Source organism: Aptenodytes patagonicus, chromosome 24 (genome assembly GCF_965638725.1).
Source record: "Aptenodytes patagonicus chromosome 24, bAptPat1.pri.cur, whole genome shotgun sequence".
Classification (NCBI taxonomy): Eukaryota; Metazoa; Chordata; class Aves; order Sphenisciformes; family Spheniscidae; genus Aptenodytes; species Aptenodytes patagonicus.
In genome coordinates, this window is record NC_134972.1 from 6,550,239 (window position 1) to 6,615,809 (window position 65,571).

Sequence of the window (65,571 nt, forward strand, 5' to 3'; positions counted from 1 at the left end):
AGAAGGGCAAGAGCATCCTGGGCTGCATGAGCAGGAGTGCGGGCAGCAGGGCCAGAGAAGAGACTCTTCTCTTCTCTTCTCTCCTCAGCCTTTCTGAGACCACACCTGGACACTGATCCTTGTGATGGTCTCCGGAGCGAGGGCTGTGGGGAGTCAGTAAAAGGACTAGGGAGCCACAGTACAGGACACAGGAAAAGAGGCTGTGCCCTCAGCACTGGGAAGGCAGGAGGAGGAAGGCTGGGGCAGCCCAGAAGGAGACAGACTGCTCTGCAGAGAGAGTGGGCAAGACTATTGCAAAAGCCCTGGGTTGAACCAGGGACCTTCAGATCTTCAGCCTAAGGCTCTCCCAGCTGAGCTGCTTTGGCCTCACTCTGCAAGTTGTTCTCCAGGAGCAGTCACAACAGGTCGCAGGTTGGCACACAGGAGGTGTGCTCCTCAGGGAGCTTCCTGGGGGAAAAGCTGTCCTCAGCCCAGGCAGAGGGGAGGTGGCCTCTCCCTGCATGCCCCTGCCATGCTGGCCATGCCACGAGCCCACCTCACCACCCCGCCTCAGCCCGCTCCTGGGAGGCTTCATGCAGCCCTCTGAGAGAGCTGCTAGAGCTGCCTCCAGCTCAGGGGCTGCCTGGCAGCAGGAGGTTCAGCATCCCCAGAGCCCCAGCGGTGCTGGAAACAGGGGCAGGAGCTGGGACACTGGGGTGACACAGCGGGAGGAGCTGGGACGTCAGGGCAAGCAGCGCAGAGCTCCCAGCTTGTGCCCAGCCCACTGGCTTACAGCCACACTGTCCGGAGCAGAAGGTCGGATCCAAAACTGCAGGGGTTAAACCTCGAGGTTTGCTCCGCTGTGCCTAAGGGTGAGTCATGCAGGAGCAATTGGCAGTAAAGAAGAACAAAGGGGCTTGATCACCGTGGAGTAGAGAGATGGAGAAGGCACTCAGGCAAGCAAGCAAGCAGGCAGGCAAGCAAGCACATACATGGGCAAGCACACGCGTGTACACACACACACAGAGGCAAGTGCATGCACGCAAGCCAGCCAGCCAGCAGGCAGGCAAGAAAAGCAAAGTAAGCCAGTGAACCGGCACCGGGGACCCAGACTTCACTCACCACCAGGCTGAAGGTATAATTGTCCCTTTGCTCGCACCAGAAAGCTGCTCTCCTCTCCTCAGCCAGTCATTCGCACTGGAAGTTCCCCCAGGCTGTATCTGGGAAATCTTCCAGAGGAAGGGCCAGCCCTTCCTGGGGGGCGCTCCTGGGGAGATGGACCCTGTTGGGTGAAATCAAGAGTTGCCAAACTAGCAAAGGACTGACTGAAGGCAAGGTCCCTTGTCTGTAGTAGGAATTCTGTTTCACCAGCAAATGCTTTTGAGGGACCCTATTGATACCGAAATGCTAAGGAGACATACGGTTTTCTTTGTCGAAGCAAAGTAGCTACGTGTTCTGCAGACTGGACATTCCATAGATAAAAGGAATCCTTGAAGCTCTGTGTACAGAGGTGGAATAGATAAGGAAGTTATGCCGAAATCAGCTACTGCAACTAGATGAAAAGACTGAGTTCAATTAGCGGACACAGTGAGGAAGACTATCGATGACCACCAGAGGACCCTGAAAGACCACCAACGAACATAGGAGCGCATGCGTTAAAGACTTTTGCATATGTTAATGAGGTCCAAGAAATAACATGAATATGCTAATCATTTCTCAGAAATCTAATGAATATGTATATTCTGATTGTACGTAACTCCTATAGTTGAGCAGCCCGGTGCACGCACTAGGTGGAGCGATCCCCTGTGCGCCCGGCGCCGCAATAAAGAATGCCTGCTTTCTAAAACTCCAAATTGAGTCTTAGAGAGTTTTTCATCTGCCGACTTACGGTAACACTATAACAAATGTGTGTGCTTGTACATTCATGCTCCTGCATTTTATTTCTGTCAGACAAGACTCTGAATTTATGAATATCGTGACCTGTGTGTGCGTCTCATTGGGAACTTAGCCCTTAGCCTGCGCGCTCGCTGCATTTGGCCTTAGCGAGCCCGAGTGCATGGGCACCATTTGAACTGCTTTCCCCAAACCACTTTCCTTTCTGCACTTTCTACTGCTTGCTTGACAGAGTAGATTTTCTTTTTCTTTTGTGTTGGTCTGAGCTTATCCAGGGTTGGCCAGATTGCTGGATATGTGTCTCAAGAAATGTTTATGTGCCAGGAAAAGAGACAATTACCCTGCTAGGTCTGTGGGTTTTGAGAATTTGCCTTAACCCTTCCCCCTCTGGTGTCTTTGAGTCCTGCCCCAAACTGCACTGGGTGGCATCTGGCAACGGGCTGTCCCAGGTCTGGGTCACTGGTTGCTTTTTAGCGCCTGGACTGATTGCAGTAAATCCGTAGTGTGGACTCCCCTGCCCCCATACTGTACAGGAACTGCACTAGGTGCAGTGTGTTGGCAGCCCTCGCTCCTCCACGCAGACACTGTTTGACAAATTAACCAATTTTATTCTGCTGCCCCAAACCTGGGAGACAAGCCCTGCAGCAAAAGTGGAAGGCTTGTGAGGGAGGGGGGTCACTGCGAGGACCAGAAGTACATCCGACGGTCTGGCTCTCTGGGGGCTCAGAAGCAACTGAACTCGGGAAGAAAGGAAATCTGGAATTAGCCCTTACAAAAAACACATTTAAAACGCCTTTTAAGTCGGCCTGTTGGAGCAACAAAAGTCTTGACAGAGTGTGTGTGTGTAAAGGCAGTGTGGGAAGTGCACAAGACAAAACAGACCAGCAGCTCTCACTAACAGGACGCTACTGAACTCCTTAAGTGGGTGATTGAACAAGGGAAAAGACCCTGGAGGACTGGCTGCTTTAAAGGAGCAGATCTCACTGCCAATGGGCAAAATTGAAAGGCAGTAAAAAGGCAGCTTGTGCCATTTGGACCCTGTGCTACGCCTTACGGGAGTCACAGGGTCTGCTAACAGAAAAAGATGGGGAGGTAAAGAAGTGGCAAAAAGAAATCCAGAGACTAAAGGAGGAGGAAATCCCCAAATTAGCAGAACAAAACACCATCTTAATCAGAAGAGAGGAAGATCTTCGGGCCCACAGACAGAGCCTCAATTTACAAGTTTACAAATTACACAGCTGGAGATGGAAGTTGGAAAAGTACAAGATTTAGAAACAGAAGATTTTAGAAAGAGCTAGAGACAGCTAGCACAGCAGCTCAGTTTCTAGCAGAGCAACATAAAGCCACTAAGGTAAGTCAGGATCAAGGGAATGCAATCATTGCAGATAATAGGAGAAAAACTTCACTTGCACAAAGGGTTAGTAGCTGCTGTGAAGGCAGAAGAAATTCCCGATGCTTTCCTAAACCCTGAACCTTCTTGCACAAGAATTTGTTCCGAAACTTGCAAAGATATACTGCCTTAAGTTCCTTTCCATCTTTTAACTGGAGGGACTCCACCCATTAACCCAACAATAACCTGAAAGGTTGAAAGGACAGGGAATAGAGGAGCGAGTGTTCAGGAACAGTAAGGGCAACAGTTTGTTTGGTGGAAGCCCTGTGAGGCTAAGGCCATCGCAGACCAGTTAGGTCCCTTAAATAGAAGTGCTGTAACGGACTGGTGCACTTGAGTGTGAAGCACGCATCCATGCTTTGATGGAGTACACTTAACCCAGCTGGCTCATGCAAGTCCCTCTGATACAGGTGTGCATATGTTTGGGGAAGATTTAAGAACTTTAGCTAACCCAGACATGAACTTTAATAGGTGATTGCAAGAGATTTAACCCTGTTTTTCCTGGGGAAGAGTCTTAATGGTCTGTTTAAGAAACTCAGAGGCCAAATGAAAATCCTGAACCTTCCATAGCCAAAAAGAAGCTTTCAGGCATTCTCTCTGGTAACATTCCTCTCTGTGCTGGGACCCCTAATTAGGATAGAAATGAGTTTATGACTTCTGTCCACAGAGGACTGAGTTCCTCGATGAAATTAAGCTCAGGACTTTTTGACCCCACACAGAGCACATGGGAGGAATTTTCCACCAGTTTGCACAGAGTGGCTGCACTGCTGTGGGACACTGGGACCAGCAGGAGACCTAATTAGTTGCAAGGGAGAAACTCTTCTGAACCCATTCAAACTGTAATTTATTCTGATCGTGGCCCTCACTCCACTTCAGTACCAGGGCAGAAAACCTCACAAAACCTGAATTTCGATATTCCTTCAAAGATTAAGTCTGAGGTCTAGTCAGAGACAACCATTCCTTCATCAAAACTACTTTGTCAAAGAAAACCAAGGCCATGCAAAGGTGCAACTCAACTCATCCTCTACTCAGAATCCCTGTCCAAAATCTCCTACATTCACACAAAATCCATCCAGAAACCGACTCTGGAAGGAACTGAGTGATCTTGAAGAAGATATGACAATCTATCATAACCAGTCTGACATCCAGGGTCTCTACTCTGCTGCACTCTTTCTGTGCTCCCGTGAACTCCACTATTTCATGTTGCCTGCATTCAAGGCAGCCACTGAATGTCCTTGCTCCTACTCTCCTGCTTATGAGATTCCCCTTCTTGCCATTGGGATCCACATTTTTGGATTCACACCCCCAAAACCCCAGCATCAAAACCACTCATGAGAGTAGAGGGTCACCTCCCATCATGCAGCCAGGACCAGCCCTAAGAAGTGAGGCCCAGGCTCAACACCTTCTCTGCCTGGGAGGTCTAAACCAGCTCTTCCCTCCTCTCCCAAGAGGCCCCTAGTGACAAGGGCATCTGTCATGGCAAAGGCCTTACACTGGAAGAGAGATGCCCTGGATGCAGGGACCAACACCAAGCCCCTGGCTCCTGAGCTGTAATCTTCAGGCCCCTCCAACGTTCTCAGGCTGCAAATGGCAGAGTTCATATCATACCAAGGAAAGAGCCATGCCAGTCCGGGGACTCTGTGTAATTCAACAGAACACACCTCTGTGTGTGCCATCCCGGCTGGCAGTCACCTCTACCTCTCCTTCCAGCCCATCAGATGGCTCTTCTCCCCACAGCTGAGGAGAGAGAAGAAAGATGCAAAGTGCAAGGCACAGGGAGAAAGGCAGAGAAATACTGCAGGCCTTTTCAGGCCACACATTCTTGGATGTGCTTTCGACAGCCCTTCCATGCTTGCCATGATGTGACATAGGCCCCTCTGTCCGAACAGGGTCCCATGTGCAAGCCTGAGACTGAGTCTGGTGGGACCAAGACTGGGGGTAAGCCAGAACTCACTGAGAGGTTTGAAAAGGGGGAAAAAAACATTGGAGGGATCCTTTTGCATTCAGCTGCTTAGGGTTTCTATGTCCCATCCTTTCATCCTATTCTGAGTGCCCAACAGTGACCACATGGATGGAAGGGGTGTCTGAATCAAGGCCAGCGTGGCTTGCTGACAGGGAAACATGGCTGCAGTAGCAGTGACACCTCCTCTCTCTCACTCTGGCTGAAACCCCTCCTGCCTCTCTCCTCCCTCAGCCCCTCCATGCCTGCTCCCACTTGCAGCCACAGCCCCTTCAGCTCCAAACAAGTGTTGGGCATTTGTCTGGGGCTGTAGAGAACTGCTTGGTGCCAGGGTCTAACCCAGGTCTACCCCTTGTGAAACAAGTCACAAGATGTCACATCCCACCCAGTCCTCTGGCATTGGGATTCTGAAATCTCAGTGGGTCACTGCCACTTAACTGTCCCCAGCTTCTCCTGGACCTGGCACACACTCTGTCTGTTGTTTCCCCATCATCTTGGTTGCTCTTTTCTCCTCATTGTGCAAAGGAAGTTAACTTACACAGTCACAGTCCTCATCTGATGCCTGGTGGTACTCAAGGACTTCCTGACACTTGGTTTTTCCTCAGCCAGCTTCTCGCCAGTCTTTTCTTTCCCAGCTGCGGGTAGGAATGAAAGTGACAAACCCAAGTGGTTGGGTTTCAGTACTTCACTGAACCTGCATGGCAATTTGACATATTTTAGCCCTGCTTCCAAGTTCACTCAGGTGCTCTGAACATGCACCACTAGGGCAGCCAGCGCCTAAAGATGCCGTGCTGGCATAGCACACCAGCCCCTTTGGTCTGGTGTGGCCTCAGGTACCTCTGGCAGGGATGCTAGAGCCCTAGCTGGAGAACTAGGAGACCCACTTCAGCGCAGCGCTCAGGGCATGTCCCAGCCTCACAAATGAGGGGAGGGAGTGTCCTCAAGCTTGACTCCCTTCTGAGGAACTCCTCCAACAGAAGAGCATATTTGCAGTGCATGCAGGGGCAAGGAGCATTCAGAAATACCAGCTGCAGCTGGGAGTGTTGGACTGCCCTGAGATTTTCTTACCTCAAGAGTTACTGGAGATTTCCCATCATAGGGAAGCAGAGTTACATCTTGTGTCTTGTGCTACCTGAGGCATTGCACTGTAGCATTGGCTCCAGTCCCCTACCAATGAGGACAGAAGGAGAAGGCACACCCCCCCCCGCCTGTGATCAGCTCTTGCACTACCTATCTTGCCCACGCATCATCTTTTCCCCACTCCTCTTCTCAGGTGGGCTTCACAGGTCCTACAGGCCTCACAAATGGCTTTCTAGCTGCCATCTCAAACTTGCACATGGAAAGAGGAAAAAACCACCAGTCTGAAGGAAAGGCACTACATTTCCTTTGCACCTTGTGTTAATAACTGGGACATGGGGACACCTGGGAGTTACTATGACAGCCATCCTTTTCCAAAGTAGAGGCAGCAGAACATGCCAGATCCTGGAGGACTGCATTAGAAAGCTGAGTGAAGACCTCCGGTGCCTGGAAGGGCATAAGCTTCCTCATCAGGCTGTCCTTCCTGTGAGAAAGCTTATTCTAACCCAAAGCCTCCGTGTTGCCATTGGAGATCATCTTCCATCTCCTGTTCACGCTCATGTCCAGGCAGAACAGACTAGTCTCCTTTCCTCCAGCTTTCTAGCACCATTTCTAATTCCAGTCTTGCCCTCCAGGAAGTCTAATGGGAAAAAACACATAAGACCCATCCTTTTCTTTGCCCTTTTCCCTGTGGATTTGGGGATGGGATCCCAGGCTGGATGGATCTTTCATTGAATCCAGTACAGGTATCCCAAGTCATATGAATCCTAGAGAAGAAACAGTGCAGGGAGCTGGCTTTACCAGGATAGTTCACGTGCCTAGAAAGGTCATGGCAGGCCAATAGAAATCCGTTCACTTGTACTTTGCTAGAGTTTTGAAAGAAGTACCCACTGGAGAAAAGAAAAACTTACCCCAAGAAGAGCTTCTGCCAGCTGTTCAGGCTCATTTGCAGACACTTTTTGTAAAATCTTATTTTCACAACTTTTCCTAGAATAATCAGCGTGCCAATGTCCTTCAAAATAAGGGCAACCTTCTTCCCACTTTGGAGGCAGTGAGAGAATAGGTGCATGGTCCCTCCTATGCAAAGCCTCCACTGTGTTCTGAGAAACTGCAATGTTTCAGGCTATCCAAGCATACTTCATGGACTCAGCTTGCTTCTGACCTAGGAAGTAGTAACAGAGGAGCAAAGTCACTAACAGAGAAGTTCAGCAGGCTAAAAGAGAGGACCAGGAGCTTTGAGGTCTTCAAGCAAGACAGTGCTACAGAGCTGTCTTCTTTAACCCTCCAGTAAAGTTTATGAAGGTGATTGCTGTCATCTCTCCCTAGGAGAAGTTCAAGGCACTCTGTAACCTGATGCAGTGTCAAGTGTACAGCAATGCTTTTTTTCCCAACAGAAATAGAAAAAAAAATGGTCCTAGTCACCTGGTATGAACATGAGGCAGGATGGCAGGACAAGAAGCAGGGAAAGAGGGCCAGTTCCCATGAGAAGGGAGCAGGTGCAGCTCAATGTAATTGTGTCCACACTCAGGGCACTCCAGGTTTGAAGAAACTTAGCTGTGCCACATCACATGAATGCAATGATGAAGGAGAACACAAGGACTCCACAACAGCCCTTAAGATCCTTCTGGCCACTGCCAGGACCCACAGCATTGGTCAGTGTCGTGGTTTAACCTCAATCGGCAACTGAGCACCACGCAGCTGCTCGCTCACCACCACCCCCCCCCCCCGGTGGGATGGGGAAGAGAACTGGAAGAGCACAAGTGAGAAAAACTTGTGGGTTGAGATAAAAACAGTTTAATATTTGAAATAAAATGATAATAATATGATAATAATAATTATTATTATGTGGTGTAGAGCACCTTTTTTACATCTTGTCCTGCCTGGACTGGCCCCAGGACTACTGCATGAACTATCTCCTCTTTAATTTGTTCAAAAGCTTGTCGTTGCTCAGGGCCCCATTTGAAATCGTTCTTCTTTCGGGTCACTTGATAGAGAGGGTTTACGATCAGACTGTAATTTGGAACATGCATTCTCCAAAAACCCACGACGCCTAAGAAAGCTTGTGTTTCCTTTTTGCTAGGTGGTGGAGACATGGCTGTTCTTTTGTTGATCACATCCATTGGGATCTGACGACGTCCATCTTGCCATTTTATTCCTAAAAACTGGATCTCCTGTGCAGGTCCCTTGACCTTACGTTGTTTTATGGCAAAACCGGCCTTCAGCAGGATTTGGACTATTTCCTTCCCTTTTTCAAAAACTTCTCCTGCTGTGTTGCCCCACACGATTATGTCATCAATGTATTGCAGGTGTTCTGGAGCCTCACCCTGTTCCAGTGCAGTCTGGATCAGTCCATGGCAAATGGTGGGGCTGTGTTTCCACCCCTGGGGCAGTCGGTTCCAGGTGTACTGGACACCCCTCCAAGTGAAAGCAAACTGTGGCCTGCACTCCGCTGCCAAAGGGATTGAGAAAAACGCATTAGCAGTGTCAATTGTGGCATACCACTTGGCTGCCTTTGACTCCAGTTCGTATTGAAGTTCTAGCATGTCTGGCACAGCAGCACTCAGCGGTGGCGTGACTTCATTTAGGCCACGATAGTCTACTGTCAGTCTCCATTCTCCATTAGACTTCCGCACTGGCCATATGGGACTGTTAAAGGGTGAGCGAGTCTTGCTGATCACTCCTTGGCTCTCCAGTCGACGAATCAGCTCATGAATGGGAATCAGGGAGTCTCAGGTGGTGCGATATTGCCACCGGTGCACCGTGGTGGTAGCGACTGGCACCTGTTGGTCTTCGACCCTCAGCAACCCCACAACAGAGGGGTCCTCCGAGAGACCAGGCAAGGTGGACAGCTGTTTAATTTCTTCCATCTCCAAGGCAGCTATACCAAAAGCCCACCGGTACGCTGTTGGGTCCTTGAAATACCCTCTCCTGAGGTGAGGTGCCAAGGATGCACGGAGCATCTGGGCCAGTCACAATGGGGTGCTTCTGCCACCCATTCCCAGTTAGACTCACTTCGGCTTCCAATACAGTTAGCTGTTGGGATCCCCCCGTCACCCCAGAAATACAGATGGGTTCTGCCCCTATGTAGCTTGATGGCATTAGGGTACACTGTGCACCGGTGTCTACTAGAGCCTTATACTCCTGTGGGTCTGATGTGCCAGGCCACCGAATCCACACAGTCCAGTAAACCCGGTTGTCCCTTTCCTCCCCCTGGCTGGAGGCAGGGCCCCTCTAATCCTCATCACAGTACTCATTTCTCATTTCTTGTACGTACGAATCAGAAGTTTCTTCATTAAGATCAGAAGTAAGATCAGCCCTTCTACTCTGTCTGGGGAACTGCCCGCTGGAAACTGGAGCAGCAATTTTCCTGGAAGAACCCCCTTCTGTGATTGTTTTTCCTTGCAATTCACGTACCCGTGCCCCTAGGGCTGCGGTAGGTTTTCCATCCCACTTCCTCATGTCCTCTCCGTGGTCATGCAGGTAAAACCATAGGGTGCCCCGTGGTGTGTACCCTTTATATTCTCTCTCTTGAGCAAAAGAACTGTCCTGGTTTCGGCAGGGATAGAGTTAATTTCCTTCCTAGTAGCTGGTACAGTGTTTTGGATTTAGAATGAGAATAAAGTTGATAACACACCGATGTTTTAGTTGTTGCTAGGTAATGCTTACACTAGCCAAGGACTTTTTAGTTTCCCATGCTCTACTGACTGAGAAGGCTGCAGGTGCACAAGAAGCTGGGAGGGGGCACAGACAAACTGGCCAAAGGGACATTCCATACCATGTGACGTCATGCTCAGTACATAAACTGGGGAAAGCTGGCCGGGGGGGCCGCTGCTTGGGGACTGTCTGGGCATCGGTCGGCGGGTGGTGAGCAATTGTACTGTGTATCACTTGCTTTGTGTATTATTATTATTATTATATTATTATTATTATCATTTTATTTCAATTATTAAACTGTTTTTATCTCAACCCACGAGTTTTTCTCACTTGTGCTCTTCCAATTCTCTCCCCCATCCCACCGGGTGGGGGGGAGTGAGCGAGCGGCTGCGTGGTGCTTAGTTGCCGACTGAAATTAAACCACGACAAGAACGCTGACTCCTAATAGCCGAGATATTGGTCTGTACAGGTGGGGAGTACGACCTATCCTCTCTGAGTTGCTGGAACCCCCAGGACAGTTTCTCCACAGCCAAGACGAGGGAGGAAGAAAGACTTTCCTCGTATTGCCGGAGTTGACTAGCCAATTCATCCACCATTTGTTCCTCTCCATCTTTCCAGGCCATCACTGCCAATGAATATGACGATGGTGCGCTCCATACAAACTTCCGCCACATGGGTCATGTGCACTTGACTTCATCTGGATCTTTGGATAGCTGTTCATTGTTCAGGTCATCATAAATCACCTCCAGCACAGCTAATTCTCTCAGAAACTGGATACCCTTCTCCATGGTGGCCCACTTGCTTGGGCGACATATGACATCTTCCTTAAAGGGATACCTTTCCTTCACGCTTGACAAGAGTCGCCTCCAAAGGCTGAGGACTCGTGTCCCTTTTCCAATCGCTTTGTCAATGCCCCCTTCCCTAGAAAGGGATCCCAGCTGCTTGGCTTCCCTACCCTCTAATTCCAGGCTACTGGCCCCATTATCCCAGCATCGGAGCAGCCAGGTGACAATATGCTCGCCTGGACGGCAGCTGAAATCTTTTCGTATATCTCGCAGCTCACTCAGGGATAGAGATCGGGTGGTCACTGCCTCGTTTATGAGTTCTTCCTCTTCTTCCTCCCCGAGCAGTTGTCGGCCCTCCTCCTCCTGTTCTCGTGATGGCCCTTCTCCAGGGTCGTCTGTCTTGTCCACTTCTTCCTCGGGCTCCCTTTTAGAAGAAGCTTCTTCCTCCCTTACTAAACGAGCCGACTTTCGCTTCCAAGATTTCTTCTTGTGTACAGGGGTGACTGATACCGGCACAGGTTGGCTTTTTGGTTCAGCCACAGGGCCTGTCGCCGGGGTCTGAGTGGCCGCAGGGCCTGTCGCCGGGGTCGGAGAGGCCGCAGGGCGTGTCGCCGGGGTTGGAGTGGCTGCAGAGCGTGTTGCCCGGGTCTGAGTGGCCGCAGTGCATGTCATTTTACCATCAGATCCAGAGACCTTCTCTTCCTTTTGAGGGTACTGAATAGTGTTGAACAGGGCTCGGTAGGCATGGGCCAGGCCCCAGCACGTTGCAATGAGCTGCATCTCTCTGGAGTTGCCAGGGTGACAGCATACTTTGTCCAAATATTCTACTAACTTTTCAGGATTCTGCACTTGCTCAGGGGTGAAGTTCCAAAACACTGGGGGTGCCCATTGGCCTAGGTGCTTGCCCATCTTGTCCCACACACCCTGCCACTCGTAACTATTCGACTTTGGGGCAGATCTCTGGATGATATTCTTAAATTGCTTATCAACTTTAGACAAAACCGAAACAATATTCCCAAGAAGTATTAATAGAAGTATCTTAACTGCCCGAGGATGTTCAAAATACTGAAAAGTTACTCTAACGAAGGAGGAGACATCATAGAAGAAGGTAGTGACACTGCCATTCTGTATTTCCTCTGTAAAAAAACTCTCAGAAAAGTTACTGCAACTGCTAGTTGTCTCCACGAAATGGTCTCCGTGGTACAGTAACGGCTTCATTGCGAAATTTACATACCACGCTAACGTCAAGGTCAATGTTCTAAAAACAAACCTCACAAGCGAGACATCACTATTCACTGCAGACCACAGCAAACTGCAAAAACCAACACCAATCTTTAACATGTACAGAAAAAAACCAAACACGATGCAGATTACACAAATCAATATCGAGAACAGAGCAACCAACATTGTGACCCACAACTGTTAACAGATGTAAGATCCTTAATACGCTCCAGTTAATCTGTTATTATCTCAAACCCTTCGTGCCCCACGTTGGGCACCAGAAAGGACTGTCGTGGCTTAACCTCAGTCGGCAACTCAGCACCACACAGCCACTCGCTCACTCCGCCCCCCTGGTGGGATGGGGGAGAGAATTGGAAGAGCACAGGTGAGAAAAACTCGTGGGTTGAGATAAAAACAGTTTAATAATTGAAATAAAATGATAATAATAATATAATAATAATACACAAAGCAAGTGATGCACAGTACAATTGCTCACCACCCGCCAACCGATGCCCAGACAGTCCCCGAGCAGCAGCCCCCCCAGCCAGCTTTCCCCAGTTTATGTACTGAGCATGACGTCACATGGTATGGAATGTCCCTTTGGCCAGTTTGGCTGTGCCCCCTCCCAGCTTCTTGTGCACCTGCAGCCTTCTCAGTCAGTAGAGCATGGGAAACTAAAAAGTCCTTGGCTAGTGTAAGCATTACCTAGCAACAACTAAAACATCGGTGTGTTATCAACTTTGTTCTCATCCTAAATCCAAAACACAGCACTGTACCAGCTACTAGGAAGGAAATTAACTCTATCCCTGCCGAAACCAGGACAGTCAGCAAATACCCTACACTGTCAGAGGCCTGTCCCTGAGGGATGCCAAGCTGATGTTCACATCACAGATACAATGGAGTCATTTGAAAGGAAAGACAAACTCCAAGCACAGCTCTGAGCTCCTGGCGAGACCCACAGGACCACTGATGTCACACACAGCTGCAGTGCTGGCAGCACTGACCAGCAATCGCAGCACATCCAGACTCTGATGGGTTTTCCCACACCCTACTGTTCCCGTCTCTGTTTCAAGGCTCTCTACAGCCAGCTTCAACACTCTTCTAAGTAGGAGAATAGTAAGAGCCAGCATGAATGCCGGTGCTTGCCTTTACAAGGTCTGGTGGGGCATAAACATAGGCCAACAGTTTTAACTAATCCGATTAAAAGGAGCAGCCCCAATACAGCTGGCATGTAGCCACCACCTGTCGTGGTTTAACCCCAGCTGGCAACCCAGCCACTCACTCACTCCCGCCCCCGGTGGGATGGTGGAGAGAATCGGAAGGGTAAAAGAGAGAAAACTCATGGGTTGAGAGAAAGACAGTTTAATAAGTAAAGCAAAAGCCAAGCACGCAAGCAAAGCAAAACAAGGAATTCATTCACTCCTTCCCGTGGGCAGGCAGGTGTGCAGCCATCTCCAGGAAAGCAGGGCTCCATCATGCGTAATGGTTACTTGAGAAGACAAACGCCATCACTCTGAATGCCCCCCCCCCCCTCCTTCTTCCCCCAGCTTTATATGCTGAGCATGATGTCATATGGCGTGGAATATCCCTTTGGTAAGTTGGGGTCAGCTGTCCTGGCTGTGTCCCCTCCCAACTTCTTGTGTACCTCCAGCCTACTTGCTGGTGGGTTGGTGTAAGAAGCACAAAAAGCCTTGACTGTATGTAAGCACTGCTCAGCAGTATCTAAAACATCCCTGTATTATCAACACTGTTTCCAGCACAAATCCAAAACATAGCCCCATACTAGCTACTATGGAGAAAATTAACTCTATCCCAGCCAAAACCAGCACACCACCTATTAAAGGAAGCCGGGGGGGGGGGGGGGGGGGGGGGGGGGGGAGGGAGAAAGAGAGAGAGTGTAATTTTATTCTGCATTAAGAAGTCATAATTGGAAAAAAAAATACTCTGAAGCTGTTCTCAGGACCTGATGAAGTAGTTCTAGATTTCTAAGAGTCACTGCTAAACAGCAATTATCCACAGCCCAGAGGCATCACATGGGGAAGCAGAAGTTTCAGTGTCTTCCTACCAGCAACCTGGTAAGAAGACATTCTTAGCCTACAATTGGTGAGGCCATGAACCTCTACAATATACTTGGAAAGATGAAATGTGGGTCTGCAGACAGTCAGAAAACCCTTCGTTCCATCACCTACTTGTTACAACACTGAAGGTCCCAAGTTGAATAATTCTCACATCCTGAAAATAGGAAATCATGACTCGTCTGTTTGATGGACAAAAACTGATGACTTGTTGGAGCACAGGGATGGTGCTCTGGGCCCTGTCCACTCCTGACCTATGAAGGGCCAAGACACTCTGGAGAAGCCATGGAGAAGCTTTGGAGAAGTTCTTTTGAAGAACATTACAGATGTTTTCCTCCTCCTCTTCTTCACCCTCTCAAAAATGCATGTAAAACCAGAAAAATCATCCCTCAAATATATAAGATCATAAGAAGGGTTTCCAAGAATGAAGGTAACCTCAGAAAAATGCACCGAGCTCAGTGTTTGATCTTTCCACTCTGACAGGTGGGTCTAGAGAAGGCCCAGAAAGCATCCATCACAACCATCTACTGAAGCTGGACTGGAGTGTTTTCATCTCAATTTAGGGAGAAGCTGGTCCATTGCACATGCTATCTGCAGTGTCCTTCTGAAGGGGTTTTCTTTTGTTTCCTAAGGAGGGGCAGAACAATTGCACACATGACACAGGGGTGTCAGGACTGCTGAAACCATCGAAGTAGGAAGGGAGGGACAGGATGACGACCCACCTTGCTCAGCACCAGCTGCTCTATGTCAAACACTCCTCCCCAGATAGCAAGGGTCTTTGGAAAGCAAGTGAAAGGCACATCATGCTCCAGGTTGGCTGGCTGACAACCATTCAGCACATGCCTAACCAAGAGGACAAATGCAACTGTAATCAAATGTCATCCCCCTCTCCAAACTTGACCTCATCCATGACACGGACTGCAGAGCTGAGCTGGGTAAGGCCTTCAGGCTATAACCTTTAATCTCACTCCAGGAAAGGTCTGGAGCTGAAGCAGAGGCACTGGGACATGGTGATCCTGCCACCTGACAGCCACAAGAACCTCAGGCACGTTAGAATGTAATCACTCTCCTGCTATGACATCACTCATTTGTCATCACATTGCAACGCACTGGTGGTGTAGGCTGTAAGGAGGGCTGTTTCTGAGCAAGGAGTCATGCATAATTAAACTGTGAACTTCAAATGTTTCAGGCCCAAGAGGGTACATCCCACCACTGAGATGGCCTGCCTCTGGGGATGCTTGGTGCTAACCCACATGCAGAGGAGGAACTCAGGGCTCATCAGAGGTGACAGAATCTCTCAATCATCCAGGTGGGAAGGGACCTTGAGTGGTCTCCAGCCCAACCTCCTGCTCACATTAGGATCAACACCGAAGCCACCCCAAGCTTCTCAGGGCTTTTGTCCAACAGAGTCCTAAAACCCTTGAAGAACAGAGAGTCTATAACCTCTCCAGACCTGGTCAAATGCTTTGTTATCCTTACTGACTTCACATCCAGTCTAACCTGCACTTGTTTGATGACCATCTGTCATACACCGTATAGTACCAAAAGAAGGGGGGGAAAACGACCACTACTCAGACTCCACAGTCAGGTGGGTACTATATGGTGACAGTTTATTAGGAGAGCCAGAATCCTTAAGCAAGCATACAGGTTCACGAAATAGTAACACATAACACAACACAACTACACACACAGGGAGGGTAATACGACCTGTCAATAAGGATGAAGCCAGTGATTACAGACGGTTCAGGGATCTCAGTCCAGCTGAGAGGGAGCTCTGAAGAGCCTCCTCCAGTCCGCGCCCTTTATGCTTTTGTTGCTGCATGGTCTCGGTAGATAAGCCCTTGGTTGGGTCTTATCTTTTACTCAAATGCGCCATCTTTTCCCCTTCCCTCTTATTTTAACAATGAGGAGCCGTAGCTGCTATCTCATTAAACTAAGTGCTCAGTATCACAAGTTGGTTTTACTTTTAACTTTATGCAGGCAAGATTCTCCTTTTACTTCCCTGCCTTAGGTTTTCTCTCTCAGTGGGTTCAAATATGTTTCAGAGCCTGGGTCTTTAGGCCCTTGACATAAGTTTAGGCCTCAGAACTGCGAGAGGTGTGGCAGTGGTGGACTTATCAAGGATGACAGTGTCCAAACAGGCGAGAGCTATGGGGCTTTCACTCCATCCTGTCCCCTGTTTCTGCACAGTCATTGCTCCCTTGTGTCCAGTTACATGGGAGCATGGGCATAAGTTTCACTAAGATTTGCGAAAGGTGTGGCAGAGGCAGATTTCTCAAGTGAGGACATACTCAAGGATGACAATGTCCAAACAGGCGAGAGCTATGGGGCCTTCACTCCATCCTGTCTCCCGTTTCTGCACAGTAATTGCTCCCTTGTGTCCAGCTACATGGGGGCATGGGCATCACACCATCATCTCTTATTCTCCATGAATCTTGTAAAGGCTGCTATCCTTTTGCCCCAGTGGAAAGTGAATGTGCAGCATCAACACTGGGTCAGGATCCCACGTGTATGTGAAGTACATGTCTGTATTCATGTTACAGGAACAATGTATAGTCTGGGGAGAGGTGTCTGTGTGCCATGGTCACACGTGCAGGTGTGTTATGTGTTATTGTACGTGCCCTGGGCATCCTGGTGGACACCAAGTTGACCATGAGCCAGCAGCGTGCCCTTGTAGCAAAGGTGGCTGAGGATATCCTGGGCTGCATTAGGAGTGCTGGTTGGGGGAGGTGATCCTTCTTCTCAGCACTGGTGAGGCCCCACCTGGAGTGCTGTGTCCAGTGCTGGGCTCCCCAGTACAAAAGAGATGTAGAGAGTCCAGCGAAGGGCCACAGAGATGATGAAGGCATTGGAGCATCTCTCCTATGAGGAAAGGCTGAGAGAGCTGGGACTGTTCAGCCTGGAGAAAAGAAGGCTGAGGGATGTCATCAATGTATATAAATTCCTAAAGAGAGGATGCAGAGAAGATGGAGCCAGACTCTTCTCAGTGGTGCCCAATGGCAGGACCAGAGGCAAGGGGCGCAAAATGGAACACAGGAGGTTCCCTCTGAACATGACGAAACACTTTCTCACTGTGAGGGTGACCGAGCACTGGCACAGGTTGCCCAGGGAGGTGGTGGAGTCTCCATCCTTGGAGATATTTAAAACCTGACTAGGCATGGTCATGGGCAACCAGCTCTGGGTGGCCCTGCTTGAACAGGGGGGTTGGACAAGATGATCTCCAGAGGTCCCTCCCCACCTCAGCCATGCTGTGATCCTATCATCCTGTGGTTCTGTGATATCTCCTTGGTGTGTCCTTGTCTTGTGACAGTCATCCTTGGCACGTGACCGATGCCCTTGGTACATCACATGGTGGTGTTGGGCACCCACATGTCACAGAGTGTCTTTGGTCCCACAGGGTGGCTCTGGGCCCCATGGAGCAGGTGATGGTGCTGGGACCAGCATGTGGTGGTTTCCTTGGCATGCTCTGGGCCCCTCCTGTGCAGGGCAGTGCCCCTAGCGTCACCCATGGCCTTGACGCGCTCTCACCCTGTCGCAGGGTGGTGCCGGGCCCCGAGGAGTAGCTGACGGTCCTGTCCCTCTTGGCAGGGCACCCCAAGCATCCCCATGCCCGCTGCAGCCTCTGCCTCCACCTCGGCCCTGACTTCTGCACAAACATCATCACCATCAAGATGGCCAACCACACCCAACTCCAGCTGGCCTACAACTGGTAGGTGGGGCTTTGGGGACAGAGTGTGAGCCTTGGGGGCAGTGCTAGGGCTGGGGACAGGGACAGCTTTGGGGCAGGTACCCCAGGGCAGGACTTGGGCCATGGTCAAGCTGGAGGTGTGGCCTGGGACTTGGGGGGGGGGGGGGGGAGTCAGGAAGTATGGGCAGGGCTAGGCAAGAGGGTGGGGCACTGTGGGGGCAGGGCCTCTAGGGAGGGCGTGGTCTACAGGCCAGGAGGCAGGGCTTGCCAGCCAGGTGGAGCTAGATGCCAAATGGCCTTGGGGTGGATATGGGCTAGGGCAGGGTTCTGGCAGTGGGCAGGACCAGGGTGGGAGCAGCCCAGGGTGGGCAAGGCCTGAGAGCAGATCCCCCCCGCAGGCACTTCGAGGTGCCGGAGGACCCCAAGGCCCTGGGGTGCCTCTTCAGCATCCTGGACTTCGTGGGCAACACCTGCAAGGCCCTGACCCCTCACATGCACAGTGCTGTGGCAGCCATCACCTTCAATGACTTCTGTGTCTCCTTGGTTGCCCCCATCTCCCCCCACTGCAGCCCCTCGGTTGCTAATGAGTGCCCCCACTTTCATCTGCCTCACCCACATCCCCCACTGGTGCCCTGGGTCATCCCATGCCCCCCTCCATGTCACCCTGTGTCTCCCTGGTTCCCTGATGTCCCCAAGTGTCTTGGATATCCCTGATGTCCCAAGAACTCAAAGAGGTTGATCTGCTCAGGTATGTTTGGCTTTGATGAAGCCCTACATGTTCCCCGATATCCCCCCCGCGTCCCAATGCCCCAACATCCTTGAGGTCTCCAGGTGACCCCAATGTTCCCAAGTGTCTCACATGACATGTCCCCAGAACTCAAATCATCTCATCTGCTCAGCCACGTTTGGCTTCGATGAGGGTGGGTGGCTGTGGGAACAGCTCCACTTTCCCCCAAACAGGCTGTGGTGACGAGCATCGACATCCAGAGCATGGAGCCCATGGACCAGAGCATCCGCAATGCCCTCCAGCACAGTGTCCAGCTGGCCATCGAGATCACCACCAACTCCCAGGAGGCTGCCGCCAGGTCCACATGTCACCTCATGTCCCACCAGGTTCCTCCTATGTCCCACCAGGTCCCTCCTGTGTCCCTCCAACGCACCTTCCAGCTGGAGATCAAGATCAGCACTATCTTCAAGGAGGCCACCGCCAGGTCTCTGTGCCCCTTGCGTGCCCAATGTCCCTCCATGTCCCCATGCCCCTTATGCCCCCCCCATCCTCCAATGTTTCCTTATCTCTACCTATATGCACCATGTTGCCATATCCCCCCATATCCCTAAATGTCCCCTACATCCCCATGTCTCCCATACCAACCATGTCCCCTGTATCCCCCATATCCTCAACATGCCCAGTTTCCCCCCAGTGTCTCTGACATGCCCCACATTGCTGGTGTCTCCCTGCACCCCCAACATCCCACATGTCCCCCATGCCACCCCACCCCTTGGTCCCTGTCCCCAGGCACAAGGCAGAGCAGCTGGCACAGGAGCCCCAGGGACACCTAGAGCAGCAGTGCCTCCTTGACCAGGCAAAGGCTGAGCAGGCATTGCCCCACAGACCCCACCACAATGCATGGGCTGGCTCCAGGCGCTGCGCTCGTTAGGAAGGGGTTAAGTAAGTAGGCAGGGCATGGCATGATCAACCAGCAAGCTATTTTCGTATGACAGACCCTTTTTATGCCTCCATTTTCCCCTACTTGTTCCTCCCTAAACCCCCTAGATCCTTTGCTTTGGTTCCTCCACAAAGCATCTTGTGCAATGCCAAGACGTCCTGCTGGGAGACTTCAGCCACCCCGCCATCTGCTGGAAAAGTAGCACGGTGAGCTGTAGGCAATCCAGAAGACTCCTGGAGTACATGGAGGATAACTTCTTAAGACAGGTAGTAGACAGACCTACCAGAGGGGATGCAATACTGGACCTGTTGGTCACCAACGCAAGTGAGCTAACTGGTGACGTCAGGATTGGAGGCAGCCTGGGCTGCAGTGATCATGCACTGGTGGAGCTTGCAGTCCTGAGGGATATGGATCAGGCGAGGAGTAAAGTCAGGACCCTGAATTTTAGGAAAGCAAACTTCCAGCTCTTCGAGGAGTTAGTCAATAGGACCCCCTGGGAAACTGCCCTCAGGGAAAGGGAGCAGAACAGAGCTGGCAGATCTTTAAGGATGTTTTCCATAGAGCGCAAGAGCTCTCGATCCCCAGGTGTAAGAAATCAGGAAAGGAAGGCAAGAGACTGGCATGGATGAGTTGAGACCTGCTGGTCAAAATAAAGGGCAAGAAGGAAATGCACAGGCAGGGGAAGCAGGGACAGGTATCCTGGGAAGAGTATAGGAATGGCTGTGTAGGGATGGGGTCAGGAAGGCCAAGGTGCGCCTGGAGCTGAACTTGGCAAGGGACACCAAAGAATAACAAGAAGGGCTTCTATAGGTATATCAGCCAGAAAAGGAAGGTCAAAGAAAGTGTACGCCCCCGATGAACACAACTGGCAAACTGGTAACAATGGACAAGGAGAGGCTGAGGTACTCAAGAGCATTTCTGGCCTCAGTCTTCACTGGCAACCTCTCTTCCCACATCTCTCAAGCGGATGGACCTCAAGGCAGGGACTGGGGGAGCAAAGTCCTTCCCCCTGTAAGAGAAGATCAGGTTCATGACCACCTGAGGAACCTGAACGTGCATAAGTCTATGGGACCCGATGAGATGCATCCCAGAGTCCTGAGGGAATTGGCTGAGGTACTTGCCAGGCCACTCTCCATAATATTTGAAAAGTCGTGGCAGTCAGGTGAAGTCCCCAGTGACTGGAAAAGGGAAACACTGCACCCATTTTTCAAAAGGGTAGAAAGGAGGACCCTGGGAACTACCAACCTGTCAGCCTCACCTCTGTGCCTGGGAAGATGATGGAACAGATCCTCCTGGAAGCTATGCTAAGGCACTTGGAGGACGGGGAGGTGATGTGACACAGCCAGCATGGCTTCACCAAGGGCAAGTCCTGCCTGACCAACCTAGTGGCCTTCTATGGCGGAGTGACTATATCAGTGGACAAGGGAAGAGCTACAGATGTCATCTATCTGGACTTCTGTAAGGCCTTTGACACAGTCCCCCACAACATCCTTCTCTCTAAACTGGAGAGAAATGGATTTGATAGGTGGACTGTTTAGTGGATGAGGAATTAGTTGGATGGTTGCATCCAGAGGGTAGTGGTCAACAGCTCAATGTCTGGATGGAGACTGGTGATGAGTGGCGTTCCGCAGGGGTCTGTGTTGGGACCGGTACAGTTTAATATCTTCATCAATGACATAGATGGTGGGATTGAGTGCACCCTCAGCAAGTTTGCAGATGACACCAAGCTGAGTGGTGCAGTCGACACGCCAGAGGGATGGGATGCCATCCAGAGGGACCTGGACAAGCTCGAGAAGTGGGCTTGTGAGGTTGACCACATGTGGTTCAACAAGGCCAAGTGCAAGATCCTGCCCCAGGGTCGGGGCAACCCCCGGTATCAATACAGGCTGGGGGATGAAGGGATTGAGAGCAGCCCTGCTGAGAAGGACTTGGGGGTACTGGTAGATGAAAAGCTGGACATGAGCCAGCAATGTGCGCTCACAGCCCAGAAGGCCAACCGTATCCTGGGCTGCATCAAAAGCAGCGTGGCCAGCACGTCGAGGGAGGTGATGCTGCCCCTCTACTCTGGTGAGACCCCACCTGGAGTACTGCATCCAGCTCTGGAGCCCTCAGCAGAAGACAGACATGGACCTGTTGGAGCGGGTCCAGAAGAGGGCCACAAAAACGATCAGGGGGATGGAACACCTCTCCTATGAAGAACGGCTGAGAGAGTTGGGGTTGTTCAGCCTGGAGAAGAGAAGGCTCCAGGGAGACCTTATTGCAGCCTGTCAGTACTTAAAGGGGGCTTATAAAAAAGATGGGGACAGACTTTTTAGCAGGGCCTTACAGGACAAGGGGTAATGGTTTTAAACTAAAAGAGTGTAAATTTAGACTAGATATAAGGAAGAAATTTTTTACGCTGAGGGTGGTGAGGCACTGTCTCAGGTTGCCCAGAGGGGTGGTGGATGCCCCATCCCTGGAAACATTCAAAGTCAGGTTGGATGGGGCTCTGAGCAACCTGATCTAGTTGAAGATGTCCCTGCTCATTGCAGGAGGGTTGGACTAGATGACCTTTAAGGTCCCTTCCAACCCAAACCTACGATTCTATGATTCTCCACCTCCAGCTTTTGTATAAAAATTACACAATGTAATTATAGAACGGTAATGTTTAACTAATATATTACAATAGTAAGAAGTCTGGAAAAAGTTCCCAAAAGATCAGGCAGAGCACTACTGTTTTCTTTAAAAAAAACCCCACAGAGTACTCAGACTGCTTTCTGCAGGCTGGATACAGCCTTTAGGACAATTCTGCATCCAGCCTATGGTTTGATCCTGTATATTCCTCTTACCCTAAGGCTTACAGAGAGCAAGCCACAGACCAAATGAATTCTCTAGCAGAAACAGGTTAACCCTGATCATGAATGTTTCTGGCAGTCCCACGTACATCTACCACTAGGTTTATTTACAATGTGTTATGTAATACATAGGCATTGACAAATCCCTCTATTTTCCCTGGGAAATAACGTTTGTGGTGCTTCTGGCCACATTTCAGGTGGTCCCTAGGAAAGTACAAATTCCAGGAAACTACAGTATCAACTGAAGCCTGCTCATCTTCAGTATCACCTTCTCCTGACAAAAACGTGCCCCAAAAGACAACAACAAAACCAAAAGAACACACCAACAGGGATGTACCTGTCCAAGAATACTGCAAGATACATGTAATATTGCCAGAAAAATTTTGAACCACTGTGCAGGCAAAGAGGTTACCATTTACAGCATTTTGAGGAGTATGTGAATACGCACAACAAATCTATCCCTGCCAGGAAATGCCAACTGCGAACACAAAAAGGAATGTACAACCCCAACAGAAAATATCATTGGATCTTTTTTCCTTAAAAAGCAAATCTGAACATGTGACTGGTAATTGTGATCAAAGGAAGATGTGACATGACCCTCCAAACATTCTGGATGTGTAGGTGGGACTAAACGATGTTTGTGAATTAAAAACATGTATGCTTATTAAGACAGGCAGTTTAAGTTTACCACCAAATCTCTACATCACCATTTGCTGACACTGTTCAACTTTGGGTATCCAGAGCTGCACTGAGTTAACGTGAAAGCACCTCCTAGTAACATCCAGCTAAGAACTATACCTCCCTAACGCATAAATAGAAGAAAATGCAAACTGTGCCCCGTTCTCCTTATGCTGGGTTAGAATCTGTGACAGGAATTTGATTCCACAGTTTGGAAAAGCTCCAAGTTCGCAGCCTAAGGAAACTGGAGTTTCCTGGGTCTCAGAGTAATTCTAGAGCTAAAGTGGTAATAGACATCAACTTTAGATCAGATAATACATGCCAACACTCATCACTGACCCAAGAAGGCAACCTCCTTCTGTCCTACCCAAGGGTTTCAAATCCAAAACACTTTCTTCCTAAAACAGGACGCTAGCTTATTTATTTGTAGCACCATTAATACATACCTTGAGATTGGACTAGAGATACATTACACAAGCAATCAAGCAACTGTTTGGAGGCACTGGAGCCTTTTGGGTAATGTTTTCCACCACTGTTAGCATAAGAAGAAAAATTAAAAAGACAGAACAGATGCTGAGAAATTTAATGTACAGTAGAGATAGCTACGGTGAACAAGTAAGATCGAGACGTAAGTCCTTTTTCTCAGCAGGAAAGTAGGCACCAATTAAATAAATAAAATGCTCAACAGACTGGTATAATTTGCAAGTTATACAGATTAAAAAAGAAGAGATGTGAGGAACAGCCGAAGTACTGACTACAACATTTCTTTTGTATAGTACTAAAGTGTAAACACACTACACGTATAAAAAGTATATGTATTAAATAAAAGTATAGTTCATACAATCATTACATAATTATTTAAATATATTTTAATATACGGTAATAAGTATTTCTGTGTGTATAAATATCTATAAAATCCAAACCTTTACTCTTCCTCTGGCCATACGCATCTTTCACCTCAATGTACACCAAGAAGCATTCGTAAAATAAAAAAAGTGATTATCTATAAAATTCCATTAAAGCCTGTAGCTAAGAAATATTCTGAGAAGACTGCTACAAAATTCATGAAGAATGCAGACATCACCAGTTGATGATCATCATTAAAAGCACAATGTTCCCACATCTGACAATTTTTTTAGAAGACGAATCCTAAAGTTTTGCCTGTTACATTATTTTTTTTTCAATAACGTACTGAAATAGTTTTTGCCATTGGCATCTAACAGCACCCAGTTCCTAAGTCTGCAATCATCAAAATCATTAACTAAAAGTGGTTGTTTCAACAACTACGCTGTTACATTTACCTGGACGTGCTAAGGGTCAACAGAAGATGAGGATCGTGACCTCTGCTGGCACTTATTCCACCACATTCATCCTGACATAGTTTGATGAATGCCAGAATTTGTCTGTCTTCATTCGGTGCAGCCGTCCCACGAGATCTGCTGCTGTCTGCCCCCAGGAAACACTGTTCATCCTCAAATACTCCCGATAGACTGCGCCCCTAAGCAGGGCATTATTTTAGTCCTTAATCAGATGAGCACAGCATCAAAATAGAGCAAGGAAAATGCCTTAGTTAACATTTACAAAGTTTGCAGTGCATCAAATGTTTTCCAACCTATTAACAACTTAGGATGTATGAACCACTCATAAATACGACCTGCATTACGCATACCTGTACATACACATGTATACATACAGGCACATGTGCGTGTATACACCTACACTACTACATTTCCCTCCTCCCCTCTATTTTCTAGTCTGAAAGTATCAAGCTCAATGTCAAGTTAAACACACGCAAGTAGTAAGGCACCAATCCACTTCAGATCAGTTATTTCCTTGTCATCCAAACTAACACTCAAATCCCCATGAGTCTCAAAAATTACAATTCTAACATTCAATGAAACCTACTGTCAAATGCCAAAGCTGCCAAAATTGGAAGCTGCACTAGGAAGGGAATTCTCATATGCGTGTATCTCTCACTCTCTCTCCTATTGTTTAACCTATGCTACCTGTAAGCATTATTTTCTTGATGCAGTACTTTAACCTGTGCATTTTCAGCACAGCAACAACCATAAGCAATAGTGCCTTCAATTCTTTTGTGGACACTAAACATAACTGCAACTTTTTTTTTCCCCTGTCCTCGTTTTGGCTGGAATAGAGTTAATTTTCTTCCTAGTAGCTGGTACAGTGCTGTGTTTTGGATTTAGGATGAGAAAAATGTTGATAACACACCGATGGTTTAGTTGTGCTACGTAGTGCTTACACTAGTCAAGGACTTTTCAGCTTCCCATGCTCTACTGAGAAAGCTGGAGGTGCACAAGAAGCTGGGAGGGGGCACAGCCAGGACAGCTGACCCAAACTGGCCAAAGGGATATTCCATACCATGTGACGTCATGCTCAGTACATAAACTGGGGAAAGCTGGCCGGGGGGGGCCGCTGCTTGGGGACTGGCTGAGCATCAGTCGGCGGGTGGTGAGCAACTGCATTGTGCATCACTTGCTTTGTATATTATTCTTATTTTTATTAGGATTTTATTTCAATTATTAAATTGTTTTTATCTCAACCCATGAGTTCTCTCACTTTTACTCTTCCAATTCTCTCCCCAATCCCACGGGGGGGGGGTGCGGTGAGCGAGCAGCTGTGTGGTGTTCAGTTGCCGACTGAGGTTAAACCACAACATCCTCCTCCAGACATAAGCAGTTATTGACATTTTCCACATCATGGAACTGGAATCCAATTGTTGGGGGCTATGTCTGGTAACCTAAGCCTCTAAAACCAATGCTGCTAGTTGCCGTGTTTATCAACCCAAGCAAGCGCTGGGCAGTGCTGTGCCTAGATTCAGTAGCGTCCTATCAAGGAAGCCACATGGAAATACACCTACAGCCTCCTTGCAGATAAAGGAGCAACAAGTAGTTCACTTCCCAGGTCTCAGAATAATTCTAGAGCTAAACCCACCATCTTCAGATTTATGCTCAGATAATACATGCCAACACCCATCACAGACCCAGGGGAACTAACAAAGCAGCTCCCTTTGTACCTCACGGGGGACAGCAGGGCAAGAGAGGTGCAGCTAGGGAGCACACACCCAACCCCTAACTCTCAACATGGGAGTGAAGCTTGTTAACTCTTCATAAAAGGACAGCTGCGCTGAAATAAGTCGAAACTTACACAGTCGCCTTTCAATGTCCCATACGAAGCTATACAGACCACGTGTTTCTCCAAAACTAACGTGCTCGGGGCAACAGGTTTTCTTATCGCGTCCTGTCGCGGTGTCACCTTTAAAACGCACCAAAAAAAAAAAGTCAGTTGTGGCGCCCGCTCGGCGGGCTTCCGCGCCCGGGGGTAATTCGGGCAGCTCGGCAGCAGTAAGTGCCCGTTCGGACGCAGACCTTTCTCCGTTCACTCTGACCGCGGGGCACGTTCCCGCCTCGCTTCCCGGCCCGGCCGAACCCTCCCCGGGGAAAGGGCGCGAAGGAAACGCCCCCGCCGCGGCTGAGGCGAACCACCACCTCGCCGCTGACCGCCCCGACCAGCGGGACACCGAGATCCCGCCGAGGGATCCAGGGCCCCCACGGACTTCCCGCCCCCGGGACCTCCCGCCGCCAGGCCCGGCCCGGCCGTGCTCAGCCGCACTGCCAGGTCCCACCGCACCGCTAAGAAGGAGCGAGGGGGGCCGAAGCCCCCACGCCGCCCCACGGCTGCGGAGGCCGGCGGCCCCGGGTCGGACCCCTTCCCCACCACGCGGCAGCAACACCCGCTCCCGCCGCCGCCCGCGCCGGAAGGAGCGTCCCGCCGCGGGGCGGGGCAAGAGGCAGCTCCCGGCAGGGCCCCGCTATAGCTGCCCGCGCCATTCGCCTGACCCGCGCCGTTGGACCAAGGCAGGACCCGGCGGTCAGGCGGGACGCCCTGCGGCAGGGAAGGACCCCGCCCGGAAGCGGGGTCTCCACACCGGCCGCCGCGGCTTTGTAGAGAAGCCGGTCCTAGAGCTCAGCCCCGGGGCAGGTGAGGGTGACTGCGCTTCCCCTCAGAAATAGAACCCTTTCCTTCCTAATTAAAACTGATCAGTCTGATTGCGCTGTTAATTACTAACGTTGGACTCTGGCAGATGTGGGCCGTGCCGGGCGGGAACACTGTTTTGAGGCTATGCAAGAAAAATCATGTTTAATGTTGGCTGGCATAGAGCAATTGAAAATGAGGTCTATTTTTTGATTTGTTTTTTCGGGGGTGTGTGTATTTTTGGGGGGAAGGGGTCCAGGGGAGGGGTTTGAGGAGTTATGGGGGTGCGTTGGGTGTTTTGATGGGTTTTGATGGGGGGGGGGGTAAATACAGCAAATACTTGTCCAGCATGTCACAGTATTGACCTTCCCGCGGCTAAATAAGATGGCTGTTTACAGCCATTAAGCACTCCATTAAGCAATGCAAACTTCATACCTGGTGACAGGACTTGTACTGTCTAGCGCTACATTCAGAGGGTGGGTGACAGGGACCATAGTGAAGCAAGGGCGTTTCGGTGAGTAGTTGCAAATGAATTCACAGGAGGGTTCAGGTGGGGAGGGACCTCTGGAGGTCATCTAGTCCACCCCCCCTGCTCAAGCAGGGCCACTCAGAGCCAATGTCCCAGGACCATGTCCACTTGGGTTTTGACTCTCCAAGGATGGAGACACCACAATCTGTCTGGGCAACCTGTGCCAGTGTCTGACCCACCCTCACAGTAAAAACAAGTGTGTCTTCTTGTGTTCAGGTGGGATTTCGTGTGTTTTAATTTGTGCCTATTGCCTCTTGCCGTGTCAGTGGGCGCTACTGAGGAGTGCTTGGCTCCCTCCCCTTCCTTCTATCCCATCAGGTGTTGATGCACATTGATAAGATACCCCTGAGCCTTCAACAGGCTAAACAGTCCCAGCTCTCTCAGCCTCATGCTCCAGACCCTCCATCATCTTTGTGGCCCATCCCCAGACTCTCTCCAGTATGTCCATGCCTCTCTTGTACTGGAGACCCCAGCACTGGACACAGCACGCCAGGTGTGGCCTCACCAGTGCTGAGCGATTTCCCCAAGAAGTCCAGGGAAAGTGCATTCTGCCAGTGCTGAAAGAAGGGCCTATCAAAGTTTAAAAAAAAAAAATTCACAAAAATTCCTCCTTCTCAGGAAATGCAATTAAGTACATACACTGATGGAAAGGAGTAATAGGTTTAAATGTACTGGATTTGAAATAAATGTGATGCTGTAAGCCATTCTTAAGAAAAAGCTACACACTTTCACTTGAATCATCCTAATGGAATATTTACTTGCTTAAGAAGTGTAGTAGTGAAAGAGGCCATGCTCTCTGAAGCTGATATTCTGTTACTGCTGGATAGTATCTAAATCCTTAAAAGCGACACACATGCAGACAACAGCGACGCAGGCCTTGGTGTTGCTGAGCCGGAAGGGCTGTTCAGCTGCTGTGGGCTGTAGCGTAGTGAGAACTGCAGTACAGCTGTAACATACTTCAGACACTGGACAACTTACCTGAAATACAATTTAAATGATTTGACAAACAAAGTGCATAAAAGCAACCACACCTGTCTGCTTAAAAATAGTTTTTTATTAGAATGCAGCAATGCCTGTCAGAAATAACATTTTGATCATCTAATTTTACAGCGAAAAAACATTGTGTTGTGAGGTTCTCATTTCTTGCCCTTGGACTTTTGGGGTAATATCCAAGTTTAGAACAACATTGTTATAACTGAAAATAAGGCACAGTTTCCTACAGGTTATTTTGCATGGGATCAGTTAAAATGAAACCATGTTTAAAACTGAATGATCATACTTTTTTTTCCTCACTATGATAAAAACACATACCTGTATTTCTCAAGAGCTGTACTTAACATTCCATCCATAAAGAAGAAGTCTTCCTTAAGGCACAAGAAAACAAGTATTTTCTTCATAAATGTTACAGGTTCCTTTGAGGCATAGAGATAAATGCATTGAATGACAATTTCTGTCTTTGCTAGATTCAGGTGAATAAGATGGTTAAGTCACTGAAAAGAAGCCCTATGAAAACAAAAACTAGCTTTTGTTCATACTGACTCATGAATGTGTGTAAAATATAGATAATCTGCAAGTAATAATCTGGCCACCGTTTGAGAAAACTAATACCAATCTGTGTTGTAATTTATGAGAATGTATGTTTTTGAAAGGTCCAGAAGTCAGTATGTATTGACTTCCAATTTTTTTAAAAGGTGCAAGTTTCTAAAGGCCACAAAACCACAGTGTTAGCATATTTATTTTAGCAAGTGGTGACCTAGAGACCATGTGCTGCAACATGGTATTCCTGAGGAAGCAGAATAGCTTTTTTAAATTTCCCTGAGATCTATTAATTTGATATCCACCCAAACTCCAGTGATAAAACAGTGGTAGCAAATCTGTATCATTTTAAACAATACAGAAACACCGAAAATCCAATTCCTTGTTACATGCTGAATGTCCTCACAGACAAAAAGAAAAAAAATTAAAAAATCAGAATTTCATTCACTTTTTTGATCATATATATTTTACAAGGAAGGTTTTTACCTCTTCTCCCACCAAAAGCCAAAGATTTGAGTGACAGAGAGTGAGTGGGGAAAGACGACAACCAATCACTTCGAAATTCAGAAATGTTTAGAAAACCGGTTTTCTGAAAAAAGTTTTTTCTGAAAAAAAAGTTTTTTAGTCAGAAGGAATGAAGTGAGGGAATGGACGGGGAGTACAGAAGTAGTGCTTAATCGTGTACACAATAAAAAGATTTGGAAGGAAAAAGAGTTTTTCCATGCCTTTCTAATTGTATTGAGAAATGCACTAAAATCCTCTTCCATGAGAACACAGAACTCTACAGCAGTGGCCAGACATGCTTGATACATTTCTTTAAGCCTTATATTTGCCAACATGTTCACGAGCTATGATCATCCTTTGAATTGGAGCAGTTCCCTCATAAACCTGAAAAGAAGAATTGCAATAATGTTAGCTGATAATTTTTTAAAATATTTCAACAGATCTTTCTACACTTGTAAACCTTCACAGCACTAATCCAGTGTGGATTAGGATGTGCAGAAAGGCAGAGTAAACTGAAAAAATTCCAGTGTGACTTGAGTAACTACAGTGGGCTAAATGCAATAAACCACATACAAGATATTGAGAGACAGTCTTGTTCTCTCATATGCTGTCATCAAAACTCGGTAAGGTTCTCATGAAATTAACAGACACAGTGGGTGAAGAAGGATGGGGAAAATGTCTTATCTGCAGAAGGAAATACATAATTTAGGTTTTACAAAGTAGATTTTGAAACGGTGGATGGAGGGGAGGAGGTGACCTGTGCTGAAAGTGGTGTATTTTCTTTGACTAGCCTTTCAAGGCCATAGCAAATGCTCCCTTTCATCCATTTATTCCCACTGCTCCTTCTTAACTAGTATTCTCTTCAACACAGGATTTCTTTTTTTATTTCTTTTTTTTTAACCATGTATTCTTGCATTTTCCTCTAGAAACATTCTGCATCCTCCCTCTGCTCCATTTGGCTTGCTGGCAGCAAAGCCAGAGATACACAACAAAACACGGATGTAGGTCTAATGCAGAAAGAAGGCCATATACTCCACAGGTACAGTGCAATGTGATTCAAGGGCAACATAGTTTAGGGGTTTAAGCGTTTCACCTCCCAGTTCTGAACCTACTTTGGCAAACTGCTCAAAGGCATGCAAATGAGGACACCAGGGGAGGTTTAGATTGGATGTAAGGAAAAATTTCTTTACTGAAAGAGTGGTTAAACATTGGAACAGGCTGCCCAGGGAAGTGGTTGAGTCCCCATCCCTGGAGGTACTTAAAAGACGTGTAGATGAGGCGCTTAGGGACATGGTTTAGTGGGTGGTGGTGTTGGGTCAACGGTTGGACTCAATGATCTTAGAGGTCTTTTCCAACCTCAATGATTCTATGATTCTATGATTCTAAATTCACTTTCTCTGTAGTCATAAAATAGCGATAATCTTCCCAAGAACCTTACAGAACTTTTCAAAAATAAAGACGCTATAAGCTGTGGTCACATTAGTTTTTTGGTTCAGTGGAAATGGTTCATTCTCAAAGTGAATTCTCTGACTGCTGCTTACCCTGTATCTAAATTACTTGCTGATGAGGACAGCCATGAAACTCAAGTGTAAAAACATCAAAATCCATAGTCTTCTTAAGTAACCACGAGAAATGTTTTGGTTTATAAGCTAATGGGAGTACTTTCAAGCATCATTGACAATTAAGGGAAGTTTTCTGAATTTGAGAAACTAAGTTAGAGTTTCTATCATAGCAACGTAGATTTGTAGCCAGACAGAAACCCATAGCAAAGCGTGGACATAGAAGAATGTTACCAGTAAACACAATAGCAGAACTGTGTCATACTGAGAAATATCAAATATATGAAAGAAAAGAACAGGTGGAAAACAAAGTGTCTGTACATGAAACAGATGGCCAAAAGCATATACCATCTGGAACTGGGCAGGAATATAGGGAAGCGTAATCAAGAGACATGGATGAAATAATCGTAAAGACAAAAGCCTTTCCTGTATTCTTTTGGGGATGAAGGGAAGCAGAAAAAACACCAAAAATTTAATACTAAATCTGATTAATTTGAACAATTTAAAAAAAAAAGTCATCTACCTAGTCATGCATTTGTGATGGATCAGTGTAATGGAAAGTCTAAATAACTGGGATGCTGTAAAATCAGTCTCAACTTTCAAATAAACTTCTAACCCTCCCAACCTCTTTCTCTAGAAAAGCACGCAACCTGACAGGAAGAAAGCCCAATCATAACAAAGTTCAGTTACTCATTCATTTCCTTACTTGCAGGAGTACAGTTAGGACTAAGAACCTTTAGATTCCAAACCAGTAGTTTTCTATCCTTAGATAGAGAAAAATTCTTGGCTAGTGAGGGTAGTTGTAATTTTAAAGTCGGCTGTAACAGAAATTTCAACTACCTAGAATCGTAAGAATAATAGCTGTTACAACTAACATTGCAGATCATGGTCCACATGCATTTCTTGACATCATCTATTTTGATGTTTTATCTAGTCATTATTAATGTCAGAACCAGGTGGTCCAGATTACTGGTTTTGCTGAACATAATTAAATCATTCTTGCGGAATAAAGAACTGTAGTATAGTATATGCTAAGAGAAGAATTACAACATGGAACCCTTTCTTGGTAATAATACTGCAGAAAAAGATCTGGGGATTATGGGTGACTATGGGCTAAACATGAGTAAATATGAGTATGTTTTGTTCTTTTTTGGGAAAAAAAAAAGCTAATCACTCCAGGTTGTGCCACAATTCTGTTAATACTACATATGCAAGATAATTAATCCATGATACTCAGTGCTGATGATATCTCAACTGAAGTAATCTGCCCAGTTTATGATACCAAAGTTTCAGACAGAAGGATTAGAGCACAGCAAGAAGTGATGAAGAGAACAGCATTATACATAAACTTACAGAATACCAAAGCAAGCATTGGTATTTTGATCAGTGTTTTCTACAGTGCTTTTTTCTAAGAGTTCAAAAGCTTCAAAATGAAGAGTCCACAAATTTCAAAGAATTACCACATCAGAAAAACAAAACCACACCACTAAATTTATTTCTCTTGTGTAGGTTAAGTTGTTGATCTAATGCAAAGAGTTTTGTATGCAGGAATTTGCCTGATTTGAATGCCCTTTCTTTAAATGGCAGGATTACTGCTCTCATCCTTAAAACTTTTTTTGTATGTGTACATCATGATTTCAAATAAGTAGCCATTAGTTTATTTTATATAAAATGTATGCATTACTATAAAGATCACATTCTCTCTTTTACTCACCTGGTAGATTTTGGCATCTCTAATTAGTTTTTCTACAGGATATTCAGTATTAAATCCATTTCCTCCAAAAATCTGCACTGCCTCTGTATCTGCTTGGTTTGCAACATCACCCGTGAATGCCTTTGCAATGAAAGCATAGTAGGTATTCCTGCGACCAGCATCAACTTCCCACGCAGCTCTTTGGTAAGCCATCCTAGCCAGTTCCACGTTCATTGCCATTACCTCTTGTATCAGAGCAGTGCTGACCCATATTCATTTCCTGAAAAGGGAAGTTTACAGAGATGCAACTAAATTGGATTCTTCCAAGGTACAACACATTTTCATTCTTTAGTTTACTCAAAGCGTAAAGTAAGCTTTTTTTTCCCCCCCAAACACTTCAGTTTTATCTAAAAATCACCATATATACAACAAATATTAGTTTTGCATTTACAGACCAGCATGCCCTTAATTTGTCAAAGCTGGGCAGTTTACTTTCTCTGTATGTGAAATCAGTTCTGTAGCTGTAATCGCTTGTTTGTCTTTTTCTAGTTCAACTATATCTTTTGTGATGGGAGAGGAAAAAGTAAAGAACCTAATAGGCAGGCAGTAGTAAAATACAGCTGTACTACAAACAAACAAACAAATAAATAAATGAGATTTTCAAGTTTTCAGATTCCTTTCTTAATGTTCAATGTCTAGTTTTGCCTGCTACTAAAAATAGTACTTTCTTTGTTTTCTTCCCCCCCCTCCCCAAAAGAGAACTAGCACCAGTGTCTCTGAGGCCTATTCCTTGAGCAGGAGTAGCTAAAATTAAAGCACGCTGTATGTTTATGGTTAAAGATGTCCACCTTGCTTCTTACACTTGCAAAGGCATACTACTTCACATTAATTGGCACTTGTCAATTAAATGGTTCTCAAAGATTCTTTTGTAGCTGTACAAAGTTATCTTATTTTAGACCATTATGAATAATTCCTTATATGAATTGATAAAATTATAATTATTAAGTACGTCTTGTGAGTAGTTTCTGTATGTTGTGAAAATGAAAAGGTCATTGTACATGAGCACATGAAAATGTTCAATTGCATAACAGTCTCTTTTCTTTAATGGCAATTTGTTGCATTATTGGTTATAGAAGCGAATAATAATTCGTGGCTTGTCAAGTCAGAGATAACACTTCACCTTTCTTCCAATTTGGATGCCAGAGCTGTTTGCTTCCACAATGAATCCAGTAAAGGCTTTGCTTGCAGGAGCTTTTGGATCTGGATTGGTACGAGCTAGCAAAAAATACCTAGTGTAAAACAAAGACGAGGGGAGTCAGTTTATCCTCACAATTAACAATCAGATACTTTTTTAGCTAATATGTTAAATGTTTTTATGTGTCTTTGTACCATATAATAGATCTATCGATAAGTTAACCCTTTTTTCTTGGCCCTTCCAAAAATAACCTGAGAGGGAGCGTGAGAGAGGAAGTTTCAGTGCATCTCTTACCGCAAAAGTCAAGATTTAATAAAATTACTTCAGATCAACATGCAAAGGTTCTCCTCCTTTTCATTGTAAGTCTTAATATTACCATCAGCTTCACAAATAGTACAAAAGAAACCTATTCACAGCACATACACAAAAATCAATGCTTAGGAAATACAGTATTGCATGCAAAATGTTATCACCTGATTTTAAAGATCTTAACTTTGTTCTTCTAAGTATAAGTTGTAAATAAGTTTTTTTTTCTGTTAGAAATTAAACAGTTGTAAATCACATTTATGGTGTTCAGCAGTATCAAAAGATAGCTGGTAGATTCTCTTTGATGGTTCTGCCTTGAACAAGGAAATAAGTAACAAGAAAATTCAGCTTTATGCATAAATGTAGAAAGTTTTTCCTCTTGAATTAAAAAGAATTTATGTGTTGGGGATGAGCATGATCTTATGTGAAACATGATGAAAGAAGTCTATATTGTAAAGCACCTCCATAGACACCACAGCAAAATCTGGATTCTTTGGCACTTGGAAAATGTCTTCCCTTAAGAAAATAAAATAAAACACCACAATCCTAGAGCTTTTCTATCTTCACTAGAAGTGAGAGATGTTTCCTGTAGAATGAGAACCAACTGATCTCAGTCACCACACCCACAAAGCAAGGTCCCTTGAACATGAGCCTCTCGAGTACTTTGCGAGTTAACTCTTCTGTTGCTGCCCTTCCCTGAAAAGAAAGCGGAATTAATTTTGTTTGATAGCAGCAAAAATTGAGAGGCATTCTTGAATAGAGTTGTCATGTCATCACTCAGTTTCCTTTCTAGGCATTGCACAGCACTGAGACTGCTTTCTTATACCTTGTCCTGATAAACTGGTCACTGATTAAAGTGTAGTAGGGTGAAACATAATGCATGTTCAGCTTTGTAACAGATCTTTAAAGAAAGACTAGTATCTAACTTGAGGGGGAGACACCTCAGTATAGAACAGAATAACAGAGAACGTAATGTGAGTCAAAAGTCAACACACCCATTTACTTTCCCACCATTTGTGAGCCACATCTTCTGGCCATTAATAACATACTCATCTCCTTTCTTCTCAGCCTTAGTTTTTATACAAGCCACATCAGAGCCTGCTCCAGGCCTGTTACACAGTAAGCCTAAAAGAAAATAAAATGCAAAATCTTGAGGAATAAAAGTTCTGTTTTTAAGCAGCCACGAATTATTGCAGAATTATGTGCACCAAACTGATCTGTAAAGGTTTTAAGTGAACTGCGTGGAAAACTCCAAAATACTACATCAAAAACTCAACAACAGTCTGAGCAAGAATCCAAACGTGTGTGTTAATTTTCCTTATAAATCCCTAATAATACTTAAAATTGTTTTTTAATGATAAACAAAACCATTCTGTAACTTTTAATAAGTCATCACTTCCTTATGCTTCACAAACTCTGATATGAAAGCTGAGTATCTTTAAAATCTGAAAATAAGAGCACAGAGTAACATTTTATGAGTGTCGTGGTTTAACCCCAGCCAGCAATTAAGCAGCACACAGCTGTTCGCGTACTCCCTGCCACGGTGGGATGGTGGAGAGAATCGGAAGGGTAAAAGAGAGAAAACTCATGGGATGAGAGAAAGACAGATTAATATGTAAAGCAAAAGCCGCACACACAAGCAAAGCAAGACAAGGAATTCATTCACTGCTTCCCATCGGCAGGCAGGTGTGCAGCCATCTCCAGGAAAGCAGGGCTCCATCATGCGTAATGGTGACTTGGGAAGACAAATGCCATCCCCTGGCGATATTCCAAAATCTTTGCCTTCTGGCCAATCCATGATCACTTCCAGGATTCCTGGCCGACTGGGGTTTCCTATTTGAGCCCGTTGTGTGATCAGTGTGACCCACTTACTCCACATAGCATCAGTTGCATGATCATTGCTCTCTACAACTACCTGAAAGGAGATTGTAGCGAGGTGGGTGTCGGTCTCTTCTCCCAAGTACCAAGCGATAGGACGAGAGGAAATGGCCTCAAGTTGCGCCAGGGGAGGTTTAGATTGGACATGAGGAAAAGTTTCTTTACTGAAAGAGTGGTTAAACATTGGAACAGGCTGCCCAGGGCAGTGGTTGAGTCACCATCCGTGGAGGTATTTAAAGACGAGTAGATGAGGCACTTAGGGACATGGTTTAGTGGGCATGGTGGTGTTGGGTCAACGGTTGGACTCAATGATCTTAGAGGTCTTTTCCAACCTCAATGATTCTATGATTCTATGTGTACAGGGGACCCTCCCTCTGAATATCCGGCCTAGCACCAGAAGTCGGGGTGCCAGGAGGAGCTGTGCTTCAGTGCCGATCACTTCCGAAGCAGCTCGAACCCCTTCATATGCTGCTAATATCTCTTTTTCAGTTGGAGTATAGCGGGCCTCGGATCCTCTGTATCCCCGACTCCAAAACCCCAGGGGTCGACCTCGAGTATCCCTTGGTGCTTTCTGCCACAGGCTCCAGGTAGGACCGTTCTCCCCGGCTGCGGTGTAGAGCACATTTTTTACATCTTGCCCTGCCCGGACTGGCCCCAGGACTACTGCATGAACTATCTCCTCTTTAATTTGTTCAAAAGCTTGTCGTTGCTCAGGGCCCCATTTGAAATCGTTCTTCTTTCGGGTCACTTGATAGAGAGGGTTTACGATCAGACTGTAATTTGGAACATGCATTCTCCAAAAACCCACGACGCCTAAGAAAGCTTGTGTTTCCTTTTTGCTAGGTGGTGGAGACATGGCTGTTCTTTTGTTGATCACAGCCATGGGGATCTGACGACGTCCATCTTGCCATTTTATTCCTAAAAAATGGATCTCCTGTGCAGGTCCCTTGACCTTACGTTGTTTTATGGCAAAACCGGCCTTCAGCAGGATTTGGACTATTTCCTTCCCTTTTTCAAAAACTTCTCCTGCTGTGTTGCCCCACACGATTATGTCATCAATGTATTGCAGGTGTTCTGGAGCTCCACCCTGTTCCAGTGCAGTCTGGATCAGTCCATGGCAAATGGTAGGGCTGTGTTTCCACCCCTGGGGCAGTCAGTTCCAGGTGTACTGGACACCCCTCCAAGTGAAAGCAAACTGTGGCCTGCACTCCGCTGCCAAAGGGATTGAGAAAAACGCATTAGCAGTGTCAATTGTGGCATACCACTTGGCTGCCTTTGACTCCAATTCGTATTGAAGTTCTAGCATGTCCGGCACAGCAGCACTCAGTGGTGGCGTGACTTCATTTAGGCCACGATAGTCTACTGTCAGTCTCCACTCTCCATTAGACTTCCACACTGGCCATATGGGACTGTTAAAGGGTGAGTGGGTCTTGCTGATCACTCCTTGGCTCTCCAGTCGATGAATCAGCTCATGAATGGGAATCAGGGAGTCTCGGTTGGTGCGATATTGCCGCCGGTGCACCGTGGTGGTAGCGACTGGCACCTGTTGGTCTTCGACCCTCAGCAACCCCACAACAGAGGGGTCCTCCGGGAGACCAGGCAAGGTGGACAGCTGTTTAATTTCTTCCATCTCCAAGGCAGCTATACCAAAAGCCCACCGGTACCCTTTTGGGTCTTTGAAATACCCTCTCCTGAGGCAGTCTGTGCCAAGGATGCACGGAGCCTCTGGGCCAGTCACAATGGGGTGCTTCTGCCACCCATTCCCAGTTAGACTTACTTCGGCTTCCAATACAGTTAGCTGTTGTGACCCCCCCTGTCACCCCAGAAATACAGATGGGTTCTGCCCCTATATGTCTTGATGGCATTAGGGTACACTGTGCACCGGTGTCTACTAGAGCCTTATACTCCTGTGGGTCTGATGTGCCAGGCCACCGAATCCACACAGTCCAGTAAACCCAGTTGTCCCTTTCCTCCCCCTGGCTGGAGGCAGGGCCCCTCTAATCCTCATCACAGTACTCATTTCTCATTTCTTGTACATACGAGTCAGAAGTTTCTTCATTAAGATCAGAAGTAAGATCAGCCCTTCTACTCTGTCTGGGGAACTGCCCGCTGGAAACTGGAGCAGCAATTTTCCTGGAAGAACCCCCTTCTGTGATTGTTTTCCCTTGCAATTCACGTACCCGTGCCCCTAGGGCTGCGGTAGGTTTCCCATCCCACTTCCTCATGTCCTCTCCGTGGTCACGCAGGTAAAACCATAGGGTGCCCCGTGGTGTGTACCCTTTATATTCTCTCTCTTGAGCAAAAGAACGCTGACTCCTAAGAGCCGAGATATTGGTCCGTACAGGTGAGGAGTAGGACCTATCCTCTCTGAGTTGCTGGATCTCCCGGGACAGTTTTTCGGACAGTTTCTCCACAGCCGAGACGAGGGAGGAAGAAAGACTTTCCTCGTATTGCCGGAGTTGACTAGCCAATTCATCCACCATTTGTTCCTCTCCATCTTTCCAGGTCATCACTGCCAATGAATTGGCATATGACGATGGTGAGCTCCTTATAAACTTCCGCCACATGGGTCGTGTGCACTTGACTTCATCTGGATCTTAGGATAGCTGTTCATTGTTCAGGTCACCATAAATCACCTCCAGCACAGCTAATTCCCTCTGGATACCCTTCTCCATGGTGATCCACTTGCTTGGGCGACATATGACATCTTCCTTAAAGGGATACCTTTCCTTCACGCTTGACAAGAGTCGCCTCCAAAGGCTGAGGACTCGTGTCCCTTTTCCAATCGCTTTGTCAATGCCCCCTTCCCTAGAAAGGGATCCCAGCTGCTTGGCTTCTTTATTCTCTAATTCCAGGCTACTGGCCCCATTATCCCAGCATCGGAGCAGCCAGGTGACAATATGCTCGCCTGGACGGCAGCTGAAATCTTTTCGTATATCTCGCAGCCCACTCAGGGATAGAGATCGGGTGGTCACTGCCTCGTTTATGAGTTCTTCCTCTTCTTCCTCCCCGAGCAGTTGTCGGCCCTCCTCCTCCTGTTCTCGTGATGGCCCTTCTCCAGTGTAGTCTGCCTCATCCACTTCTTCCTCGGGCTCCCTTTTAGAAGAATTTTCTTCCTTACTAAACGAGCAGACTTCCAAGATTTCTTCTTGTGTACAGGGGTGACTGATACCGGCACAGGTTGGCTTTTTGGTTCAGCCACAGGGCGTGTTGCTGGGGTCTGAGTGGCCGCAGTGCATGTCGTTTTACCGTCAGATCCAGAGACCTTCTCTTCCCTTTGAGGGTACTGAATGGTGTTGAACAGGGCTCGGTAGGCATGGGCCAGGCCCCAGCACGTTGCAATGAGCTGCATCTCTCTGGAGTTGCCAGGGTGACAGCATACTTTGTCCAAATATTCTACTAACTTTTCAGGATTCTGCACTTGCTCAGGGGTGAAGCTCCAAAACACTGGGGGTGCCCATTGGCCTAGGTGCTTGCCCATCTTGTCCCACACACCCTGCCACTCATAACTACCCAGCCTTGGGGCAGATCTCTGGATGATATTCTTAAATTGCTTATTAACTTTAGACAAAACCGAAACAATATTCCAAAGAAATACCAATAGAAGTATCTTAACTGCCCAAGGCTGTTCAAAATACTGAAAAGTTACTCTAACGAAGGAGGAGACATGATAGAAGAAGGTAGTGACACTGCCATTCTGTATTTCCTCTGTAAAAAAACTCTCAGAAAAGTTACTGTAATTGCTAGTTGTCTCCACGAAGTGGTATCTGTAGTACAGTAATGACTTAATTGCAAAATTCAGATACCAAATTAAGACCAAGTTCAATGTTTTAAAAATAAACCCAGCAAATAGACCACAGCAAACTGCAAAAACCAACACCAATCTTTAACATATACAGAAAAAAAAAACCCCACGATGCCGATTACACAAATCAATATCGAGAACAGAGCAACCAACATTGTGACCCACAACTGTTAACAGATATAAGTTCCTTAATACACTCCGGTTAATCTGTTATTATCTCAAACCCTTCATGCCCCACGTTGGGCGCCAAAAAGGACTGTTGTGGTTTAACCTCAGTCGGCAACTCAGCACCACGCAGCCACTCGCTCACTCCTCCCCTCCCCCCCCCCGGTGGGATGGGGGAGAGAATTGGAAGAGCACAAGTGAGAAAAACTCGTGGGTTGAGATAAAAAGTTTATTAATTGAAATAAAATAATAATAACAATAACAACAATAATATTGTAATAATAATAATAATAATACACAAAGCAAGTGATGCACAGTGCAATTGCTCACCACCTGCCGACCGATGCCCAGACAGTCCCCGAGCAGCGGCCCCCCCGGCCAGCTTTCCCCAGTTCATGTACTGAGCATGACGTCACATGGTATGGAATGTCCCTTTGGCCAGTTTGGCTGTGCCCCCTCCCAGCTTCTTGTGCACCTGCAGCCTTCTCAGTCGGTAGAGCGTGGGAAACTAAAAAGTCCTTGGCTAGTGCAAGCATTACCTAGCAACAACTAAAACATCGGTGCGTTATCAACTTTGTTCTTGTCCTAAATCCAAAACACATCACTGTACCAGCTACTAGGAAGGAAATTAACTCTATCCCTGCCGAAACCAGGACAGCAGGGCCTTTGGATATCTACCTGGGGCTCGAGGGCTGTGAACACAAGGTCTATCAGGTGGAGAAGGACTCGACTCCTCCTCTCCACTCCCTGGTCACAGGCAGGAAGCACAAGGGCATTACGCACAGGGACTCAGGATTCCCTCTCCAGCAGGATTCAGGTGGGCAGAGTGAGCTGCTTGCTTGAGAGAAAGGCTGGCATTTTGTCTCTAAGGTATAGAACAGTTTTCTCACCCAAGTGTCTTCAATTTGCTCCTTGGATTCCCTACAGCTTGATGGAGCAGGGACAGAGGTGATGACTGTGACTGCTCTGCCTGGGGTGGCTGCCTGGAGAAGTAAGAGGAGATGCTCTGCATGAGGAGTGGCAAGCTGGATTTGTTACAAGTTCACAAACATCAAGACAGCATGTCAGGGAGCATGACCTCCCACTCAAAACAGGATGGTGTGTATTCCCAGTTCATTGCAAATCATCTGAAAACCAGATGTGGCTCACACTGTGCAATGCTGGGTCAGATGTTGAAGAAATTGAGAGTAACCACCAATGCTGTGCGTTGTACACAGCTACTTTGATGTGACCGTTCAACTGAGTCCCGCTCAGCTTTTGGTGTAACACGTGGCTCACACCGAGGCCCAATGTGTGCTGGGAGCAGCACCCTTAGGTCAAAGTGAGAGCAGCATGTTCGCAGGACTGTGATGGAGAAGCACTCTCACCGTTGGCTAGGTAACTGTTTCGCTCACAGACACGCGCATTAGAGAATCTGCAAGACATTGGAGAACCTGTGAGGTACTTGAGAAGGTGTAGTGAATCCACAAATTAATGAATTCGAGAATTCACATGACAGACTAATCTGTACAAAGGGGATTGAGCCTTTGCTTTTTTTTTTTTAACCAGATGAGCTCACGAAATAAATTTTAATTTACAAAGTGCATTGTCCTGTAAATTTGAGAGATCCAAATGAACCATGACACTTACCCATGGAAAGGCTTTTGCTATCCACATACAAACTGTGCTTGCTTTAGTCAGGTTTGTAGGAGGGGTTCCCAGGGAAGGCAAGCTGGTGCCTTTCACTCTCATCAACAAGCCCTTGAGGAGCCGGGCACTGGGCTGCCTGGACACAGGACAGAGCTCTCCAGAAATGTCTCAGCCTCTAAACAGATCCAAAGGTTCCTCTGGAATTCCAGGAACAGAGATGCTTGCGAGAATTGAAACTGTCCCGTGACAAGAGTGAGGAACCTGTGTCCCCATGCCAGGAATGGGAACGGGAGCACATCCACAGCTTTCACTTGCGCTGCTAATCCTTTCCTTCATACGCTGTAGTCCAAGTATTAGCTACTAGTGTTGGGAAAAGGGCAACTGTGCTCCCCACTGAGTATACAGCTCCCACAGGGAAAAAACGACAGGGATCGAGTCCAGCCGTGTAATGACAGCTGGTGCCATGAGCAGTAGCCCAGTGCCCTGGTATGAGGGCAAGAAGCTACCTCAGGGAGGTTGGCTATGGGATATACAGCCCTTGAAGGGCTGTATCTGAACAGGTCTGAGAACACTCAGAGCCACAGCTGGCCCAGAGTCCAGGTGGACATGCTGTTCGGGGGTACCAATTCACCAGCCCCGTGCCTGATCACTGCAAGTTGGATCAGGACAAGAAATCTGTTTTCTTCCACTGTGCTTTTGTCTGACTTGCTTGTGCTGTCGAGGTGTTCCTCACCATTCTTCCTTGGTGTTGGAGAGGGAACTCTGGGAGCTCTCTTCCTGACACTGATGGGGAAACAGGAGCAGGGTAGTGCCCAATACCACCATCCCTTCCCAAACTCCTTGCCAGTCTCATTGCTGACCCCAAGTGCAGCTACGGTGCTGTGAAGTGGCAGCTGCTGCCGCTTCTCCAGTTTAACAGATACCTTCCAAGGGAAGAAGGCTGTGCTTTGACAGTGACCCAATGCCACAAGAAAGCCTTGCCACAATGAGAAGGTTGCACCCCACAGGGGAGAGGGGATACAGACAAAACCTGCACTTTTATAGGGGTTATGGTTTCTCCAGTACCAAACTCCCGAAAAGCCCTCTGCAGCATGAGCCATCTCTTGCCCTGTCTCAGGGGTCCAGGCTCATTTTGTGCTGTGCTGAGCATCTCCTCCAGCTCACTCAGGGCTCCTGGGCACTTGCCTGGCCATATTGCTGAGAGGTGAACAGATCCCTCCTAGCTGGGTACCAGAGCCCTCTGCCTGATCAAGCACAGCACTCATGAGCAGAGCCTCACAAGAGACTCTGCCAGTCTGCACAGCGCAGATAGAGTCAAACAGGTCAAGGAAGAAGCAACAGCCCATGGCCATCTAGCACAAATGCCCCAGGGCAAGTGTAGGATTACAGCTTAACCCCTTCCAAACTCAAACAGGAATTCACAATGGCCCAAGCTCTGCATGCGAGCAGCAGATGCAGAAGCCCATGTTTGCTTTTTTGCTAGGACTGTCTCTAAATGCAAGTCAAGCCTTCCAGCCTTTCAGACCAAGGACTGCAGGGAAAGGGGTAGTGAAAAAAAAGCAGGTTTGCATTTTCAGGAAGGGCAAATGAAAATGCCTTTAAAAATACCTTTTGCAGGGTAGAATGTGTCTCTGTCTACTAAGGCAATATGGTAGAGATAAGTGCATGTATTTCCTGCAAAGAAACACCACTCTGGCTTGGTACTTTCCTGGACCTAGGAGAAGAGGCTTTGTAGGGACAGTGGATGGCTACACAGCTCTGCAGCTCCACAGCTCTTTTATGGAACTACTCACACAGTAGGTGTCAACTCCATTAGCATGGTCTCCTCAGTAGCCTTAGTCAATCAGTAATGAAATGAGTAACCATGATGAGGGTGTGGGGGAAAGAATTTTGTTAGTAGGAAAGCAAGAGGAGTCCCTTCACTATAATAGCATTAGTTTGCTGAGTAAGATTTTCTAACTTTTTTAGTTTTTAAAAAGGGAGAGAAGACCAATTTATTGGTTCAAGGAACTTTGTCACTGTGGTTGTCAGACAATACAATACTTAGAGACAATCCTGCTGGTCAAAGGGAAGGGGTTTGAAAGGGCCAGTCAAATCTGGCGAGTTAACAAATGGTTACAGGACTGGTGCCACAGCCAGGGGTTCGGCTACTTAGACCATGGGACTTGCTTTGAGAAACCTGGTCTACTGGGGGCTGACGGGGTCCATCTGTCAGAGGAGGGGAAGAGCATCTTCAGTCATAGGCTTGCCAGGCTGGTGAAGAGGGCTTTAAACTACAGATGCCGGGGGAGGGGAACCTCAATCCATCCCACTCCTACCAGTTTGATGCCAGGGCCAGCAATAGATGCCCAGAGCCTGGGGAAGGATCACAGGTCAGCAAGAGAGCACCTGAAGAGCAGCACAAAGGAACTCCAGCCAGAAGGACATCTTCATCGGGGGCCCAATTTAAATGCCTCTATGCAAATGCACATAGCATGGGGAATAAATGAGGAATTAGAGACGTGCGCACGCCTGCAGGGCTACAACCTTATTGGCATCACGGAGATGTGGTGGGATGGTTCCTATGATTGGAGTATTGGGATAGAGGGATACAGGCTCTTTAGGAAGGACAGGCAGGGGAGACGAGGAGGGGTTGTTGCCCTCTATGTCAATGACCAGCTGGAGTGCCTGGAGCTCTGCCTGGGGATGGATGAGGAGCCAACCAAGAGCTTATGGGTCAGGATTAAAGGGAGGGCAGGGACAGGTGACATTACGGTGGGGGTTTGCTACAGGCCACCCGACCAGGAAGACCGAGCGGATGAGGCCCTCTATAGACAGATAGGAGCAGCCTCACACTCACAAGCCCTGGTCCTCATGGGGGATTTCAACCTCCCCGATATCTGTTGGAGGGACAACAGGGCAGGGCGTAAGCAATCCGGAAGGTTCCTGGAATGCATCGATGATAACTTCCTTCTCCAAGTGGCAGAAAAGCCAACGAGGAGAGGTGCTATGCTGGACCTTGTTCTCACCAACAAGGAGGGGCTGGTGGGGAACGTGAAGCTCAAGGGCAGCCTGGGCTGCAGTGACCACAAAATGGTGGAGTTCAAGATCCTTGGGGCACCGAGGAGGGCGCAGAGCAAGCTCACTACCCTGGACTTCAGGAGAGCAGACTTTGGCCTCTTCAGGGATCTGCTTGGTAGAGTGCCATGGGACAAAGTCCTGGAGGGAAGAGGGGCCCAAGAAAGCTGGGTAATATTCAAGGATCACCTCCTCCAAGTTCAGGAGCGATGCATCCCAACAAAGAGGAAGTCAGGCAAAAATGCCAGGAGATGGATGGATGAACAAGGAGCTCCTGGACAAGGTCAAACACTAAAAGGAAGCCTACAGAGGGTAAAGCAAGGACGGGTAGCCTGGGAGGAATACAGAGAAATTGTCCGAGCATCCAGGGATCAGGTTAGGAAAGCTAAAGCCCTGATAGAATTAAATCTGGCCAGGGACATCAAGGGCAACAAGAAAAGATTCTATAGGGCAGATCTCTGGATGATATTCTTAAATTGCTTATCAACTTTAGACAAAACCGAAACAATATTCCAAAGAAATACCAATAGAAGTATCTTAACTGCCCAAGGCTGTTCAAAATACTGAAAAGTTACTCTAACGAAGGAGGAAACATCATAGAAGAAGGTGGTGACACTGCCATTCTGTATTTCCTCTGTAAAAAAACTCTCAGAAAAGTTACTGCAACTGCTAGTTGTCTCCACGAAATGGTCTCCGTGGTACAGTAACGGCTTCATTGCGAAGTTTACATACCACACTAACGTCAAGGTCAATGTTCTAAAAACAAACCTCACAAGCGAGACATCACTATTTACTGCAGACCACAGCAAACTGCAAAAACCAACACCAATCTTTAACATGTACAGCAGGAAAAAGAGCACGATGCAGATTATACAAATCAATATCGAGAACAGAGCAACCAACATTGTGACCCACAACTGTTAACAGATATAAGTTCCTTAATACACTCCGGTTAATCTGTTATTATCTCAAACCCTTCGAGCCCCACGTTGGGCGCCAAAACGGACTGTCGTGGTTTAACCTCAGTCGGCAACTGAGCACCACGCAGCCGCTCGCTCACTCCTCCCCGCCCCCGGTGGGATGGGGGAGAGAATTGGAAGAGCACAAGTGAGAAAAACTCGTGGGTTGAGATAAAAACAGTTTAATAATTGAAATAAAATGAAAATACTAATATGATTATAATAATTATAATAATACACAAAGCAAGTGATACACAGTACAATTGCTCACCACCCGCCGACCGATGCCCAGCCAGTCCCCAAGCAGCGGCCCCCCCCCCCCCCAGCTTTCCCCAGTTTATGTACTGAGCATGACGTCACATGGTATGGAATGTCCCTTTGGCCAGTTTGGCTGTGCCCCCTCCCAGCTTCTTGTGCACCTCCAGCCTTCTCAGTCGGTAGAGCGTGGGAAACTAAAAAGTCCTTGGCTAGTGTAAGCATTACCTAGCAACAACTAAAACATCGGTGCGTTATCAACTTTGTTCTTGTCCTAAATCCAAAACACATCACTGTACCAGCTACTAGGAAGGAAATTAACTCTGTCCCTGCTGAAACCAGGACAGGGTGTGTGGAAGGGCTGCCAAGGGCAGGTGAGGCCCAGCAGCAGCTTTCAGTCCCGGCATGTTTCATGTGGCAGCAGTCGCTGGACATTTTCAATTTTGGAACTGAGGTGAGGCGAGACAGAGAGGAAATGTTGGCACAGTGAGGTGGCTAGGCAAGCTCAGAACCCTAGTGTCTGTGGGTCTCTGGAAGGGCTGCCAAGGGAAGATGAGGGCCAGCAACAGCTTTCAGTACTGGCACCTTTTGTGTGGGAGCACTCACTGGACATTTTTGATTTCAGTACTGAGCTGTGGCGAAGGTCAGGGAGAATGTCGTCACACATAGTTGGGTAGGCAAGCTCAGATCCCCCGAGTTTGTGGGGCTGTACAAGGGCTGCCAAGGGAAGGTGAGAGCCAGCAACAGCTTTCATTCCTGGCACGTTTGGTATGTGAACAGTAGCTGGACATGTTCAGTTTTGGAGTTGGGCTGTGGAGATGCTGAGAGGGAACGTCCAAAGTGAGGTGGCTATGCAAGCTCAGAGCCCAATTATTTGTGGGTCTGTGGAAGGGCTGCCAAGGGAAGATGAGGGCCAGCACGAGCTTTCATTCCTGGCACCTTTGTTGTGGGAGCAGTTGCTGGATGTTTTCAGTTTTGGAGCTGGGCTCTGTGGGCGCTGAGAGAGAGCATGTTGGGAGAGTTAGGTGGCTAGCAATCCCAAGCCCCAGTGTTTGTGGGTGTGTGGAAGGAGTGCTAAGGGCAGGTGAGGGCCAGCAACAGCTTTCAGTCCTGGCAGCTTTCGCATGGGAAAAGTAGCTGGACGTTTTCAGTTTTGGAGCTTGGCCCTGGAGACACTGAGGGGGAACATCAGCACAGTGAGGTGGCTGGAAAGCTTCAGATGCCCAGTGTTTGTGGGTCTGTGGAAGGGCTGCCTAGGGAAGGTGAGGGCCAGCAACAGGTTTCATTCCTGGCACCTATGTTGTGGGAGCAGATGCTGGACGTTTTCAGTTTTGGAGCTGGGCTCTGGAGACGCTGAAATGGAACGTTGGCACAGTGAGGTGGCTAGGCAATCTCAGAGCCCCAGTGTCTGTTGGTCTGTGGAAGGGCTGCCAAGGGAAGGTGAGGGCTAGCAAGAGCTTTCAGTTGTGGAAACTTTGGTGTGGAACCAGTCGCTGGATGTTTTCAATTTTGGACCTGGGCTGTAGAGCCACTGAGAGTGAAGACCGCCTTCCCTTCATCCACCAGTCAGCTGACCTTATTGTGGAAGGATATCGAATTAGTTAAACAGGATTTACCCTTTGTGAAGCCATGGTGACTGTGCTGATGTTTGCATTGTCCTTTAAATGCCTTTCAATAGCACCCAGGGTGATCTGCTCTGTAATTTTTCCACGTGCTGAGCTTAGAGAGGTCTGTAGTTTCCTGGGTGGGTGGGTGGATGGCAGCTGTGATTGCACTCCTTCAGCCCCTGGGAAGGGAGGCCTGGACAGAAAATTAACTCTATCCCAGCGGAAACCAGGACACTCTCTACTCAGCACTGGAGTGAGGCCACACTCGGAGTGCTGTGTCCGGTCCTGGGCTCGTCGGTGCAAGGGAGACATGGCCATACTGGAAGAGAGTCCAACAAAGGGCCACAAGGATGATTAAGGGACTGGAGCACCTCACGTATGAAGAAAGGCTGAGACAGTTGAGACTGTTTAGCTTGGAGAAGAGAAGGCTCAGGCTCATCATTGCGTATAAATACCTGAAGGGAGGGTGCAAAGAGGATGGAGCCAGGCTCTGCTCAGTGGTAACCAGTGAATAGAGAAGAGGCAATAGGCGCAAACTTAAATACAAGAAATTTTATTTAAACATAAGAAAATGGTTTTTCACTGTGAGGGTGGTCAAACCTTGCCACAGGCTGCCCAGAGAGCTTGTGGAGCGTCCATCTTTAGAGATATCCAACACCTGATGGGACAATGTCCTGAGCAACCTGCCCTAGCTGACCCTGCTTTGAGCAGGAGGATTGGACTGCAAGTTCTCCAGAGGTCCACTCCAACCTCAACTCCTCTGAGGTTTTGTGAATATGAGTACTGCAGCTTCTTCTCTTCTGACAAGAGAGAGGGAATAACCTGATTTGTTCTGGATAAATGTCAAGAAGAAAAACATCTCTGTCCTTGACTGCTTGATCAATCTTGAAATCTGAGTTACAAAACTAATCTGCCGCTCTCACAGCCCCTCTCATGGATCCCCCTTCTCTGACTCCACTCTTGCCTCTGAGGCCATGCTGTGTTTCAGAGAATTTCATTAATATCTCCTGCAAGATTTCCATGGCAGGCTGCATACTGCTGGGCTGGTGCCATGAGGTGCACCTGGAAGATATTCCAGTACATAGCTTTGTTGTCGTCATAATTTTCCTACAGGTGTTTCTGACACTGACACTAGCCTCACCACTGAGGCTTACAGCACATGAGATGGGAAATGAGGAAGGCAACCCAGCCTTCCACAACTGCCTGGGAGTTTGGACTTCCTTACAGTTCCCAGAGCACTTTCCTCCTTCCTTACGCACCAGGGCGCTGAAGAGCAGCAAAGCCAGAAGGGTCTGGGAGATGCTCTCTCAGGACCAGAAGGAGCCTGGAGAGCAGATTTGGTCAGGGGCTCTGGGAAGTGAATGAAGAGCCCCTTGGGAAGACAGTGAGGGGTGACCACTGCTTGGCACGTGGAATGGAGGAGGGGAATTGTGGTAGAGAGGGCTGGCACTGAGCACCAGTGGGTCACTCCGCAGCCACATTCACTTTCAGCCGCTCACAGCAGTGCCAAACCCTGTGGCACCAGGGGGAGAAACCCACAGCAGCACCGCCTGGCATCCCAGCACCCAGCTGCAGCCCCAGGCAGCCGGCTGCAGTGACATGGCAGTGAGGCTCCTTGGTGCTGAGCAGGGCTGAGGAATGACTGCCAATGTGATGCGCTCGTGTCTGTGTGAGTGTGCCGCAGAGAAGTGCGGTGTCTCTCTGCACGTGTGCCCCCAGCCTTGGCTCCCAGGTACAGCCACACCAATGGGGGTCTGTGCTGCCTACAGCAGTCTAGGGGGAACAGAGATGGGAAAAATGTACCTCCTGGTTCAGAGAACCCTTTCTTCTGGGTTGGGTTTTGAAGCTTCCTTGGGCAAAGGGATCCCAAGAGAGTGTCCTCACAGTGGGGACTGTGACAGAGAAGCATGGCTCAGAATGCACGGTCCAGCAAGAGGCACTGCCTGGAAACACCAAGGCATGTGTTTGGAGACGGCTAACTAGCCGTGCCCAGGTAGCCAGGGGTCACACAGATCAGCAGACAGAGTGGCAGTAGTGGAAGGAAATGGCAGGGGCACTTTCTCTTTGAGTGGTTCCATGAGTCTTTTCACTCCTGTCAGTGGCGTGTTTTTGAGATACACCTCTGCACTGGCCCAGTTGTTGTGCTCTGTTTCACCCTGCGGAGCAGCCTCAGAGGGTGGGAACTGGGTTCCTCTGCGATGAGCTGGCCCCAGAAGTTGTGCCCCGGGAGCACAACTAATGTGCTCCAGCTGTCTGTAGGCTTCCAGTCCGTAGCACAAGACCAAAGGTAAGCCAAAAGGAAAGCAACCCAAAACGTCCCAAGTGTGAACATCACGCCCTCTACAACAGCAGTTTTGTTCCATCCTGGCAGCTGGGGGCCAAGAAGGCTGTGGGAAAAAGGCCTGATGGGAGAGGGAGTGTTAACAGCACGTGAAAATCCTCAGGGAGCCCCGGGTCCCTCACCGCAGTCTCTCCGGCCGGCAGGAGGCATGCTTCAGCCCCTCACACAGCAGCTGCACCCCAGCATCTCCAATGTCATTATCAGCCAGGTCCAGCTCCCGCAGACTCAGGCTGGTGCTGAGCACAGCGGCCAGGTCCCCGCAGCCGGTGCTGGTGATCTGGCAGCACTGCAGCCTGCAGGGGAGGCACACAAAGAGGAGCTGTGGGATTGTCACAGCCACCAAGAGACAGACGCACCCGCTCACCAGCCTTCCCATTTCAGTCCCACTAGTCCCTGACCCTGAGCTTCCCCAGGCACTGGGCACCTCCCAAGGCTACAGACAAGAAATGGGAATTTCCGGGCAATTTGTTTTGTTTGCAAAGTCATCGCAGTGTGCATGCTAGTCATCCCACCACTGTAGCGGTAATTGTGCGGCTGCGTTCCCATGGCTCGGCAGAGCGCTCTAGAGCCACAGGAGATGCCCCGCATGGCTCAAACAATCCAGGCAGAGCTGGCAGAGACAACACAGGGCCTGCACAAGAGCCCCGATGTTTGGCATGGCAGCCCGGGTGGCGATGTGAGTAAAGGCAAGGACTGTGAGGGAGCTGAGTGGCCCAGGCCTGGCAGAAGAGGGACTTGTTCTCTGCCCTCCTCCGGTGCCCGCTCACGTGGGACTGAACACCCTGGACTCAGCAGACACCAGGGCTGGGGAAACAGGTGCCTGGAGGGTTGCCCCTTTCACACATTCCTCTTGCTCTCCGGGCAGGCAGGCAGGGAGCACGGGATGAGCAGGGACCCAGTGCTGCAGGCTCACCTCGATAGCAGCCTCTCCCCATCCCTGCAGGCAGCAGCTGACCAGCCTCACCCACGGCCCAGACCCCATCAAGGGCTGCCCACAAGGCAGCCAGGGAAATGCCCCAAGAGGCCCTGAGTCCCTCATCCCACCATCTCCAGCCAGCAGATGGATTGCTTCAGCCCCTTGCACAGCAGCTGCAGTCCAGCGTCACCAAAATAATTTTCTCCAAGTCCTAGCTCCCACAGGCTCTGGTTGGTGCTAAGCACGGTGGCCAGGCCCCACACATGGCCAGGTCACCCTGCCTACACTCATGGCACCCAGCGCTTGGCCAACGAGGACTTGGTGCTGGAGCCACCGTTTACTCCAAGCCCAGCCCTCGGCCTCCTCTGAGCCCATTTCTTCCCAGAAGGTAATAAATGGGTCTTCTCAGCAGTGCACAATGGAAAGACAAGAGGCAACAGGCAGGAGTTGCAACACAGGAAATTAATTAGACTTTAGATCTCTGTGCCCTGTCCCCCACCATGAGTGTGGTCAAACAATGGAACAGGATGCCAGAGAGGCTGTGGAGCCTCATCCTTGGAAACATTCCTAACCCAATTGGACAAGACCCTGAACAAATGAATCTACTGCAGCCCACCTTTGAACACAAAGGACTGTTAGAGGACCTCTGGAGTTTCCCTCTTACATAAACTACTTTATGATTCTGGATCTGGGCAAGACCCTGCTGGTTAAGTGCCCTTCTGCAAATGGCTGGAGCCACGGAGAGTCTGGAAAACAGGTTTATGGAGACTATATATAGAATAGAATAGAATAGAATAGAATAGAATAGAATAGAATAGAACAGAACAGAATAGAATATTTCAGTTGGAAGAGACCTACAGTGATCATCTAGCCCAACTGCCTGACCAACTCAGGGCTGACCAAAAGTTAAAGCATGTTGTTAAGGGCATTGTCCAAATGCCTCTTAACCGCTGGCAGTCATGGGGCATTGACCACCTCTCTAGGAAGCCTGTTCCAGTGTTCGACCAACCTCTCGGCAAACAAATGCTTCCTAATGTACAGTCTAAACCTCCCCTGATGCAGCTTTGAACCATTCCTATGCATCCTGTCCCTGGATCCCAGGGAGAAGAGATCAGCACCTCCCTCTCCACTTCACCTCCTCAGGAAGCTGTAGAGAGCTATGAGGTCGCCCCTCAGCCTCCTTTTCTCCAAATTAGACAAACCCAGAGTCTCCAATCACTCCTCAGAGGACAACCCTTTCTTCACTAAAAGGGTTGTCAAGCACTGGAACAGGCTGCCCAGGGAAGTGGTTGAGTCACCATCCCCAGAGGTATTTAAAAGATGTGTAGATGTGGTGCTTAGGGACATGGTTTAGTGGCGGACTTGGCAGTGCTAGTTAACAGTTGGATTCAATGATCTTATAGGTCTTTTCCAACCTAAACGATTCTACGATTCTGTGCCTTCCAACCCTGTCACCAGCTTTGTTGCCCTCCTCTGGACGCATTCGAGGACCTTCACATCCTTCCCAGATGGTGGGGCCCAGAACTGCACACAGTACTCCAGGTGAGGCCGCAACAATGCTGAATACAGTAGGATAATCACTTTCGACTGGCTGTGTCCTCTTGTCCCTTGAGAGAGTCAACAGCCACTCCCCATTTAGTATCATCAGGAAACTTGCTAATGGTTCATTCAAATCCCACATCCAGATCATTGATCAAAGTATTGAACAGCACTGGCCCTAGGATTGAGCCCTGAGGAACACCGCTGGTGACCGGTCGCCAGCCACATGTAGCCCCATTCACTGCAGTGAATGCCAGTTCTTCACCCAGCGCACCGTGAACCCGCTCATCCCACAGCTGCACAACTTGTCCAGAAGATGCTGTGAGGGACAATATCAAAAGCCTTACCAAACTCTAGAAAAGCCACATCCACCGCCTTCCCTTCATCCACCAGTCAGGTGACCTTATCGTAGAAGGATATCGAACTAGTTAAACAGGATTTACCCTTTGTGAAGCCACGTTGACTGTGCTGATGATTGCATTGTCCTTTAAATGCCTTTCAGTAGCACCCAGGGTGATCTGCTCTGTAATTCTTCCACGTGCTGAGCTTAGACTAAGAGGTCTGTGGTTTCCTGGGTGGGTGGGTGGATGGCGGCTGTGATTGCACTCCTTCAGCCTCTGGGAAGGGAGGCCTGGACATCATTAGCGTTTCATTGGGCCAAAGGTGTGGAGACAGCAGAGCCCATGGGAGAAACGGAGAGGTTTCCTCTCTCCCCTGGGAAATGTTTTCTTTTTTTCACCATTGATGAAACTATTTAAGGTAAAACCATCATGACTATGTCTAAACACTGCTAAAGCCTGTGAAGGTGTTCAAAAGGGCTTTAGACATTTAAATTCAACCCTCTCTGCTCTGAAATCGCTCTGCACTGGGAAACACTTGCACAAAGGCTGGGTTGGGAGGGTGGGTTTTCGTTTGGTTTTGGTTTGGGTTTTTGTTTTTTTTTTTTTGTTAGCATGTGACCAAGAACTGTAGGAGGAAACAGAACAAAGTCTGGGCTGAGGCAGAGGTGATCAGCTGCCCCTTTCCAGGCAGCCCCAGAGCATGACAGCTGGGTGCACCCCACAACCAACCTTCCCAGATGCTGCTGGGTGAGTCCCCAGGGCAGAACTTGGGGACAGCTGGGAGACAGGAGTGAGAAAATGTGAGGCAAAGAGCCCTGCAAACACCAAGGTCAGTGAAGAAGGAGGAGGAGGAGGAGGAGGCTCTCCAGGCACCGGAACAGAGATTCCCCTGCAGCCCATGGTGAAGACCATGGTGATGCAGGTTGTCCCCCTGCAGCCCATGGAGGTCCACGGTGGAGCAGACACCCAGCCTGCAGCCCGGGGAGGACTCCATGCCTCAGCAGGTGGATGTGCCCTGAAGAAAGTTGCAGCCAGTGGAGAGCCCACGCTGGAGCAGGTTTTCTGGCAGGACCTGTGGCCCATGGGGAGCCCACACTAAAGCAGTTCGTGAAAGACTGTACCCTGTGGGGAACCCATGCTGGAGCAGTCCATTCGTGAAGGACTGTATCCTGTGGAAAGGACCCATGCTGGAGCAGTTTGTATCCCATGAGTGGGACCCCACACTGGAGCAGGAGAAGAACGTGAGGGGGAAGGAGTGGCAGAGACAGAGTGTTACGGACTGACCGCAACCCCCATTCCTCATCCCCCCGCACTGCTCAGGGGAAGAAGGTAGAAGAGTCAGGAGTGTAGCTGAGCCCAGGAAGAAGGGGTGGTGGGTAAAGGTATTTTTAGTTTTGTTTTTGTTTTTCACTATCCTACTCTATTTTTAACTGGCAATTAAATTAATCTTCCCCAAGGTGAGTCTGGTTTGCCCACAACGGTAATTGGTGAGCATCTCCCTGTCCTTATCTCAACCCTTGAGCTGATCTGATTTTCTCCCCCTGTCTTGTTGAGGAGGGAGAGTGAGAGAGCAGCCGGGTGGGCATCTGGCAGCCAGAGAAGGTCAACCCACCACACTGACAGAGGGGGAAAAAAATCCTTCTCCACCTTCCTTGTTTCTTAAACACTTTCCCTTGGCACCGGCTGTATGTCACTGCTGATGACAGGGCACCAGCTCCGTGGTGCTTTGGTCTGACCCAGGTGGCAGCTCTTGTGCAACAGGAGCAGGAGACAGGCTGAGGACCGGTGCCAATGCTCGATCCTGACACCAAGCACCTCTCTGCATCCCTAGGCAGAAGACTGAAACCTGTCCTGAGCTGGAGGCACCGTGGGCACAGCTGGGGCTATGCGAGCTGGAGCAGGGGCAGGTGGGAGGCAGGAGGGGCTCAGCCAGAGGGGGAGCACAGCTGCAGGTGCAGGGCACGACGCTTGGTGCAGACTGAGAAGAAGGAAGGGTGAGGCTGACAGTGTGGAAAAGGGTCCATCTGGGAAGGAGGAGGAAGAGACAAAAGAAGCTGTTTCTGCAGTGGACGCCGGCCAGGTGGGAGGGTGGTTCCCCTCCCCAGCATTGCCTGTCCTCCTGCTCCCACCAGCACTTGGGAAGCAGGGTTTTCCTGCCCACCCTCACAGGATGGAGAGCAGCAGCCTGTGGAGTCAGGGCCCTGCCCTGCTCCCCTCCCACCCAAGGGTAGGACTGGCCCCTGGGAAAGCGGTTCAAGATGGGATGCAGGTGGCTGAAGAAGAAAGGACTCCTCCAACGCTTGTCTCTCTCTTCAAATGCAAGAGACTGTCCTGCCTCTCACGGTGTGTTGACACCAAGACACTTTTCCCCAAGGGTCGATGCGTGCTCAGGCCGAGGTCCCATCCCTGAGCCAGGTGTGGCTGATCAGTAGCACTGGGGACATGCCTTGGGCTTGGGGACAAGGGCCAGTGTCTCAGCACAGACAGCTTTGAATCTCCAGCAGCAGCAGCAGCAGCAGCTCCAAGACCATCTGGCCTGAACAAGGCCTGTGGAATCTGTCTGCCTTCTCCCTGCATGTAAAGCTGAACAGCTTGTGAACGCCACAGCCCTGGGAGAAAAGCTGCCTCTGGGACTAGAGGGAGAGACCCAGTGAGTGCCAGCCCTGCCCTTCCCTTCCCTTCCCTTCCCTTCCCTTCCCTTCCCTTCCCTTCCCTTCCCTTCCCTTCCCTTCCCTTCCCTTCCCTTCCCTTCCCTTCCCTTCCCTTCCCTTCCCTTCCCTTCCCTTCCCTTCCCTTCCCTTCCCTTCCCTGTGGACAACAATTGCAGACTGGTGTGGACTTTCCGTGAGAGGTTGTGAGATCAGCCATTGGCAGTGTGAGGGGTTTGGAGAGGCAGGAGAAGCACAGCACACAGACAAGGAGCTTTAGCCCAGCTCCCACAGAGCTCTCTTCCAAGGTGAGGCCGTAACGATTCAGTGACAGCATTTCCATCACGTGCCCCTGTCTTTCCCCAGCCCTCCTCCTCCCCTGAGAAAGTCTGGCCCTGTTGGCCATCTCCAGCCCCCCAAATCACCAGGGCTCCTCAGAGCAGGCCTCCGGGCTAGAGGGAGCAGCCCCACCTGTGCCTTTCTGTGGACATACCAACTGCAGCTGGTGCCGAACCCCACTACTTGACATCAGGGAAGATCCACAGAGGCTCAGCGCCAGGGAACCAGCTTCTCCCACTCCCATGGTGATGGAGCTGGGCCACACATCCGTGCGGGATTCTCTGCAGTGCCTGGTGGCCCCAACATGCCTTCCTGACCTGTGATGGGGGGTGCCCCAGAGAAGGGTGTGGGCTGGGGGTCCAGGAAGGCACATGGGCCCAGTGTGGGGCTCTGAAATCTCCTGTGAACCCAGGAGTGCTGAGTCCATGGGGCAGGGAACCACCGCCCCTCCCAGACCGGGGCAGAGGACCCAGGGGTCCGGGCTGTCTGCCTGCGCTCCTCTCCTGCCCCGACACCAAATTGTGCTATTTGGGGGGATGGTGCTCACTAGAACCCCGGTAAGGACCTTTTTCCCACTGTGCCTCCGAAACACTGGGTGCCCCAAGGGCTGGCACCATCTGCCCTTTGCCTCTCCCAGCCTCATGGGGGGACACTCCAGTTTGCCCTAACCTGCCCTTATCTAGGGGCACGTGGTGGGTGGGAAGGGGATCTCCTTTACAGAGACATCCCAGGCGTTCGGGGTCCCTCAGCCACTCTGCTCATCACGGTGGTGCAGCCAGAGAGGACCCAGGTGTCCGGGCGCTGGCAGAGGAGTGGGGACGTGGACACGGAAACACAAACACACACACACGCAGAGCGTGGCTTTGCTGAAGGGGTTTATTGATCATGAGAGGAAAATGGCCCAGGGCTCCCAGGGGATCAGGTGGGGTCATCCAGGGATGATCATCTCCTCACGCTGCTGGAGGGGGACAGGAAAAGGGTGTCACCACCAGCTCCGGTCCTGAAAGACAGAGCCCAAACCGTGACCCCCAGCGTCCGCTGGGACATGAGAGGGGCCTTGTCCCCACCGTCTCTCTCTGCAGAGACCTGGGGAAGGAGAAGAGAATTGGAGCCCTCAATATACCCAGGACAGGACGTGGCTCTCCTGAGACCCCTATGGCACACAGAGCCCTTTGCCCAGTGTGTCATTACCCTGGGATGCCCCTAAATCTCCCCGGAGCCCTGTCCAGCCCTCACGGTGATCCTGGGGGTCTGTATGGCACCAGAGCCCCTGCCTGGCCTGCACGGTGACCCTCTGGGTCTGTAGAGCCCCACTGAGTGCAGGGACAGGCATGGGGGCAGCTCTGTCCAGCTCACCCTGGGACGTGGATGATGGACAGTCCCCTCTGTTTCCCTCTCCCACACCCATGTTCTGCCCACCCCTGAGGGCTCAGGGATCCCCTGGGGCCCAGAATCCTCTGTGAGGCTCAAGATGCCCTGATGCTGCTCACCTAGCCATCAACGGCTGCAGCCATGCGTTTCTGCCGCGCAAGCTCCACCAGCTTGTCAGCCACAGGGGGCTGGGGAGAAAGGGAGGGTTAGGGACACGCCTGGGTGCACTGGGGTGTACTGGGAGGCAGGGGAAAGCAATGGGGTCCTTGGGGAAGGTGCCTCCGGGGGAAAACGGGGTACATGAGTTTGTATGGTGGTGCACAGAAAGCAGTGGGGGTCCTGGGGAAGGGGCCCACCTGGGTGCGTGGCTGTGTACTGGGGCATCCTGAGGTGCACTGGGGTGTACTGGGTTGTAAAGGGATGGATGGGAATGCAACGGGGGCCCTGGGAAAACACTGGGGTGCGGGGGTGTTCTCTGGGGTTGCAGTGGGGTGCACTGGGGCGCACTGGGATGCCCTGAAGTGTTGTGGCCATGGGAAGGGAGGGTCTGGGGCCAGCAGAACTCATGGTACCTACCTCAGCCCTCTTCACTCGCCCGATTTTGATTCTCCTCTGTAGAGAGACCATGAGACCTCACTGGTCACTGGGATGTCCCCAGTCCCAGCAAGGGATGGGAGGACCAAAGTGCCCTCCAGTTCCCCAGACTGGATGCCCTCCAAGTCCACCCCACTACTTACATGCCGGCAATAACTTCCACTTGCTTCAAAGAATGCCTAGGAAAGAAGAGCAAAGGGGTGGTCTGGATTGGACCTTGGTGGGGCTGTGGGTGGGGCACAGGTGTCCCCAGTCCCCCCAGGCCCATGGCTTCCCCCAGGTCTGAGGGGGAAAATCCCTCCTGCTCCCCCCACCCCCATTCATTCCAGTTTCACCTGGGATACCTGTTCATGCAAGGACCAGGGGTGGAGATGGAGACAAGGATAGCGTGGGGAATTTGCGGCCTCCAAAGAGGACGGGGGTTGCGGGGACCCAGAGACAGGGCACTGGGGTGAATTAGCATGGAATTGTGGGAGGGAGAAAGCTGCGTTGCCCGGGGCTGGAGGTGCAGGGGAGCCTGGAGGAGCCCCTTGCTTGGAAAAGGGAGAGGACAAGTCAAGGGGTTTCATGCTCACCACTGCAAATTTAATTCTGCAGGAGAACTGATGTCCTGCAGCCAAGACCCATCCGCAGCCTTGAGCCCCTCCCTGTGGCATTGGGGACTCACCTGAGCATCTTCTGGGGTGCACAGCAGGATGGTGAAGAGCAGGGCCACGCTGAGCACTGCGACCTTCATCTTCCTCTGCGGTGTGGCGAGTCCTGGGTGAAGCTGGAGAAGGTGAGGGGCAGATTTATCCCTCCCAGGACTCCTCCTTGCCCCGCCCCGAGAGCCCCCAGGGCATAGCCAGGCTTGGCAGAGACACCAGCCCTGGCAACAAGCCCAGCCCCGGCACAGAGTCACCCCCGCCTCTGGCACTGATCTAGCCACCTTCCCCGGCATCAGTCCAGCTTCCGGCATGGGGCAGCTGCACATGGAAGGGCCAAGGCATCTGGGGGTGGCGAGGGGAGGCAGAGAGAGCGCCCCTGACAGCTGGACACCCTACGGTGACGACTCACTGCTCCAACACGAAACCATCCTCCAACAGTCCCCCAAAGCCAGATCCCTCCCACCTCCCAGTGCCCCTCGCCTCCCAGCACTGCCATCTCCCAGTGCCGCTGGCCTCCCAGACCCGTCTTTCCCTCTGGGACTCCCCCAGGGATGACGCCAGCTTCAGACCAGGGGTCTTTAAGCAGAATTGTCTCTGAGCCCTCTCCAGCCCCTTGGGTAAATGGGGGGCTGGGACCAACCCCTCTTCTTGGGGCACCAGGGACCCCAGGATTAGGGAACACTGGGAGGTGGGAGGACAACTCGGGGCACGGGCAATGGGGACAGCCAGGTGACTGGGACCTTCAGTCACTGGAGGCAATGGGGAGCACTGGCGAATGCTGGGCAGCGGGAGATGAGGGCTCGGCTTGAGGGAAGTGCTGGGGTGGTGGCAGTGCCCAGCTCCAGCCCACCCCATTTCCCTTGCACTGCAGGCCTCAAACTGGTCCAGTCCCCAGCCACGGCCTCCCCAGAACAGAGAACAGAGGGGAATATCCCCTGCCCTGGCCCTCACCCTCACCCTGCCACTGCCTGGGGCCACCGTGCCCTCCCAGACAACCTGGGTCCCACTCTGCAGAGCTGCCCCCAGACGGTGGGTCCCAGTGACTCTGTCCCCAACAAGGCTCTGGCTCCAGCCCTGTCCCTGGCTGGGACTCGGCCACAGCTCACCAAAGGCCCTTGTCCCCAGGGAGTGTCCCTTCAATGCCCTCGTCCTCGGCCCAGGCCAGCGCTGTCCCTGAGCAGGATGTGGCCATTCAGAGGGACACGCTGAAGCATCTGCTTGTCCCCAGGCAGCCACTCAGAGCTAATTGCGGGGACGGAGCTCCCCTGGCAAGAGGAGGGATGTTTGTCCCCGCAGCATCTCTGATAAGCCGTGTTTGCCCAGGGCTCGTGGCACAAGGAGCCCATTCAGCAAGACGGGTTCTTCACGAGAGTGCCTGATCGAGAGGAGCCGGGGCGGGGGCGGTTAAAGCAGTCTGGACGCCTGGGCTCCCTCCATCCCCAGCAGCAGGCAGAGCCCACAGAGGAGGGCAGTGCTGGGGGAACCGTGGAGGAGCAGGTCCTGGGGCACCCCGCACGCTGGGGCTCCCTCGCTCCCCTGGGGACAGGCTGGAGCCCAGAGGTGGGGGCAGTCCCGGGGGAGCAGCCTGACACCCGGGGTGTCGCTCTCCTTCGGGAAAGCCTGGTGGCAGGGGAGTCCTGCAGGAGCAGGGCTTAGAGCAACCTGGGTGATGGAGCTGTCTCCCCAGCGGCACTGCGTCCCTTTCCCTCCCCCACTTCTGCCTGCCGCGCAGCTACCCCTGGCTTTCCAGGGTGGTTTCCTTCACAGCACCCCTGGCCCAAACATCACCAGCCTGGGGGCCCTGGGCAGCATCCTCTGGCCAGTGTGGGGCAGGGGCGGTGTGGGATTGTGTACAACTGGTTCAGCTCTCCACTCTGAGTGCAGAGAGCCACTGGGTGAAGCTGCTGGCCTCGCTCGCGCAAGCCAAGCAAGACGTTTTCCAGCAATCCGGCATCGATGCACCCGTTCTTTCCAGTCGTGACACTCACACGATCTGCCGTCACTGCTCTCTCCAAGGATGCAAGTGCCCCAAACAGCAGAGGGAATAGCTGGTTACCTCTGTTAGCAGGGACATATTCATAATGAAGATTTGGATCAACAAAATTTTGGATCAACAAGCTCAGGCACCCCTGTTTTGCCCCCCTGTAGATGCACACAACTATCAGAAGAGAGAGATAACAGGACAGATATTTATTTATTTATTTATTTATTTATTTATTTCTGCGTAACGAGAAGACCAGCATTTTGGTGGTGTGAACTAGCACTGGGAGGAGATAGGGCCAGTAAGGTCTCAATCAGGAGATGCAGCACATACTTACTTTCTCTTTTGGTAGCTGATAGTCAGAAGTAACCACATGTAATGACCAGCAAATCCACTAGCCGCACTGAGCAACAGCAGCATTGCATGCATTGGACTCATTGCCTGTACTGAGTTCGCTTCAAAGAAAGCATATTTTTCAATACACTACTGTTACAAAAACATGAGCACGTCTTTTTAGATACCATTAAACCAGCAGACGGGATCTTCCTGAATAGCACCTTTAACACTAAGTGGTTATCAAATGCCATCCGCCTGATACGCATTTATCTCAAAGGCAGCCTTGACCTCTCCTAAGTCAATATTCCTCAGTTATGACAGTGCGTACAATTCATCAATTCTTTTCAAAATAACTTCAGAACAGAAAAAACATCACAGCATATTTAAATATGATAAATAATTCAACACTGTGTAACTTAGCTACCTAATAAGTAACGCACAAAGCAGAAGCAGTCAAAATGAAAGTCTTCCAGGTGACTGCCTGCTCTTTGGACAATTTCAAAGCAAACACTGAAGTCAGTTGCCTTAAATCTTTTCACAACTGATTGACAACAGATCTCTCATTTACAGTTAGTTGCATGTAAAGATATGACCTTACCCATAACCCTTAAAAATGACATATAATGTCAATGAAGAATCTGAGCCTTTACAGTTCTCGTGAACCACTTATCAGTGTGTTTTTATTTATCTCTTTTCACGTGGATACAACCAGACAGGCTTTCTTTGAAGCTGTGACAGGAGTCTGTATCATCATGGGAACAAAAACAGTGACACCTTGGTTTCACTGAAACTCAGGCAAACCTCCCACTGAGTTCAAAACCTAAACCAGATTTTTACCACCAGCCTTTGATTCCCAGCTTATGTCTCTTAAAAATAAATTATCCTCACACCCTTAGAGACAGAGGACTAAAATAGAGCACTATTTTACTTTCAGACATGTGTCATGGACTGCTGGATGTTTTTGGAAGTGAATGGCGATTGGGAAGCACAGCGTGGTAGCTTGAATTACTGTGCAACATGACAAACAGAGGAAGAGTTTACAGAGGAACGTGCCAGCCTTAAGAAGTATTCCTGGATCTTCTATCATAATGTTGATGTCCCGCGAACTCAGTACAGGCAATGAGTCCAATGCATGCAATGCTGCTGTTGCTCAGTGCGGCTAGTGGATTTGCTGGTCATTACATGTGGTTACTTCTGACTATCAGCTATCACGGTTCCCCCAGCACTGCCCTCCTCTGTGGGCTCTGCCTGCTGCTGGGGATGGAGGGAGCCCAGGCGTCCAGACTGCTTTAACCGCCCCCGCCCCGGCTCCTCTCGATCAGGCACTCTCGTGAAGAACCCGTCTTGCTGAATGGGCTCCTTGTGCCACGAGCCCTGGGCAAACACGGCTTATCAGAGATGCTGCGGGGACAAACATCCCTCCTCTTGCCAGGGGAGCTCCGTCCCCGCAATTAGCTCTGAGTGGCTGCCTGGGGACAAGCAGATGCTTCAGCGTGTCCCTCTGAATGGCCACATCCTGCTCAGGGACAGCGCTGGCCTGGGCCGAGGACGAGGGCATTGAAGGGACACTCCCTGGGGACAAGGGCCTTTGGTGAGCTGTGGCCGAGTCCCAGCCAGGGACAGGGCTGGAGCCAGAGCCTTGTTGGGGACAGAGTCACTGGGACCCACCGTCTGGGGGCAGCTCTGCAGAGTGGGACCCAGGTTGTCTGGGAGGGCACGGTGGCCCCAGGCAGTGGCAGGGTGAGGGTGAGGGCCAGGGCAGGGGATATTCCCCTCTGTTCTCTGTTCTGGGGAGGCCGTGGCTGGGGACTGGACCAGTTTGAGGCCTGCAGTGCAAGGGAAATGGGGTGGGCTGGAGCTGGGCACTGCCACCACCCCAGCACTTCCCTCAAGCCGAGCCCTCATCTCCCGCTGCCCAGCATTCGCCAGTGCTCCCCATTGCCTCCAGTGACTGAAGGTCCCAGTCACCTGGCTGTCCCCATTGCCCGTGCCCCGAGTTGTCCTCCCACCTCCCAGTGTTCCCTAATCCTGGGGTCCCTGGTGCCCCAAGAAGAGGGGTTGGTCCCAGCCCCCCATTTACCCAAGGGGCTGGAGAGGGCTCAGAGACAATTCTGCTTAAAGACCCCTGGTCTGAAGCTGGCGTCATCCCTGGGGGAGTCCCAGAGGGAAAGACGGGTCTGGGAGGCCAGCGGCACTGGGAGATGGCAGTGCTGGGAGGCGAGGGGCACTGGGAGGTGGGAGGGATCTGGCTTTGGGGGACTGTTGGAGGATGGTTTCGTGTTGGAGCAGTGAGTCGTCACCGTAGGGTGTCCAGCTGTCAGGGGCGCTCTCTCTGCCTCCCCTCGCCACCCCCAGATGCCTTGGCCCTTCCATGTGCAGCTGCCCCATGCCGGAAGCTGGACTGATGCCGGGGAAGGTGGCTAGATCAGTGCCAGAGGCGGGGGTGACTCTGTGCCGGGGCTGGGCTTGTTGCCAGGGCTGGTGTCTCTGCCAAGCCTGGCTATGCCCTGGGGGCTCTCGGGGCGGGGCAAGGAGGAGTCCTGGGAGGGATAAATCTGCCCCTCACCTTCTCCAGCTTCACCCAGGACTCGCCACACCGCAGAGGAAGATGAAGGTCGCAGTGCTCAGCGTGGCCCTGCTCTTCACCATCCTGCTGTGCACCCCAGAAGATGCTCAGGTGAGTCCCCAATGCCACAGGGAGGGGCTCAAGGCTGCGGATGGGTCTTGGCTGCAGGACATCAGTTCTCCTGCAGAATTAAATTTGCAGTGGTGAGCATGAAACCCCTTGACTTGTCCTCTCCCTTTTCCAAGCAAGGGGCTCCTCCAGGCTCCCCTGCACCTCCAGCCCCGGGCAACGCAGCTTTCTCCCTCCCACAATTCCATGCTAATTCACCCCAGTGCCCTGTCTCTGGGTCCCCGCAACCCCCGTCCTCTTTGGAGGCCGCAAATTCCCCACGCTATCCTTGTCTCCATCTCCACCCCTGGTCCTTGCATGAACAGGTATCCCAGGTGAAACTGGAATGAATGGGGGTGGGGGGAGCAGGAGGGATTTTCCCCCTCAGACCTGGGGGAAGCCATGGGCCTGGGGGGACTGGGGACACCTGTGCCCCACCCACAGCCCCACCAAGGTCCAATCCAGACCACCCCTTTGCTCTTCTTTCCTAGGCATTCTTTGAAGCAAGTGGAAGTTATTACCGGCATGTAAGTAGTGAGGTGGACTTGGAGGGCATCCAGTCTGGGGAACTGGAGGGCACTTTGGTCCTCCCATCCCTTGCTGGGACTGGGGACATCCCAGTGACCAGTGAGGTCTCATGGTCTCTCTACAGAGGGAATTCAAAATCGGGCGAGTGAAGAGGGCTGAGGTAGGTACCATGAGTTCTGCTGGCCCCAGACCCTCCCTTCCCATGGCCACAACACTTCAGGGCATCCCAGTGTGCCCCAGTGCACCCCACTGCAACCCCAGAGAACACCCCCGCACCCCAGTGTTTTCCCAGGGCCCCCGTTGCATTCCCATCCATCCCTTTACAACCCAGTACACCCCAGTGCACCTCAGGATGCCCCAGTACACAGCCACGCACCCAGGTGGGCCCCTTCCCCAGGACCCCCACTGCTTTCTGTGCACCACCATACAAACTCATGTACCCCGTTTTCCCCCGGAGGCACCTTCCCCAAGGACCCCATTGCTTTCCCCTGCCTCCCAGTACACCCCAGTGCACCCAGGCGTGTCCCTAACCCTCCCTTTCTCCCCAGCCCCCTGTGGCTGACAAGCTGGTGGAGCTTGCGCGGCAGAAACGCATGGCTGCAGCCGTTGATGGCTAGGTGAGCAGCATCAGGGCATCTTGAGCCTCACAGAGGATTCTGGGCCCCAGGGGATCCCTGAGCCCTCAGGGGTGGGCAGAACGTGGGTGTGGGAGAGGGAAACAGAGGGGACTGTCCATCATCCACGTCCCAGGGTGAGCTGGACAGAGCTGCCCCCATGCCTGTCCCTGCACTCAGTGGGGCTCTACAGACCCAGAGGGTCACCGTGCAGGCCAGGCAGGGGCTCTGGTGCCATACAGACCCCCAGGATCACCGTGAGGGCTGGGACAGGGCTCCGGGGAGATTAGGGGCATCCCAGGGTAATGACACACTGGGCAAAGGGCTCTGTGTGCCATAGGGGTCTCAGGAGAGCCACGTCCTGTCCTGGGTATATTGAGGGCTCCAATTCTCTTCTCCTTCCCCAGGTCTCTGCAGAGAGAGACGGTGGGGACAAGGCCCCTCTCATGTCCCAGCGGACGCTGGGGGTCACGGTTTGGGCTCTGTCTTTCAGGACCGGAGCTGGTGGTGACACCCTTTTCCTGTCCCCCTCCAGCAGCGTGAGGAGATGATCATCCCTGGATGACCCCACCTGATCCCCTGGGAGCCCTGGGCCATTTTCCTCTCATGATCAATAAACCCCTTCAGCAAAGCCACGCTCTGCGTGTGTGTGTGTTTGTGTTTCCGTGTCCACGTCCCCACTCCTCTGCCAGCGCCCGGACACCTGGGTCCTCTCTGGCTGCACCACCGTGATGAGCAGAGTGGCTGAGGGACCCCGAACGCCTGGGATGTCTCTGTAAAGGAGATCCCCTTCCCACCCACCACGTGCCCCTAGATAAGGGCAGGTTAGGGCAAACTGGAGTGTCCCCCCATGAGGCTGGGAGAGGCAAAGGGCAGATGGTGCCAGCCCTTGGGGCACCCAGTGTTTCGGAGGCACAGTGGGAAAAAGGTTCTTACCGGGGTTCTAGTGAGCACCATCCCCCCAAATAGCACAATTTGGTGTCGGGGCAGGAGAGGAGCGCAGGCAGACAGCCCGGACCCCTGGGTCCTCTGCCCCGGTCTGGGAGGGGCGGTGGTTCCCTGCCCCATGGACTCAGCACTCCTGGGTTCACAGGAGATTTCAGAGCCCCACACTGGGCCCATGTGCCTTCC

At 50.1% G+C, this 65,571-nt stretch overlaps 5 long non-coding RNA genes and 2 other non-coding genes across 8 annotated transcripts; 2 read left to right on the forward strand and 5 right to left on the reverse strand.

Annotated features, from left to right (window-relative positions):
• Positions 1-23,156: 23,156 nt before the first annotated feature.
• On the reverse strand, positions 23,157-23,241 carry LOC143170628 (small nucleolar RNA SNORD45). Its single transcript, XR_012997082.1, has one exon. It is a non-coding gene; the product is annotated as a small nucleolar RNA SNORD45 (small nucleolar RNA).
• Positions 23,242-23,470: 229 nt separating this feature from the next.
• LOC143170554 (uncharacterized) lies at positions 23,471-26,644 on the reverse strand. 2 transcript variants are annotated; one of them, XR_012997068.1, is made up of 3 exons: positions 26,550-26,644; positions 26,067-26,174; positions 23,471-24,422 (listed from the first exon to the last, which is right to left on the reverse strand). It is a non-coding gene; the product is annotated as an uncharacterized LOC143170554 (long non-coding RNA). The 2 variants fall into 2 exon arrangements; XR_012997067.1 differs by lacking the exon at positions 26,550-26,644 and adding an exon at positions 26,288-26,538.
• LOC143170630 (small nucleolar RNA SNORD45) lies at positions 25,821-25,903 on the reverse strand. The gene has a single exon (XR_012997084.1). It is a non-coding gene; the product is annotated as a small nucleolar RNA SNORD45 (small nucleolar RNA).
• Positions 26,645-26,822: 178 nt separating the features above from the next.
• Positions 26,823-41,638, forward strand: LOC143170595 (uncharacterized). The gene is made up of 4 exons (XR_012997072.1): positions 26,823-26,900; positions 30,390-30,502; positions 36,584-36,681; positions 40,992-41,638. It is a non-coding gene; the product is annotated as an uncharacterized LOC143170595 (long non-coding RNA).
• On the reverse strand, positions 29,364-34,011 carry LOC143170596 (uncharacterized). The gene is made up of 3 exons (XR_012997073.1): positions 33,896-34,011; positions 32,737-32,995; positions 29,364-29,847 (listed from the first exon to the last, which is right to left on the reverse strand). It is a non-coding gene; the product is annotated as an uncharacterized LOC143170596 (long non-coding RNA).
• Positions 41,639-56,580: 14,942 nt separating the features above from the next.
• Positions 56,581-57,671, reverse strand: LOC143170467 (uncharacterized). The gene is made up of 3 exons (XR_012997052.1): positions 57,643-57,671; positions 57,186-57,254; positions 56,581-56,695 (listed from the first exon to the last, which is right to left on the reverse strand). It is a non-coding gene; the product is annotated as an uncharacterized LOC143170467 (long non-coding RNA).
• Positions 57,672-63,243: 5,572 nt separating this feature from the next.
• On the forward strand, positions 63,244-65,048 carry LOC143170621 (uncharacterized). Its single transcript, XR_012997076.1, has 5 exons — positions 63,244-63,301; positions 63,790-63,825; positions 63,951-63,986; positions 64,375-64,443; positions 64,934-65,048. It is a non-coding gene; the product is annotated as an uncharacterized LOC143170621 (long non-coding RNA).
• The last annotated feature ends 523 nt before the right edge of the window (positions 65,049-65,571 follow it).